Genomic DNA, 72,089 nt, shown 5'->3' with positions numbered 1-72,089 from the left:
GCGAGTGGCTGCATGGTGCTTAGTTGCTGGCTGGGGCTAAACCACGATAAGATCCTACAGATAACTTGTTGGCATTGCGATTATCTTGTGCTAAAGTTTATGGCTCCCTCATGTCATTCAGTAACTACTTTTTCCAAATTGTAGTGGAACACCAACAAAAATAAATATGTCAGAAACAAAGTTTGGCATGTACTGTGAAAGGGTGTGAGAACAAAGTTATGTTTTCATGAGAACAAGTGTTCTGTTATGAAATGAAGATAAATAATGAGAACAAACATTGCATTAAAAAAAAATGAGGATTTAATGAGCTGGAATTGTGGTCAGTCCCAGGGAAAGCTTCCCCCCCCCCCCCCGGTTTTTTATATTCTATTCATTCCTAGTAAATGACTACTTGAAAGCATTACCCAAATTTATATATGACTTCTTGCAAGCATGTACCAAATTGACATTTGTTAGACCACATACTGCACTTTGCTTAAAATAGATTTCAGGTTTGTGTGGAAATTTACGGCTGATTTCCAGCCAGAACGGTTGTTCTTTTTTGTAAAGCATTATGATTATAATTACAGACATGTATTTATAAAGTCATGATCCACATTCTTTCTGATGAGGTTAACATTCCATTAATGGAAACTCAATTATATCAACTTTTCCCATTCCATTCTCAAGTGTATAGCTGTTTGCTCACAAGAGTTTTCAGGGAGGAGACCACCATTCCTGGTTGGACCCCGCTTTCTGGGACAGAGAGTATTGGACTTCCATGAAGAAGGGTCATTTTGTAATGCTTCAGTGTCTGTGCTAACCTAGGAGCATCCACCATTCAGGATGAATTACTGCAATGAACTGATGAACCTTATTGCAATTTGTTTTTTATTAACAGCAAACATTATTCTTATGCCCTGGTTTAAAACAAAACCAGAGAAAATTAGGGTCCAGCTCTGGTATCTCTGAAATGCGGAGGAGATTAGCTTCAGAGGAGTCAGCTCTGGACTCTTCACCTAGGGAGGTGTTTGGGATGCAGCCTAAACAGTGATCTTTTGTTCCTTTTGCTTGTTTGATCTCTTCAGAGTGATAGGAGGAGAGCCCTTTACAGCTGTTTTCAAACAGCAGCTGTTTATCTGGCTGTCTTTGAAAAACATCTTGCGTTTCATAGAATCATAGTTTTAATGGGCAGATGGACAATTAGATCATTGAGTCCAACCTCCAGCCTAACACTGGCTGTAGAAATTCATCTGGTTTCAGAGCATCAGTTCCCTAAACAATAAAATGCTTGCTTTACAACTTGGAGGAGGAAAAAAACCATACATTGCTTTAGTGAAAGCATCTGTGTGACTGGTTTATTTGTGAGACTGGTTAAGGAGCCTACTCATACTTACCGTCATCTCCCAGACACCAGCCGCCTTCTAGCTTGTGATACTATGGGGAGGCATAAATTTGGCATAAATTGTCCTGGTCCACTGAAAAACCACCACTTCGGGCAGGAAGCTTGCTTTTACCTCAGCTGGTGAGAATGTGTTTGGCTGTTACATGAAAACATCTCAGTAAGCAGTTTCAGCTCTGGGTGCCTCAGCTGGGACTGCAGCGAGCGGGCTTTCCTCAGTTCGGGCACTGGTGCACAGAAGCTGCGGGGCACGCTGGCAATCACGGTGCTTTTAGCACCCAGCTCTCCCTGCAGGAGGATATTAACAGTTGTTCGCAAGTTGAAGCAACAGAAAGCATGCCTGCAAAGCCTGGAAATTTAACACTAGAAGAAAAATTTGAAGCTGTTAAGGAAGAAAATCTGCCTCAGCCAAACTGAAATCCTTTATTGAACTAACAAACACTGTCTGCTACAACTTAGAGCCCTAGCACATGGAGGGAGCGTGGTATAATTGCATACCACTAGTCACTGAAAGACTATCTCAGCATTCAAGCAAGCTGATAATTTTCTTTTTCAGATAAATATAAATATTTCTGCCAAAGTAAGATTTTTACTCATCATTCATGAATTTACAGTGTCTTAGCAAAGGGACGGAATGTACTGCAGTGGCTGACAAGCAAATAGTTTCATAAATAACCCTCTTGACACATGTAAGATGTTAACATTTTTTGAGATTTAGGCAGGGTTTGGGGCAGCAAAGAATTTACTTGTTTGTTTCAGTTTTAAGGCAACTGGGTCTTTTATTTTACCTCTCACCAATGAATAGAATATTTCTGTTGGCTTCTCTAGTCTTTCCCCCTTCCAAGGAAGCATTCCACTATGACTGACATTTGGCTATAGGTGAGAGTTTCCAAAAACACGTATTATTTTATTTCAGTAAGACAGATATCATTTGATTGATAATGTAATGTGATTATGAAACAGAGAATATACCATGAGTTGTAATTAAGATTTACAGTTGTTCAGTATCTTTGTGCCGTAAATATATATATATATGTGATATACACACAGAAATCTACAATGGATGAAGTAGAGTAAGAGTGTTCTTTAACAGAAAACAATAAGTCAGTCCCTGCACTAAAAAACTTATGATCTAAGAGGCATGGAGACAAAACAAATATTTGTAGTAGAAGACCTGGAGTGAACTGTCAAGAAAATGCCTGTAGCAAAAAACTAGTAAAACAAGGTATATAGGGCTGAAGCAGCATCCTCAGTCAGACAAGAAACTGAAGGTTATTCCAAGGGCTCTATTTTTTAAAAAGATAGACAAGAGGAAAGAGCTGAAAGGATAGGATGACAAAGTGGCAAAGAATTTGCACAATACACACACATATGGTGCAAAAGGAAGATACTAGTCTTTGGTGAGCCCTTGGTATTACAAAACTATTTACATTTGGATGCCTTATCTGACCTGCAGGCAGCAAGGTAGGGTAGAAGCTAAAAGTGCTATCCGGATTATCTTGGAGAGATGCAGTCTGAGTATCTCCCTGTGGCAGCATGCTGCCCAAGCTGGGTCCCGTGTCGTGGGACTTACTGCTCCCAAGACGTCCAGGAGGAAAGCCTGCATCCGGGAGAAGGAGGGGTGAATACAATGCACCTTAAGCTTCAGTGTGATGCTGGTGATGAACCTGAGTGAAAATTACTGACTTGTGTTTGACAAAATCAGCTTTCAGCAGAAAATTATTTGCTTTTCAGGCAGTTTTTCAATGGCAATGAAAGCTATAGAGTAGATGTTTTTGGAGAAGAATTCTTTGGTTTATGAATATCCAAGAATATAATTTCCCTCAAGAACCAATTTTAAAATTGTCTCTGCTAAAGCTTCAACAGACTTTCAGAGGCTTACCTTTCTCCTTTTTTATTTAACAATTAGATGAGACTTAGAGCCCCTTCTAATCATTAGTTATTACACAGAAGTGCCTATCAATGATCTCTGTCTTTTTCTTCAGGCCAGTGACTATTTCTTTCATTGAAGAAATGTATAATGAATACAGTTCAATGAAGCAGCAGTGATATGTCCAGCAATGCCAGGGAAAATCCCACCTATTTGATAGTTTAAAAAGAAATACTTGAACATCCGTTGCACATCTGGTGCCCACAAGGTACAGAAATTACAGGGAGGGAGTTGGCTTTAAATGGTGCCTCCCTACCCACAATGGATACATATAGATATGTGGTCTCTCCAGCCAGATTTCACTTTCCCCACCAGCTACTCTGCAGACAGCTGAAGATATTAGTCTGCTCATGTTGTTTTGCACTTCTGACTTCACCATCCCTTGCGACTGTCTCCAGTGACACTTTACAACTATTTTTTTCCAGTCTTTGCTTGGGTTTTTTGATTGTTTGGGGGGTTTATTTTAATTTCTTTGGCGTGTGGTTTTTTTGCTTCTTGTCTAGGTTTATCTATTGTTTACTTTTCTTTTTTGGCTTTTAAGACAATGTTGTTTTCTCCTCAGCTATTTTTAGAATGTCTGTTGTAGTCTGATTCAAAAGAAATAATCTGTGTCTCTGTATTAGGAGCTTTCTCAGCTCCTTTTAATGACAGAATAGTGCATATCAACAATTTTTGAATGACCATGTGATCATCCCAGGAGAACTGGAATAGAACAAAATGTCTTAGTGAAATGAATTTTTTTTTTTTTAATTTAGTCACCAGCTGCATACTGTAGATCAGTGAGGGTGCATGTTCTTTTAAGCCACAAAAGTTAATTACACTAATAAGAGTGGCTCTGCTTCCAACTGCAGGAATCAGTTCAGCTGACAGTGGCTGTTTGGCCTGTTGTAGTGCTGTTTTTACCAGAGGGAATGTTCATCAAAAGGCAAAGCATAGTTCAGGGACCATGTACTAAACAACATTAATAAGAAATGGGAAATAAAATTACAAGGTCAAAAATATAAGACCACAATCCAGGAACCAAAGAGAAAAAGTAATTAAAAAAAAAAAAGAAAAGAAAAAAAAGTCTGTGCCTGGGTACATATTTTCTATAAGTAGCCAGTTTTTTACACTTATTAAACAATTGCAGCCTTGCAGAGTGAAAAGAGAGAGAATAGTCCAGTTAGGAAACACAAGAAGCTATTAACTATTTAAAACTAAAACCACACAGTGGCTACTAGAAGAAGCAGAAAAGCCTTTATCCTGATATGTGATGTGTATTGTATGGTATGGTACGGTACGTGTGGGCACAGTGACAAGAGGTATTTATTCCATCCAGTGTTGATGAGACAAGAAAGCTCAATTCAAATAAAGGGTAAATAAAGTGAATTCTGTTCCTCCTCCTATCCATGTACACTGATGCAGTAGTATATAGTAACAGTCTTCCTTGGGGCTACAGCCAGGCACAAGATGCAGTCAAATTGGGAGCAGATGGAGCTTTTACACTAAACTCTGCCATTCCCTCACACAGTGCTGTCCGTGCAGTAGTCTATAATGAGGGTGATTTGGCCTCCTGCTTGCCCTGTCTGCAGGCTGCCAGGGAAGTCTCTGCAAGAGGAGGCCTTGTTCAGCACCTGCTTGCTTTCTTCTTTTCCTTTGGTGAGTGTGTGCACAGAGCCCCTCTGCTGTGCGGGTCCCCGCAGGGGCAGCACAGCAGCTCCTCTTCCAAAAGGCTTGAGCAGAAGTGAAGTGACAGACTTGTCCTGTCCTGTCTCACATTCTCCTAAAACGCATATAATGGCTTCAATCATTGGAACCTGTCTCTGTGTCTCTGAAAACATCCTGAGATTTGGTCTGTGCAATCTATAAGTAAATGGGGCTTGGAGAACGGTAGCTGTATTTATGAAGCAATTTTTACTAGACCATAATGTTCATGATGTAATAGAAAGCCACCCTGTCACAATTTGTTTCTGATCAAAATTGTACTAAGAATGTGTGGAAATAAGGATGTATATAGCCGCACATGAGCTAAAGGCATGCTGAGAGTGCTCCTGGGACTGGGAAGAGTCGTCCTCTGCCCATCATGCTACTAATATTCCTTTCCTAAGCATCTGCTATGGGCTGTTGTTGGGAGATGCTGAATGTGGTGGACCTTTGGTCTCACTCATTATGGCAGTCCTTCTGGAGAAGTCCTCTCTGTCCCCGTTACAGATCTGTTTTGTGGTCCTGGACAAGCATCCTAATAACAGAGTGAATGACAAAGCCTAAAAAAGACAGGTGGAAGAGGAGAGGGATGGAGTTAGGACCTGCGGGTGGAGACTGAAGCATATGGGCAGAGCTGCTCTGAGGTAGGGCTGGATGGCACAGGGGTCTGGGTCAGAGCCTCAGCAGGGAAGCATGTGGGCACTTGCCCACTGCCTTCAACACTGGCCAGTGCTGTCAACCACTGAGAAGCAAATTCTAAGAAAAAAGGAACAAAACAAGAAATCTCCTCAAGTCACTCTAAACGAGCATGATTAACAGAATGTGCATGAAATCTTACTATTTCCTCAGATAAATTCTTAGGTTTCAGAGTTTATATTTAAAGCCGTGAGGTCACCAATTATATGCAGTTCCAAGAACACATAACATATTTTCCAAACCAAATACCTTTTTTGGTATTGCCCTTCTAAAACCTTGACAACTAGAATAACAACAATGTCATTTGAACTGAATGGCAGCTGGACATAGAGAAGAAGGGAGGGTGCATCAGCGTGGAGGACTCTTAGAAATGAGTGGAATATTTTACTGTCATTGGCATACAGCAGAGAGGTTATGTACTTCCGTGAATGAAAAAACTTTAGAGAAACTGTCTTGAGCCTGTCTGCTTGTATGTCCTACCTCCTGTAATGCAGGAAAAAGCTCTGTTTGCAACATAAATTGGCTTCTTTAAGTGGTGCAAATTGCTTTGAAACTGCTGAGTGCTGTTATGCCACACTGTGCAAAAGACCTTCACCAACCCTTCCTGACAGTTTGTCATTTTACGTATCAGCAAACACATCTTGTCTTGGAATTACCCAGTGCCTTGTAAATACTGTTAACATACAGAGGGTCACATTTTGCTTTTGGATAACTGTCAGAGTCACAATTTCATTAAGAAGCAGAGGATAGCAAGTAGTGTGCTTTTGTACATTTAGATGGGTGCATGTTTTCCTTTCTATAAATTCCAGGGAGCCAAACAAGAAATTGCCAGCAATAATGGTCAAGAACTGAAGCCCTACTGTTCATATATACATAACATAAATAATAATAGGTTTCTTCCACAAGTTCCTATATTAATCATACTAGCTTCTGTAAGTGCCTCGTAATGATAGAATAAAAGATACTCCTCTTGGCACACTAACTACCCACATCTGAGTTCAGAATGCCTAGGTAAACTTCCTTCTCTGTGCATTCCTGCATTCTGCAGTGAACATAACTCTTAACTCTATCACTATGGCTGCATCTGTACTAGCATGTTGAAATGTCCCAGAAGAGATGCTAGAGCCCTCATCTGAGACAGTTTGTCCTGCCTTTTCGACATCCTGCCCAGGCCTCCCTCTGGACTGTGCCGGCTGGCATGTCTTAGTGAAAGACACCTGAAGTGGGGGAATAGCTGGTGAACATGTAATAGGATGTAAGTGGATTAAATGTAGTCACTCCTCTGAATGCAAAGGAATCTTTTCTTCAACTTTCAGTTGCAGCTCGTAATTCAACTTGAGATCTGTGGAAGCACAGTGATTTCGATTCCAGTATGAAGCGCTATACTGAACCCAAATTACTGTCTCAGTTGCAATGGATGGGATTTATACTTCCTATTTAACATTCCTTTTTGTTTTTCTGTGTGCAAGAAATTGACATTACCACAAAATTAATATTTCTGGGTTTGGGTTTTCTTTTTTTTTTTAAGTGAGCAGAGTTAAACTAAGTCAGAGTGACCTCTCAATGTGACTGAAGTCAACCACATGCAATCCATAGCATTTGTCTTGGGAGCAGTCCCACCAAAGAGCCACACTCGGACACCAGCCACGGGGGTGGAGTCACCCCATCCTGACCTGCAGGAGTGTCTCCGCATTGCTTGTAGAGAGTGCCCAGACAATGAACTAATTGTATAACTTGAGATAACCAACATTAAATGGATAAATCTGACTTCCAAAGTATAAAGCTGTAGGCTCGCTTTTAACCATGCCTGTTTTCTGTTGTTGGTCAGTCATTTTGCAGGAGCCACCCCTAAATTTCAACACAACAATAGATTTTATAGGAAGGCCTGTATTACAGCCATAATTAGTTGTATCTTAGGGGAGAAATAGTAAACAAACCAATAATTACTTAAGACAGTCTAATTAAGGTGGTAGTTGCTGAAATCTGCTATTGTTATGTGCAACTTGATGAACATCTCCTGGGTATGACCAGGATGTGCTGTGTGTAGCAAGGTGATGTACGTCTTGGGTGCTATGTGGAAATTCCTAGGGACAAATAATATAGCCAGTGTCTTCAGTGTGCTCCTATGTGTCACATCAGGCTGTTTTGATGTGGTAATTTGCAAGCTGTGTTTAACCTCCTTGGTCTTCTGTGATTTCAGAAACATGTAATTAGCATTCAAGCAGGCCAGAGTATTATTTTTTCATGTCATTCAGATGTGTTTCAGTGGAATCTTACTTGCCATTATGGTTTATGGTTCAGAGTCCCTGGTTAGAAAGGCTCTGTGTACTGACAGTGCTCAATGTACTTCCATCTCTAGCTATGCTGAAGGACAAAGTTCAATGTATGTATGTACATCTGTACAAAGGAACTGATATGATCAAATGCAACAAAACAGAGTCAGTTTTGGAAACTGCTAGACTCCCAGTCAGTGCAGTGTCCACCAAGTGGAGGGAAACTTCTAGATGCAAATATGCATGTAGGGTTGAATTTTTTTCTCAAATAGATATCCAAATTATGTACCCAGCACCAAAAGCCAGTCTCGAAATTTTGTTGTGAATTATTATGCATTTTTCAGGATAATTTCAGAAAGGATAATGTTGGTAGATGTAACATAATGTGGAGTATAAATTGAGAGGAGAGATTTCTCTCTAAGGCTTCACTTGTATGGTATCAGCTACTAGGCAAAAGAGGAGAGAACAATTAAAAAGCTATGTCTTGCTAGATAACTGCAGAAGTATTTGTCCTACCGTGCAAAGGAGCTAAAGTAGAAAACCACCTTTTTCAGCTTGAAAAGACCAGCCTAAGTGGAATCAGTTCAACTATTTCAGCTCAGTCTACAATAAAAAAGCAGTTCATATCTTAGAATTCCAGCTACATAGTAATGTGAATTGCAGTTTCTCTCCTTATTAATGCAATATAACAAAGTATGAAAAACAACAATGCGTCAGTGTTTGAGACTAGTTTCTAGGAATTTGAAAAAACACTTAGCCACAACGGATCTTTAAGCATTATCTGGCTTGACTTTGTTATAATATAGTGGCTTGAACTGAAAGTTTATAAGATTGATCTTGTTATTTGAGAGCCTGCAATACTGATTTAGCATCTAGTGCTATAATACATGAAGACTTTTTCACATTGGGAAATACTTCTCATAACTAAGTGACTTACTGGATCCCAAAATAAAGGGACACTTTGTGCTAATTACTGAGTATTTACATTAGCAATGCCAAACTCATGTGCTGAAAAGTAAGTTCAGAGCCCAGAAAATTCACAAAATGAACTTCTAAGTCATGAAGAATAAAGAAAACAACGTAGAATCTTTTTTGCTTTGCCTTTTTTGGAGACTTACGGTATAAGGCTCCTTGTGTTTTCAAACCTTTCACCACAAACATGTAGCCTAGGAACTCTCTTTTCAACTGCTGCTGGCTTTCTCACATAATTACACAACTGGGGCCTTGAGGAGGTACTATGCAACGTGCGAGAAAATAGCTAGATTTGGCACCATAGTCAAAGCAGACACATACATCATTAATCCAAGGAAGCTGAGAACTGGTTCTGTCGATAACATCCAGAGCCCAACTATATTATTTTTAGTTGCCTTTTAAACATCATGGGGACAGAGCAGAAAGGAGACAAGACAGCTGCAAAATCAGCTTTCTAAGTGATAGCCTGCTGCCAAGCTGGGAGACAGCCCAGTCCACAGCATTAGACCAGGCGTAGACAGGGTCTGAGTAGGGGCTGCAGGGTGCCAGGACAAGGCAGAGGGGGAGGCTGGAGAGAGCGTGAACATGAACGTAAGGACGGTGAAAAATAACCCATGAAGTACTTGGACAGATGCTTTGAATGTCAGTTTGGCCTAGAGACATTGTGAAGCATAGTTGTATGTGTCATCAGTCAACACGCCCTTCTGATCAAACAGTAATGCATTCCCATCCAGTTAAAGCAGTCTTGCCTGACAACCACCCCAGAATTTAATTTTCATTCCTCAAACTTATGGCAAGGTTTGTGTGGAAGATAAGTGATAGTATAGATACAATAATTATTGATAAGTAAGTGGATTTTTTGAAAATGTGGATTAATTTCTTCCCTTCCCTTAACGTGTTTTCCTGTTTGTGCTTCTAAGGTACCGGCTTTCCTCAGGATGTAAAATAAGTTATGGGGAAAATAATTTCTTGTAGTACTGTGAGCCTGCCTGGAAGCAGGAATAGAAACCTACTAAAACATTACGACTGCAGAGTCAAGGGCCAGGAGATCAGAGACATCTGAACTACAAGGCACTTGAGAAAGACCTGGCAAATATCAAGTTTAATAATACATGGATTTGAGGCTGAACACAGATACAAAAATGGTAGAAGATTTTCTGTCTTTTCTTTCTCATTCTTTCAGGAAAAAACAAATACTCCCAAAACCTAAGAGGAAATGCACATTCTTCAGCAGATTACAGTATGTAAACAGACATGTCATTAAAATTTCATATTGAGCAAGTGTTAGATATGGGCGTATAAGGTCATCCAAGATAGCAGAAGTTTATCAGGAAATATAACTATTAAAATTTCCATAGCTGTATAATTTTCCAGTTATCTTCACTAGTACTGGGTCATGGATAAACAATTAATTTAAAATTGTCTGTAATATTTTTTTTGGTAATGTGTACATGTGCACAAATTTTCAACATAACTAAAAAGAAAGTACCTTTAAGCACAAATTGTACAGTCAGTAAAATGTAATTTGTAATCACTTCACCACCACCAGCACATTTTGTCAAAAAGCACCATGCTTTTGTTAAAGTATTTTATTAAACAGTCCTGTTGCGTTAGAGGTAAAAACTGAAAATACTCCCCAAATGAAAACAATTGAATTCTGTTCACAGTTGCTTTTCCTGCTGACCATAACTGCCTTAGAAGTTTATGTTGGCTAGATAGGTGTTAAGGTGATTTCTTTTTTTCTTTTCTATCCTTAACACATTTTGAGAAGTGTGCTGGTAGTTTGTTGCTGACCTGCTTGTACTCCTGATATGCAACAGCTTGGGAGCAAGGGGCCATCCCCTTGCAAGGCTGATAAGACTTTTGGAATCAGTGTCAATACACAGAACTCCATATTCAAAATGAGCTTTCAGTAGCACTTCTGCAGTTTTTTTAAACATTAGTTTGGAAAATGTTCCTTTCACTAAGTGAGTTTGTCTCAGCTATGATGGATGGAAGATGCATTTTGAAAGGATAGATCAGGTATTTTCAATCTACTTCATTTAAAAGTTAAGGTTACACAAAGAGGTTTGTGCACATCCACAGCAGGATGTACAGAATGGGGACGCTGATCAAATTAACTCACGCCAGAAAATGAAATTTTACAAACTGTAATTTTGAAAACCTGCAAACATAAGGGTAGGGAAATAACTAAATTATATTTAATAATGAAAATCATTGGATGGCCTAATTAGAATGGAAAATCCTACTTTAATTGCATGCTATTGCATACTTGGGTTTCACTCAACTTGCATACCACACAGGACTCTGCTAGGAAGTTTGACATTATGTGTTTTTAGCACATGGTTGGGAGAGTTGTCCATGAGCACCAGGTAATTTTCAACAGCAGAATTTTAAGTACATTGGTGTTTTCCGGAGAAGAATTAGTGACTTCTGGTCATTACAGCTTAGCACCTTATTTCAAGTACATAAACTATCAAACATTTGCAGGGAATCTAGAAAATGCAGTTCTATCACCAATATTAAATACATGTATTTGTACATCAAGGTACAATATTTTTAGGTCAGATATGTAAGATGCTTATAATGGCGAATTCAGTCTACAGTTAAAATAAAATTGTGTATATAAATGGTGGAACAACAGCAACAAAAAGCAGTAAAGCCTTACCTTGTCATGCAAATTTCTTTCAAGACAGCACCATAATGGGTAATAATTATTACATTTATTGTACGATAACCTCTGGAATCTGTGTCAGTTTTAGAAATCCTGGACAAATTGAGTTCTGTGACTTGTGAAGTGGAAGCTATGCATTGGAAATGTGATGGCTCAAATACTCTTAGATATTGTCATTTCTTTCCTGTTTTATAATAAATCTGCCTAACACCTGGAAAATTTCATTATTGCAGAAATACTTTGATGTGTGACACTGGCAGACTGAAACCTGTGCCTGCTGAATCAATAGCAGGATCAGGCTTCTGTTGTATGTTTTTTACAATGGACTCGTTAAATGAAGGCCAAGCTAAACCTGCTCTGTTTCTGTGGCAGCTTTCCCTAAGTTTAGGGAGTTTGGAAAGGGGAACTCATCAGTTGGATGCACTGATGCTCTCCTGAGTGATATTTAAAGGTGGCTCTTCAATGTGAGATAGCATGATGCATGTTTCCTGAAGTGGCTTTTACAGTACACTTTAATTATTGAATCTGTTGCCTATTAAATATCCAGTGCAAGCAAACAGGAATGCTACTTAGTCACAAAACATCTTAAAATGGAATGGTGTCTGCTCATTTCCCCTTTTTTTGACTGCTGGCTAAAAAAAATCCCAATAGCACAACTTTTCTTTCAATTTGATTAGTTTATATGCTGAGCCACTAAACCGTGTAAACTGAGTTAACAGTAATGTACAATAAGATAATATGGACAGTAGCTTGATTTTGGTTTGTTTTTTTTTTTTCAGTTTGAGTGGCACAACATCCCTTTGCAGCCATATGTGCTACAAGTTTTTTCCAGGAACTCCTTGGTTAGACAGTGTTTTGGAAAACAGCACTGCTTCTCATCTGCTGAAAGGAAAAAGGTTGCAACATTGAATAGCTCGTGACCCGTGATAACGCTCAACACAGAGAAATAATGTCAGAAAACCTACTTCTGCCATTTTCAATCTTTACTGCTTAGCGAGCAGCAAGAAACTGGCTGGAAGTAGTACCTTGAAGAAAGAAATGTTCTTAAAACGCTTTACTAGGAATTACGCAGTGCTTGTGTCTTGCTGGGTCCCCTGTGGCTCAGCCAGCTCCTGGCACTGCCTGCTCAGAGAAATGATTGCCGCGCTGGTTGCACTGCAGAGCACAAACTGGCCTGAACTTCAGTCCAGTGACTCAGAAAAGAAATGTGTCCTTCATAAGTGCCCCAGATGTTATTTCAAATACGGAGAAGCTTCCTCACTTGCTACTGCTCTTATCTTGTACCACTATCACTAATATTAAATGAAACACTATTGCTGCAGAGGTGTAGCACAGGGCATGACACAGAACTTAAATTACATATGGATGTTTCTGGGTCACACTCCAATCAGGCAGTAGTCAACTAAGCTTGTGCATTTTTAAGTGAGGACATTTATTAGCAAGCTTTCCTCATGGCCTGCCCACCACAGATTGTGTTCAATCTACATTTTAGCAGTCCTTCAGAAAATCTCCCTGATGAGGGTGACGATGACAATTTTTATACCTTGGCAGTGTTTCCTTTTACAACTGCAAATATTGGCAAGAGTCTTGACGCTTCAGTCTGGACCTGATGGTACTATGGAAGCTACAGACTCAGGCATGGAAAAGAACTTTCTTGCCTCGGAAAGGCATGTTAGGTTATTGAGGTCAGCAGCTATTATAAAGAAATGAAATCAAGGACTGAAAGGGATCAGAAAGAAAGGAAATCGAGGTTCATCGTCTAAAGATGTTTGATAATGAATCACATTTTCTTAGGTTTACAAAGGTTGTCAAGTAAATCCATAGCTATTATTCACTACATGTGGTTCCTATAATGCAAGTGAAATACAATTTCCTGATAATGTATGAACTCTGCTTTCCTGCTCATTGGGTTTTGATTCCATCCCCTCTTACAATTGCTGATTTTTGATTTGTTTAAACACATCTCTACCTTCCAAATCTACCTGTGCCTCTTTCTCTTGGGGAGCAATCCAGCACCTTCAAAGCCATTTCTCCGTAGCCAGCATTTCTTCTTCTGGGTTCTTGCGGCAGTCCTTTCTGCTCTGTCTGTATGAGCGAACAAGGGGTAGGATTTTGTCCAGGAGAGTGTTAGTTTGGATTCTTGGAAGAAACATGATTTTCTTAATCCTAAATTTTCTAATGAGAAGGGGTGGATCCAATTCCCTGTGCAGTTCTGCAGCAGCCTGTCTTGGCCCTTGCACTGGGTTTAGCTTCAGGCCCTTTAATTGGAAAGGCACGTAAAGAGCTCTCCTGTGAAGTGATGTAAAAGCTGCATATGCACAACTACGGTAAAGGAGAGAAAGAGTGAAGTTTATATCTACTTTTGCTTAGGGATCATTCATGGGGAAAAGAAATGAGAAAAGTAACAGACATTGCATTCACAGCTGATGTGAATCTTTAATGGATTTTCTCCCAGGAGTTTTTCAATTACATTTCAACCTATGCAAGCTTCTGGCATCTGCAGCATCCCATGGTGAGGAATTCAAGCATATCATATGAAGAAGTATAGTTATTTTGAATCTGCTATCTTCTAGTTTTGCTGGATGGTCCCTCATTCCTGTTTTGGAAGATCCAGTGTGTAATCATTCCTGCTTTGCTCCCTCCATGCCACGCACGGTGACCAGCTCTTTGTAGCACATTCCTTGAGCTTTTCCAGGCTGAGGGCTCCTAGTCTGTGGAAATGTTCCTTCTACAGAAGAAGATCCATAACTTTCAGCAACAGCTGTCTTGCCAAAGGGGCAAGAGGGGGGACTGCTCAAGAAGATTCAGTCAGTCCATAGCAAAATCCCAGCCAAGGGATGGGGTTTTAGTTTCTATGCACAAATCTTTACACTTCATTCTTCAATACATGCACTCACCAAACCTTCAGTTTAAAGCCGCCCCAGTTCAGAGCAATTGTTCTTATTTTATTTTCCTGGTTGAGAAGTACCTGGCAAAAGTGACATAGTCCATCAAAAAATGCAAGTCTGTTAAAATGCACAGTCCTCAAAATAATTAAAAAAAAATCAGTTTTGGTGGAAAATTTGCAGGAAAAAAAAATCACCCCAAATGTAATGACTTCACAAAGTTAAACACCCTGAGGATTTCATATGCTGGTGCCAAGTGAGCCTTAGCTACAGCTATGCACTGGTACTGTTAACAAAAATTATTGAGCATAAAAAGATTGCTGCAACTTATTAATATTTCCATAAAGCCACAGCTTAATTTAACAATATGTCCAAATTCACAATCTAGTTTTGCAAAGTAAAGATGGAATTTTTTTTTTTCCCCCATTAAAATTAGTGTCATGAGGCTTCTCAGCTATTGAGGTGGCTTTGGAAATTTTAGATGTCTTTTTCTAATAATAAATTATTAATAAAGTTTAGCTGAACAATGTTTACAGCCTCAAAACTGACTACACTAATACAAATGAACTACATTTAAAAAGACACAAAAGATGAACTATAAAAATGAAATAACACCACTGCTAAACATTCCGTTTCTTGATTTCATGGCTAATTAATAACTCTTTTAATTCCCAATCTTTTTATGTTAATGAGCACTTTTTCCACTCTGATTCCAGTGTACTGGGTATTTAAATTTATAGCGTTAATGTATTTTTTAAATAGTTATCCCTTTGCTTTATTTTCATCCTGCCATGGTCCAATCCCAGCACATTGTCTAGTGCTAAAATACCGACTGATGAATGAGTTCTTTGCTTTTAAAACAAGGTCATTTGAAGTTAAATGCTAAGGCAAAAAAGGGTTAAATATTTCTGGATTTTTTTTTTTTTTCACTGATGTTTTCAGACAAATCTGTGCTGGAGCAGTAAGACCAGGAACTTGAGAGACTGCTCACTGCCGAACAGCTGGGACCATATGCTGCCCTCCATCTTGGGTAAGCTCTTCTCGTGCTGACACAGCAGCTCACTGACAACTTGTGAACATGCAGTACCAAACACTACTTTTTACTTCTTAATCGATTCCTTTCAACACCTCTTCAGTCAGTCTTGTATCTCTAGAGAACATAGACTGCCTGGCAAATCATGTTGTTCAATGCTTTACCAACATGCTTCAAGCATAATTCAGTGATTTATTAAAGAATCCTCTATTTAAAGTCAAGTGAGTCACCAAAATATAAAACAGGAAGCATCTCAGTGATGCAAGCAGTTGACATGGAAACTTGCTCAGGCCAACAACTATTATTTTCCACCAAATCTTTCAAAAATCATAAATATTTAGTGTCATGAACAGCAAATACTCGAGTGCTGCTCTTGAGAAAGCATCTGGCATTTTTCTTTCCTATGAAGAGGTTTTTGAGTATTTGGAGCTCAGTCCTCTGCTGCTGACAGTGAAGGGATTTTCTGCCATTAAAATCAACTTGATCTTTATGAAGCCCTAACATTGCTTTGTTCAATGCATCTTCTGCTATAGTCACAGAAATATATAAAAGTTGCAAATTGCAGTCTATAATATGTTTTCTAAGGAAAATTAAAGTACCATTTTTTGTGGCATTTATGGCAAGCTAAACACTGTATATGTGGACTTCAAATTAAAAAGCAACAAGAGAAAACAAGTATTGTGTAGACTCTGACTGTAGGCATTCATCAGTTTTTACTGTCAAGCTAAACATTACAGAGGGTCAGAAATATGGTCCATAATCAGATAGTTAGGAACTGCTTGCGCTAAACATGCCTCTGTGTGTAGGTAAAGACCTTGTTATTTACTGGTTATTTACAAGAGTGCTGATAAATAGAGTTTTCCCTATTCTGTACTCAAAGAACCCCAGTGATCTGTCCCACATAATGAAAGTGGTGACCTCCAGCACATATTTTACCACATTTCTAAGCTGTTTCAGCATGCAATTTCCTCATGTCAGCTGTAGCATAGAAGGTCCCATGATCTTGAATGGGACGCGTGATGCTCTGAGCTATACCTTCTGTTCATTGCCAGTGTGAAGGAGCAGTAGTAGTATGGATTCCTGCACCCTCTCTTTTCAAAGTTGTCTCCCTCCATTCTGCCTGCAGTCACAAACCTGTTTCTGTTAGGCCCCCTGTGGACACTAGACAAGAGTAAGTTTGTCTCGTGAAATACCAGCTCCACCTGAGCTCAGTTTTTTAATCTAATAGAAATATTCTTTATTTAAATATAGGATGCTGGCACTAAATAAATCCTAGTCTAATTCTTCCCATTTTCACTTCTTTTATTTCCCAACCACCCACATGAGGCAATATTGACCAAACCATCATTTGAATATGCTGCTTTGCTCAGCGCGATTGCCAGTGTGCGGGCTCTGCACTGGCCTAGCTTCATTGTTCCCCTGTGCACTAGCTACAAACAAGTAGGTTTCCTATCAGGAGCACAGAACAAACACAGAAAAATTGATCTATAGAAGTAGATCAAAGGTGGAAGAATAAATCAACTTTTAGTAAAGACTTGTGCTTCCTGGTGAAGAAAAACTCTGAGAACAGTCCGGATTGCTGCCCTAAAACAGTCAATGAGAGAGAAAGAACACACATTTTGAAGGCAAACAAGTTGCTGTGTGAGCACAAACTGAATCACACACGTCCTATCAAGTTAATCTGATTGTACCTTGAACTGTTTACAAAATTGCAGGGGAAGATACTCAAATATGACCACTTTCCATGAAAATGCCTTTGTAAATTAAGCATTATGAAATATTTATTGTGGATCTTACCAATTTTTAAAGATACTAAGTGGTAACAGCAGGTGTCATGGAAACCTTTGTCACCTCATCTTGGCCATTTCTAATAAAAAATATTTCAAAGAGATGCTCCACATTCCTAACTCCCCCACTCCTTCAGAACGGAGGTGCTCTTTTTGGGTAACTGTGCTTCATTGTTTTTCTCAAGTGTCACACAGAAAACACATCAGGCAAGGGTTAAGAGAAATTAGGAAATCCCATTCCTGAAGGGTACAGATCCCAGGCACATTTCTGACATATCTTACATACATAGCTGCATAGGTTGGTCATTCAAAAGTTGTTTTCAGGATAAATCTAAAAAACAGAGAATGGTAACTCTTCTTAATTTAAACTGAAACTCAATGAATCTTAATTAGGACAGCGTGTTGCGGGGGTACTGCTATTTTTTACAAGCTAGTAAAAAAAAATAAGCTACTATCTGGTAAACAACTGCATTCTGGGAATTTCAGGATGTCTGATGATGTTTGTATCTTCATTACCCCTGGGATGGCATCAGTCAATTAGTTACAAAGCTGAGCTCATAAAAGGGAACATAAAGAGTTTTCTATATCATCCTTTATTGTGTGCTCACATCTGGGTCAGCACAGAACTAAAAACAAGATCATCATGCCATCGTTTTTGACAAAGGAAGCATATTTCGCAAATATTATTCTGGTTATCTAATGGGAGATGTTTGGCGTTGATGGGTTGTTTTATTCCCCACAGTCCATACAGCTGTCTCAGAATTTTAGCACTATCAGATACAACATCCAAAGCTGTGACTTATTAATATATTTTATATGAAGAATGATATCATCATACTAAAACAAATTAATACGAGTTTGAAAAAGCAGTTAACCCTCATGCTTCATGGTATAAATTATGTCTTGGGAAGAATATAATTGTCCATTTTCAGATTTCTTACACCTTTCTCTATAGTAACATTAGAGTTTTATCAGCTCAGATATTACTAAAAAATTATTTTTAGAACTAAGCATTATTCCTCACCACTTCTTGGATTGCTCCATCAGAGAGTATTATCTTGAAAGTAAAAACTAACTGAAGGCTTACAGTCCATGATTCACTCTCTACAAGCGTGACAGACAGTTGAGCTATAACTTTGCCAGTGATTCCAGAATGACTTGTGTAACCTTTGGCTCAAATAAAATGTTGTTTTTCCCCTCCTCAATTGTGTAATAAATAAAGGATCAAGAAGTGAAGAAATGCAAATAATATTATCACTAGAGTAATGAGACCCTGAAACAACTTCTGAGAGATCTGGTAGTTTCTTCATCTTAAAAGGCTATTAATTACAAATTGATGTCTGTCTGTAGTCTTAAATTCAGGTCCAGTCTATTGAGCTTTGTTCAGGAATTACTGCATAAAATACAATCAACTTGACTGGGCTGGAGTATGAGTGTATGATCTGAATAATATTTCGTATTTTTAAAATTTCTGAGGCTGATGTACCCGAAGGAGGCTTACCTATTAACAAAATTACCACTGGAGGTGTTTCACAACCAGTGAGAGGTAACCCTCAAAGGCCAGAATAAAAGGTAATTGGCACTGAAAGGAGTCACCATAAACTGTGTTTCACTCTAAAGCAGAAAAGATCTCACCGTCCTTCACCCTCCCACCATCTCTCTCAAGGTTAACTACTTTCTGTTAACCTCTAAAGTCAAGTACAAAAATAAATGCCACAGCTTTATCATTTTTATCAGTTGCACATGAACTTTTTCTTTCTTTTATAGTAAATATTAGAGCATAGGGTCACCAGAAAACTTGTCTTTGAAAAAGTTCAGTTATCAGAAGAGATATTAGAAGACAAATATTGCCTTGTAGGAAACCCCCCAAGAAAATAACTGGGACAGAAACCAAAATCTCTACATTCTTCTTGGCATACTTGTTCACAGTGTTAGTTTAATTAAATCTAATGGGATTCATGAATGATCCCAGTGCTTTTGTCTCCACTATCTCAATCAGATAAGCCTCCATGTACCTATAGCCCCATTTGAAAGTGATTTTTGTGATTAATTTTCTAAAATAAGTGTACTTAATTTACACACCCTTTAGTCCACTTCCCTATTGTCTAATGAAGTATAAAATATAACTTAAGTTGAAATGATCTTGCCAGTCATTGTAACTATTTCTTTACCTGCTCTTCTGATAAAAAAAATTTATTTGGCTTGTCTTCATAAATCTTCCCATTTGTTCTTTGGTTTAACCTTGCTGGTTTTCAGCACAGGGCGATCATAAAATAACAACTAGTCTGTTGTACCTGGAACTGGAAGCACCTGTTGTTTTAGAGATACTGCACAGAGCTCTCCCTTTGTTTAACATTAGCCTTCAAGGACTGAGTAGACCATATAATATGAAATTATTTATATGCACAAGCCAACTGAGCTTTATTTGGATTTTCTGTTGTTAAGCAGTTTGCTAATTTGCATATTAATATTACATTACTTAAGGTTGCTGCCCACCAAACCCCTCATTAAATGATAAGTTTGCACATCTGATAGATGTCCATTTTTCCAAGGTCGCCTAACACAGATATATCTGGAACATGCAGCACTCTTCAGAAAGGCAAAAGACTGAATAAAGCTAGAGACTTTCATCACCAAGGTGAGCCACAGCTGGCAATTCAGCTTCCTACAGATGCCTGCCAAGACATGCCAGCACCTGAGCTTCTCCCAGTTTGTGTTTATAACTACAGTATTGCTCAGCTGTTCCGGAAGCATTGTATTTTCTCTTTTACTGAGATGTGCACACGCATACAACTCTGCATAACTGACATTTAAATTAGAACTATTTGTCCATAGAGGAAGGAGAATCTCCATCCTTGGTGACATTCACACCTGAAACAGGCATGGCCCTGAGAAATGTGTTCTGACCTTGAAGCCAGATCTAACATTAAGGCTGGTCCTGCTTTGGGCAGGGGGGTTGGACCAGAGACATCCGGAGCTTCTTTCCAATTGAAATTATGCAGTGATTCTCTAACAGTGGCACTTACATATTTGTTCTGGGCAGAGGGACTTTGCTTCTATGATATAAACCACTGTTTCTTTAAACAACGTCTTTTCTTCTGGGTAGTCTCATCGCTCTTTGAAATACCTTATTTGTGTTCTGGAAGAATAGCCTTTTACACGTTTTGAGGAGCCTGGATTCACAGCAAGCAATGCTATGTACTACATTTTATCACTGGCACAAAATTCACAGTTGAATGTATTTGCCAAATATCTGATGAACTCTGTATCTGAATACTGAAGAGTTTTTTCCACTCTTTCCAACTTTACAATTTCTGTGTTTTTAGTTATTAGTAGACTTGTTTGTAGATGCTGTCTTCTAGGAAACGTACAACAAACAGCCCCCTGCTCTCCCTGCCCTTGTCCTCAGATGCCTTAGTTCATGTTAGAACTATTTCCTTTCCCTGAAACACATACATTTTTCATCCACCATTACAGCCGGTGAAAGAATTTCCCCCTCCCACTCTCCGAGTGATTTTGAGTATTTGCAAATGACAGTTATAAAATGTTTTGGAATAAAAGCAAAGCATGTCCTGCTATTCTTTAGATGCTTCAAATGTTTCTACAGAAATTAGGTATTAATCTGCATACGGAGAAAGGCTGAAAATAATTTTTATGTTGGAATTAGTTGTGTGTGTGTGTGTGTGTGTGTGTGCATGTGCCTTTAACATAAAATAAACTACTATGACAGAAGCACCCTACTTTAAAGTTGATGGAGGCATTATAGAAGATGACTGAGAAGCCATTTTTAATTGCCAAAATTATTTCCAGAACTTCTTCTTAGAGATATTACATTTTTCTTAATTTATGTTGTTAAAACTGAAATACTCTGCAATAACTAAGTTTCTTCATTTAACGTAATACTTAAACAATGAGAAGCATTATTAATTATGACTTTTAAATATAAACATAATTACATTGTCAAAATATGCAAACATATTTTCTAGCTATTTTCAGAGACATTTACTAGTTAAGGAGTTAGAGATTGTTTTAAGGGACTAAGAAATAAAATAATTCCATGAATATTATAGGGATCTAACTCTTCTGAAGTTACTGTCTCTGAGGCAACAGAAGTTGCTATGAAAAATGCTTTGGCCACAGTCCCATCACAATGGGATAAATGTTATAAATATATACAATGTTTCTGAAAGTATCACTTTTTTTTTTTCATTTTATTTTTTCTGCTGAAATCTAACTAATATTCTGAATTGAGTTTTACATCTCAAAACTTTCCTGTTCTGTAATTGCATGATGGGCAGTGCTGCTCCAGACTTCATTAGGTAAAAAACTTCACCACTCAAAGATTTGCTATCAGAAAACTTACTTTCATCTTCCAGGCAGTGAGATGAAATAAAATGTAAATAGAGCATGTCCTTTGTTATACAGCAGTGTGGAATATCCCGTCTTCTTGGTTGTGGTGTTTAGCTCCACATTTGCACAGTCCTTTGGAGCATGACTTGTGCAGCTTCTGGAGGGAAAACTGACTGCTGTGCACTCGCGGAGGAAAGCCCCTCCACTCCTCACGAACGTGCTACCTCTACTTTGTGGAGATCGTGGTCAACATAGAGAAATTAGATTCATGGCTTTTGGCTTTTCTTCTGTCATCTATCACAAGTTCCTGGGTGGTCCAGCTCAGTAAGTGCATCCATCTGTAAAATAACCATCCTGGTAGAAACAAACTGCAACATCTGAGAAAAGTGTCCTTTTCCTTGGAGATTGTTTCAAAAGCAACAGCATTAGTATTTTCTACTGCCTTCCTATATTGCTTTTTTCTGGTGGAAGAGTGTGTTGCAAAGACAAAGACTGTAACAGAGGGCTTGTACCATACTCATCCCTTGTACTTTAGGTGAGGTTTATGAAGATCCCAGGTATTCAGCTGTGTTTACAAAGCAGGGCTTTACTGGGGAGAAGCTGAGGAAACATCCATTATTTTATTAGCACTTTCTAGAGCAGTATGAGCTCACTCCTCACTATGAGCTCTTTCCTCAGTGCAGGAAACTGGCCAGATGACTGCAGGGATACTTTATATGCAGTTTAGTGCTGCCTATATCCCGTATTTACACACAAGAAAAGCACTGGCTAATGCCTGCTTTCTGAAACTATGTGAGGCAAAGTTGAAGCTGAGATGTGGGACTTCCCTTTTCTCCAGCCTGATTTGTCTGTCACCCTTATTCTAAATTTAAGATATGGGTTTACAGAATGCAAAAGGAAGAATCAGAAATGCTGGCAGTTAAATAAAGCAGTGGAACATCTTGTGTTTATTTTTAGTTTAAAAAAGCGGATTTTCTTTTCCATATGCTGAAGTTCTGCTGTCAGACCCCGGCTGGTAATGTGTATGTTTTCAAAAACTTTGTGAACAAGTAAATGTTAGCCGTGCTTAGATGGACCTTTGGCTTAGCTTCTGACCCTTTCATGGTTATTTTTGGCAAGAAAGTTCCATAGAATAACAAGCAGTGGGACTGAAATGTAGAGAAGAGCCATGCTCTGTGGTGATGAAAGCTCTCTCAGAAGGCTTTTCCCGAAGGAGGCCTTTCTCTTCCTAGGCTACACTTCACTGTCTGTCACCTACTATAAGCTGAACCCAAGAGGCAGATCTACTGCACCTGTGAACCTCTACCTGTCAAAGCCGGCGGGCTCCCAGCATTTCTTTTAGCTTCCTTCGTGAGTGACACCTGCCAGATTCAGAAGGCAATGACGTGTTGCTTTTCAGCATCCCAGAACTCTGGTGCCTCTGAGCCAAAGCATATATTTGCTCAGAATCACAGATGCCTCCTAGTTTTATTGAACAGCTATTTCAGCCCAAAATGAAGACTGTAGTCCCAGAAGACCTTTAAAGAAGTTTTGTGAAATGTTAGATAGGAATAGCACAGTACAGTAAAATGTGTAATGGACATAGCTGATCTTTGGCCTGCTTACTTTTCTCTCTCTGGGAGAATAATATCTGTACATAAACACTGTGTGTTGGACTCTTTGCCAGCTGCAAATGTTCCCCTCAAGAAGAATTAATCACAAGCCTCCTGTACTAGGGGTATGTTGGACATTAAGGTTTATGGTGGAATTCATCTCCTCTAACTTGAGGATGTACACATCAGCTCTGAGCTCTTTGTCCAGGTTATCCTCACTGGCAAAGCAGCACCGTTATGGGATGATTCCTCTCCTACAGTAGAAGTCTAAAATGTTGAATGAATTGCCCTTTAGGAATGCCAGTTTCTCCCCTCTGATACTGAAGGGAGTCTAGATAACTCACTCAGATGTTGACATCTGTTTGTTAGCTTCTAGATATGGACCAGATGAATGAGTTTTCACTGTGGAGATATACCACCTGTTACTGGAAGAACTAATCATAGAATCATAGAATTGTTTAGGTTGGAAAAGACCTTTAAGATCATCCAGTCCAACCATTAACTTAACATTACCAAGTCCACCATGAAACCAATTAAGGGTATAGTAGCAATTTCATGTTTCCTGGCTTGGTGGCTGGATTATTTATAATGACAGCCAAGAATTTAACCTTCCTTTAAATTTAGAGGTCTGTTGTAGCTCTGTAGGTTATATATTTAAAAAAATCATGTCAGAAAAACCATGTGGACTGGAAATGTTCATTACCTGAGTCTGAAAAAAAAAAAAAAAAAATTCCAGTATATTTTTTTGTGATATATTCCCAGCGTGATCAAATGTATTTGGTGTCTGTTACATGTCATTTTTAGAGGTTAAGTGATAAGCTAGACATACTATATTTCAGTGAGAAATAGATGCCAATCTAGTGATTAGTGATTGGTTATACTGTATGCTTCTTTCTACCTGAAAACCCCTGAACTACAGGATTTTAAAATTTTTTTTTAAAAAGCAACTCTTCTATTACTGCTCCTATTTAATATTCTATGTTCAAAATTTAGCTGCCAACCCACAGTCCTGTAAAGGCCTTTGAAAATTGCATTAGTGAAGGTACATTTTAATACAATGAGAGTGTATTTTGGTTCTCCTGTTTCCTTAATTGTAATTTTTATTCAGTCCAACTTTTGATGTTAGCTTGGACACTTCTGACAATATAAAGCCTGATCTACAGCTTTTTCAGTTCTTTACTATGTTATTAGTATGGAAAGCTGCCCATTTTCATTTTTTCAATACAAGAGACATTTGTAGATTGGCTAACAAAGCCTCTCAACTGTAGAGAAATAGCTGTGTACTTGCTGAGAATGTGATTAGAGGAAATTAATTCTGGATAAAATGCAGGTTTAAATGAGACCTTAAATTCTCCCCATCTTATCTAGCACAGCACTGTGCAAATATCACTCATTAATGACATAGCTTTCAATTTCTGCAGTGTTTCCATCATTTTATACTTGGGACTTAATCACATTTATATTCTAATTTTATTAGAAAAGGCTGATGTCCAGATCTTGTTAAAGGAATGAAGGTTATAAATATTCCTCCTTGTTTATTGTATCTGCTTCTGATGCATTTTTAGGAGAGGTGAAAGGAAAGTAGAATAAAGCCACCCAGATAAATTTTTAATATATAGTTTTATGATTCTGCAATAGCAACCATGTAATGAGGCTTGTGAAATAGTCTCTGTTACGTTCCCAGCCTGTAACTCCCCAGTGCTACAGGTTTGAGCCCAAGAAAAACATTTTTGCCACCTTGAAAGTTATCTAACTTCGGGTCATGATATTTATTAAGCAGTATTCAAATCCACAAACAGTTTTGTGGATTTCAGCACAGTAACTTCTGTTGTGGGGTGCTATTGAAATAGATAAGGAAGGTTTCATACAGCCAACTACTTACAGTAATTTCATTAGAAAAAGGAAAGGAAAAAAGCAGTGAACTTTTCTGCATAATTTCCACTTGTTGGCCATACTATAGTACAAATATTTCCATTAATAGCAGTTTTACAGATTTTGAAATTAAAATGTTGAATCTGAACTTCAGTCCCTACTAAAAGGAAATCCCCAGCCCCACTGCAGGTTTTTCTGCCTGCGCCTGTGTGAAGGACAGATATGGGGCTGATGCAGTGGAGCAGCGCAGACTCATGTGCTCTTCCCTTTGACACTGAATAGGAGAGCTTTCCATGGAAAGCATTTGTTTTGCCCTTCCTGTCCCACACACCCTACACCCGTGATCACCAGCACCTAACCCATAGCACACCACAGATGATAGTGTTTTCTCTTTCTGGCAACCTCAGTTTCAAAACATTATTTCCCATGGCATGAGCAAGCCTGGAGGGTCTCCCCGCATGCTCTCTGCAAACTATATGCTAGTAATTACTGCCTTAAGTGGTCTGAAGGCAACCCAGCCTGCTGAGGAGTGGGCTGCATGCAGCAGATCTCCAACCAGAAATGTTCATCTGTCTCAAGGGTAATGCTTGTGATATGGGACATGGTTTTATCGTATGGCTTGCAGCTGTTGATTTATTCTGTCTAACTAGGGATTTAGAGTGAATAATCCTCTCTATTTGCCTAATACCAAATCATACTGGTGTGAGAGCTGGGGAAGAGGGAAGGGAACAAGAAAAATGCTGGACCCTTGTTTAATTATATTCCTGCTCTTATCTGCTTCTCAACCATTGGTCTCTAAGCAATTCACAAAATAGGCCAGTAATAGTACCTCAACTTCCCTGTGTCCCAGTGGCAAAACAGTGGTATGAGTGGATGCAAAACACAGAATCTCTGAGTCCCAGGCAACTACCCTGTCTGTGACAGTATTTTGAGAAGGTCTTATTAGTCAACATTTTTTCTATTTTCTCAATGTTTGGTAGTACATACAGACTCTATTTTGCTTGTTTGTTTTCAATACAGATGTCACTTTAAATTAGAGTAAGTAAATAAGCACAAGGCAGTAGAATTCCCATATAAAAGAAAAAATAAACAAAAGGGCATTGTTTTATCTTTAAAACTGTTTGCTTCTCCCCTTCTTCCTCTCTCCTGAACTTAAAATATCCAGCTATAATTAAATATCCTCCTTTCAAAGTAGGGAACTATATTCACAGGATTGGAGAGGCCAAGAGGCAAACCAAGGATGGGAGAACATAGCTTTCTCCAAGCCCTGTGGTGGGAACCACGATATTGCCTTTGCTCCAATCTCTTCAGACAGTTTCCCAGCAGCATACTGAGCTATTTGTATACACCCTGATGCACAGCTAGAGTCTATATGCTAAATTAATTTTAATGTGTTCTATAAACTTAATTTAAAAGCACATATATGCAATTAAAGAAGTCTTCACCGTCTTGGACTCTTGGACCTTCTTTTATGACCCATATCCACTGTCCACCTCCTTCTTGGTTTTCCCTAAATCCCCTGCTCTTTTCTCTTGCTGCTGTTTTATAAAGAGGAAGGTTTAAATGAGTATCTCCTGTGACTCCTGTACATCAAGGATTCTGACAGGGCTGGTGCTTTTTTCCCTGTGCAAGGAAGGTATAGTTTCTGCAGAGATCTCTGCTTCCTCGTGCACTCCCATGCAGTGGGCACCCCAGAATTCCTTTTTTGGCTGCCACCCTGCAAAGGGGGGATTTCCCTGCTGGTGGTCACTGCTGCTCTCTGACAGGGGAGCCACAATGCAGCCCTCATGCAGCAGAGCTTCACCATTTGATTTGTTGAAGGATGAAGGTTCTTGCAATGGGACCTTGAGCCAGGCTGATACTTCAGGTCTGTTATGTGAATGTCAGTCTCTCTCAAGAACTTGACCAAGCATCCTGGTGAGAAGCAGATTAACTGTTAGAAATGTATAGTTTAGATACCACTCTGTTTTCTCTCCTTGGACTGTACAGGTCTTACTGTTCTCATGACTTTAGATCCTATAGTTGCACCTAAATTAGGGGTGAGTCATAAGAGGTCTAACTATAGCTCACAACCTCTTCCCCCTCCTAGCTAGAAGCTGTCAGATTCTGAAAGAGATGAGGAAAGGCCTGGCTAAATGCATGATTATAGAATCCTGGCAAAACCTCTTCCTGCTTGACACCAGACACCCAAGCAGACCAAAGGCAGAGTGGGCGCCTCTGTATGTTGCAGCCTGTTTGGAGCAGGAATGCCGGCCTGCCACCCAGGGCAAGAATTCCTCCAGAGGGAATGGTGGTGAGAGCAGGCAGGTCAACCTGCTGGGCTCATCCAGCTGGGTCCCAGCCTTATCTTCTGGCTTTCTCAAGAACAGGGAGCTAAGCAGGACTAACAGCATATGATGGTAGGATTCAGAAAACCCTGTTATGTGTTGAAAGAAGCAGCAGCTGTCTTCAACTCTCCTGGCTCCCCTCCCACATACATGTAAAGAAGGGTCTGCATAGTGGCACTGCAACAGTGGAACTTCTGGACTTCCAGGTCTGTACTTTGTAGCTGTCTCACAATGTAATAACACTCAGGCTTCAGTGCCTTTTGGCTGTGGCTATGTTTCTGTAAGTCATGAAAAAACAGCCTGTGAAATATTTGCAAATTGGCAACTACAACTACATACACACATTCCTATGCATGCAACCAACAAATAAACAAGATGGGTGAAAATAAACCTGATAAACTGTAACAAAAAAATTATTTTTACTTGCTTATAAATGAGTACATGATGCTGATGCTGCACAAGACAAATGATAGGGTGGGTTGTTTTTTTTTTTTTCAGAGAGGTTTTTTTGTAGGAAGAGTTTGAGAAACATTCCTTTTTGGTAGGCTTTAGGGAATTCTAGCTCAAGGTTCTGAGGCAGGCCTAGGAGTCCTGTTAATACTTGGTTGTACAGCCTTTGTTTGAGAAAGTATCCTAATTTCAGAGCACACAAAGAAAATGTAATGATTAATAAAATAAATAAGTGTATATATTCTTGGGGCACTCAACCAGTATATTATAGTTGTCCTAAAAGGATACAAACACCACTCTGAAAATGAAAACCTGTTGTTATTTTTTAGCAATTCTGGATTTTCTGTATTTTTCCTTTTTATTTGTATCTACAAAAAGCTGGTAATTTGAGGGCAGTACCATCAATTAGCAGGTTAGCTGGAGTTGCAAAGATTGTCTAGTTGGAAAGGCTATAGTCCAGTGATACGCATATTAGTAAGTTCCATTTCAAATGAATTCCAACCAATAGGAAGTTGTGTGGAAGATTTATTTTTCAGCATGACAAAATCTCTAAATACAAAATGCATACATATCTCTCTGATGGAAGAGGAAAATGAAGAGCCAGATAGTTATGCTGGTGCAGAAATCAGAGTAATTGCAATGAAATCAAGAGTTACTGCTAATTTACAAAGTGTAGCTCAGAACAGACTTTGCCCTGAAGTGCTTTCCTCCTTGGCCATTTATCATCTCCTTTGAAGCCATCTGATGGAATTTGGAGTGGGCTGAAGTGGCAGTTCAAAAAACATATGGTATGGCAACAACATAAAATTGAAGCAGCATGTTGTGTAGACTTGCATGAATCAGTCATGCTTGTAAGAACTATATATGGAGAGAAATCTCCTTCCAAGGAGATTTCTGTGGGGAACATACAAATCACTCAACAGACCATCTGAAAATAAATCCAGACACTATAAACTGCAAAAAGAAAGAGGCTTTGGTTGAAATTCCTTGAGCCAAAATAATTCTGCATATTCCAACACAGAGTGAGCTGGATGGTTTTCTTCTGGTCGACATACTTCATGTGTCCAGGGGCTGGTTAATATTCCAGATTCATATGTTTATTATTTAATTGTGATGATGCTTATGTTCTAAGCATCCAGATTTTGTAATATAAAATACTGTGGAATGCTGAAAAAAGCATCATTGTTATTACGTGTTTCAGTTTATAAGACACAATACTGCCAAGCCACAAGACCAAACTGAAGACATAATTCACGTATCTTAACATTGTAAGCTGAAGGACATTGAATACAGCAGACTGATAAGAGAAACAAGATCCAGCTGAGGCTCCCCCTCTGGAAAACAGTCCTCCATTCATACTGGAAAACTGAACTGCAGTTGCACAAGCAAGGTGGTCTCAGCTGGTATCCTGCAGTGACTATATCCTCAGCAGTGCTATATATACTAGAGATTTTGTTAACACCTTAAACCCTACCTGGAAAAAGCACTAAGTAGAAGTTCAGGTTTGTGTTTCCCAGCTGTGTTGTGATGGGGCTGACTACACAAAAATGGATGGTGAGATCAGTTCTTCGGTCAACTGGGAAATTTTAGGAGATAGCTGAATGAATACAAAAGCGTCTCAAACACCAGCAAATGTCTTAATTCCTTCACATGAAAATGCTTTTAAAGACATGATATTTTATCATGAAAGGATGTTATTTTGGTTACCTTTGGGCATGTGTATTGCATTTGTATATGAAATCATAGTCCAATAACAGTAATACTTAAGTTGATCTCCAGGAAGAATATGTGCTTTTAGAGCATTAATGAAGAGCGATGAAAACCCTCAATATGCCCCACTAAGAGATAAAAGAGGCAGAAGCAAAGACTGTAAAAAATGTGTCCATTGTCACCCTCTATGATGTAGACAGGGACAGGCTGGCTCATCCAGCTGTGTTTAAACCAGGAGATCTTTATCTGAACATTAGGGCTGGGAGGCAGCAGAGCACCCCCTGAGGCACAGACCTGGTGAAAGTGCCTGAAGTTGTCCTAAGTATTGCTTTGGTCTGCATGGGTTGGAAGAGTGAACCACCAACCACCTGGGGAAAATATGAACAGAAACAGAGGAGGCATTGCAACTCTGTGCCTTCCACTCTGTGGGGATTATTTTGGTCTCCTCAAGCTTGCATCAGTTGTCTGCTCTTGGCTGAACACCCATTCATCATTTTATTACTCTGTGAAATCAATGAATCTCAATATAAAGCCTTATGAGCTTTAAATGGTCCAAAATTAGTATGTGTAGCGGACAGAGGCCAATCAATCAATCGACAAAAATTAATCTGTCTGGTAAAGAGTGGCCTGCAGATCAATTTCTTGTGTGAGCTGAGCCACAGTATTGACTGAGCTGTGGGAACAGATGATGGACCTAAAAGTTCTGCAAATTAAATGATTTGAATTAGTACTGCAAGTATTAAATCAATGCGAGGCAGAACAAGAGGTGATGTGTTCTACTGTTTATCCTGAAATTAAATCTGGACAGCTGTTGAACAGTGCTATTTTTCAGAGATTTGTAGCTTTCTGGGCCAGCATTCTGTCCTGTTCCAGTCCTTGTATTGTTTGTTATTCCGTAATTTGGAACTGAATTATAATCAATGTGATTAGGGATAGATGGCTTCAAGGATTTTTCTATAGGTGACAGAGAAAGAGAAAGAAGAGGTGATTTGAGTTGTGTGATTCAGTCCATGAAAAATGACCAAAATTAGTACCTCTTTTGGGAATATCAGCAGAGCAGCACTCAAGGATCTAGAAGAAGTCTTCACTTGCATGAGTTCACAGACCAGGATAAAGCATTTTATTCACTCAGGGCGCATATGTGCCCTTGAGTACTGTTGCTACATACGTAGCTTTTGGGGGGACACACAAGGACTTGATTTCCACTGTGATTCATCTAAATCCTTAAATCTATTCTAAAAACGAGGGGGGAAAAAAAATGGCAGTATGGTCATAGAGATGTCTTCCATCTTTGGTTATTTTCCAGGTGCAAAACAGCAGTTTTCAGTACCTGGAACAACAATTGAAAAAATTATATGTTACAAGACTCTCCTTCACAGCTGTAAGGCTGTCACCAAATACATCTGCTTCCCCACCTAATGTCATATTTGCATTCATGTTTCCTATGAAATGATTCAGCTGATCAAAAATATTGATTTCTGAGATGAGAAACAGGGTTGTACTCCAACAGAGGTTTGATTGGGGCTTGTGGTTGGTGATGCTGAATGTTCTCATTGCTCTTAACAGAATTACTGTTTCATAACAGTATTTGTGACTTTCCTACTCTTTCCTTTTTCAGCAATAACTGTTGCTCTTGTATCTGAAGTTACAGAACAAAAAGTGTCAGAACAGCTGCAAAACAATGGCTGGAGAGTCATGGTCAGGCAGTGAGCAGGGGAGCTGGTTCAGGGAGGCACTGTGTAGGGGAGTGTGTTCCGACAGCCTCTGAGTCCACAGTGAGGACTTGAGGACCTTCCGTTCATGATGGACACTATGATTTCTGTTGCAGACGGTATTGATAGCCCTCAATAAAACAGGAAGCAAGAAAAACAAACTGGTTGAATATGGAAGTACTGCAAGTAATATTGGCCAGTGGAGACTCTCAGTCTCCTCTTTCATCCTTTTCTATGAGGCACTGTCTTCTGGGCTGGGTGGGCTCCTGATTTCACCCTGTGCCCTGGTTCCTAACAGTTCACTAGGATCTCATGAATACACATGAAAAGATGAGTGAAAAAGGCCCTGGGTAATCCAGTAAACATATTTTCACCCATTCTTTTCTCTCTTAAATAAATGTTCCTTTTCTCCAGCAGCTGGAAGTTCACTGTCTCCTTGAAAGAGCCACACTTAATTTAGCAGATAACACTGCATTTTTTCAGCTGTGAAGATATTTTCTAAATGAATCCTGGAGATATGATGCTGTTTCATCTCTTCTATCTGCTTTCTTAAGAGGGTACAAAGTAGCTCAGTTGAAGAGCAGCAATTTAAAAAACAAAAGCTGTTATGTGTGTGCATTTATATGTATGTATATTTATATGTGCACTATGGTTCACCTTGATCTACATAACCATATACACTGTGGTCATTTTCTGGCACTAGCTGTAGATGCTGAAGTGATTTTGGGCGAAATTCTTTGCTGAATCTTGCTATTGGTGTCATAACATTAACTTTAAACCACATGGAAGCTTTTAAGATGAAGAAAAAATTCCAGACTCTGTCTCTTTAGGGCAATGTATTGTGTTTACAGCTGCACCATTGCAGCCATTGCTGTAATTCAGGTACTACATTTTCAAGTCTTACGGAAAAGCATATTTAATTTTATGACATTTAATCTCAGAGCATTAATGGAAAGGTTCATATAATATAAACATATCTGCAAGCAAGGACAATTAGCCTAGCAGTAGCAGCTAGGTGAGGAAAGCTGTGGATTGAGAGTGGAAAGAGCTGTTACGTTTATTACAATGCCAAACCGTGTTGGGTTTGCATGGCAAGGTTTTGGTAGCAGGGAGCCGCAGGGGTGGCTTCTCTGAGAAGCTGCTAGGGGCTTTCCCCATGTCTGATAGAGCCAATGCCAGCTGGCTCCAAGACGGACCCACTGCTGGCCAAGGCCAAGCCCATCAGCGACGGTGGTAGCACCTCTGGGATAACATAGTTAAGAAGCGGGGGTGGGGGGGTAACAACCCAAAACACGGAACACAAACTGCAGCTGGAGTGAGGAGTGAGAATATGTGAGAGGAACAGCCCTGCAGACACCCAGGTCAGTGCAGAAGGAGGGGCAGGAGGTGCTGCAGGCACCGGAGCAGAGATTCCCCTGCAGCCCCTGGTGCAGCCCATGGTGAGGCAGCTGTGCCCCTGCAGCCCATGGAGGTGAGCGGTGGAGCAGATACCCACCTGCAGCCCGGGGAGGACCCCATGCTGGAGCAGGGGGATGTGCCCAAAGGAGGCTGTGACCCTGTGGGAAGCCTGCGCTGGAGCAGGCTCCGGGCAGGAACTGTGGACCCGCAGAGAAAGAGGAGCCCACGCTGGAGCAGGTTTGCTGGCAGGACTTGTGACCCCATTGGGGACCCACGCTGGAGCAGTCTGCTCCTGAAGGACTGCACCCCGTGGAAGGGACCCACACTGGAGCAGTTCATAGAATCAGAGAATCGTTTAGGTTGGAAAAGACCTTTAAGATCATCCAGTCCAACCATTAACCTACACTACTCTACACATTAACCTACTACTCCACACTAAACCAATCAAGGTAGACTAGACTAAACCATGTCCCGAAGTGCCACATCTACCTGTTTTTTGAACACTTCCAGGGATGGTGACTCCACCACCTCTCTGGGCAGCCTGTTCCAATGCTTGACTACCCTTTCCATGAAGAAATTTTTCCTAATTTCCAACCTAAACCTACCCTGGTGCAGCTTGAGCCCATTTCCTCTCGTCCTATCGCTAACTACATGGGAGAAGAGCCCAACACCCACCTCACTACAACCTCCTTTCAGGTCGTTGTAGAGAGCAATAAGGTCACCCCTCAGCCTCCTCTTCTCTAGGCTAAACAATCCCAGTTCCCTCAGCCGCTCCTCATGAGACCTGTGCTCCAGACCCTTCACCAGCTTCATTGCCCTTTTCTGAACACGCTCCAGCACCTCAATGTCTTTCTTGTATTGAGGGGCCCAAAACTGGACACAGTATTCCAGGTGCGGCCTCACCATGAAGAACTGTAGCCTCTGGGAAGGACCCACGTTGGAGAAGTTCATGGAGGACTGTCTCCCATGGGTGGGATTCCATGCTGGAGTAGGGGAAGAGTGTGAGGAGTCCTCCCCTGAGGAAGAAGGAGCAGCAGAGACAAGATGTGATGAACTGACCACAACCCCCATTCCTCGTCCCCCTGTGCTGCTTGGGGGGAGGAGGTAGAGAAAATCAGGAGTGAAGTTGAGCCCAGGAAGAAGGGAGGGGTGAGGGGAAGGTGTTCTAAGATTTGGTTTTATTTCTCGTTACCCTACACATGTTCTCACTCCTCTCTCCTACTCAGTTTTGATTGGTAATAAATTAAACTGATTTTCCTCAAGCTTTGCCTGTGATGGTAGTTGCTGAGTTGTCTCCCTGTCCTTGCTTTTCCATTATATTTTCTCTCCCCTGTCCAGTTGAGAAGGGGAGTGATAGAGCAGCTTTGGTGGGCACTTGGCATCCAGCCAGGGTCAACCCACCACACAAATAAATAATTTACAGCAAGAACCAAATACCTGATTATTTCCAGTGTCTGCTCTTCAATTAACAGAGTGAATATGTACCTTTAAAGAAAAAAAAAGTAATTTCTCCTGATGCATTAGATTTTTGTTTCAGCCTAGAGATGAGATAATATGTGTGAATTTTATTCTTAGTCATTATACTAGAGTCCATTGCTGAGAGCCCAGCTAGCTTTGGGGTCTTTCACCCTGCTTTACTGGGGGGTGGGATTACCTGTACTCGGCAACCAGTGACATTTTGTAACACATGTAGCATTAAAATTTTAAAGATTTCAACCATGAGATGGAAGGGACCATGGGAGCAGACTGGGATAATACTCCCTCTGTGGAGCTCCACTGCAAGTGTAGCAAGAAAATTGCTTGTAGCGTGACAATAAACTGTGTGTTTGTAAAGGATGCTTGGCCACTCAATCCAATACCCTGGGTCAATACAACCAAAATAATCTGAATGAACTCCTGTTATTGGTTGATCTGATCTCTTCTTTTCATTGCCAGTGACTTTCTTATATGTATGAATGCTCACAAAAAGCAAACCTGACACTAATGTTATTCAAGTTATGAATTATGAGAGCATAGGCACCCAGGTGAGCTCTTTTCATTTCACATGCAGTATGTTTATGTATAAATTATGCAGGGAAAGTAAAAAAGATTCACGATCATAAAAGCTGGGGCAGTCAGGCAGGCAACACAGACAGTACTGGGGGACTTAGCTGCCCAGTGTGAGGTCCTGTTTCAGAGCACTGAGGACCTGATGAGGGGTGTGCTGGGAATGCCGATCTCAGGGGCTCACCTCCTGATGCTGATGCAGAAACTGCTCAGCAATGAGAGGCATGCTCTAAGGGAAGCCGCTGAAGCAGGTATCTTGGATTGCGACAGCAGTGAATGTTGAGGAAGCTTGTACAAAATACAAAATGTGAATTTCAGAAGGTGCTTTATAGCATCAGTACTGAATCCAGGATTTAATCAACTTGACTGTGCAACAGTTCTTCCGACACTTGATGCCAATCAATGTTAGCTGTGCTCTAATAGTCAAGATTACAACTGATCAAATTTTTAATTTTGATTCTTTTATAGATGAAAAGAAAAGGTATTATCTACTTTGAGTTTTTACTAAGTAGAGGGAAGGTTTAAATTTCCTAGCTTTGGAATAATCCTGGGTTTATGAGAACTAATAATGACTAGTCTCACTTACTACAAAAAAGGACAAATGTTTATTAGAATTTTTGCCCCATTTTTGCTATTTTTACATGTGTAAATATTCCAAGATTTAACACTTGGGAAGACCCTGTATATGAAACCTAAGTACAGACTGTAAGTGTAGTTAATTTCATATTGAGGAAAACCTGCAAATATATTAATCCTCAGAAAAATGGGATTAACAGAAGAATTTATGTTAGCAACTGCATTCCAGAGCATTGCCTGGAGCCACTGCAGCAAAACATCATTGTTATTCAATAGCACGGTGTGGGTGGAGAGCAACGAGCTGAAAGGACAATGTTGATTATTGATTATGCATTTCACTCAAACGTAGAAATTTGTTTTCTTCCAGAGTGGTGTAATTACACATTATACGTTATGATGAGCCTTTGCCTTTAGAGTTGCCTTTCCATGGGCCTCTATTCAGTGCTCCAGTGATGTTGCCGTGTTGCCAGGACAGCAGGGAGGAGATCTTTGTCTCAGAGGTTGTTTCCTGCTTCAGTGAGATGAAACTGAACTGCACTGAAAGCTGTAAACAATATCCATCAGAAAGTCCCCTTTCGAGCCCCAGCTTTCCATCAGTCCCTGCCCTCTGTCTGATAGCTCTCTTTTGCTACTTCAACAGAAAGCGATAAAACTTGAGGTTTTAGTAGCAGCTTAGCAAAGAGTAAAGCTAGGCCGAATGTGGAAAGTTTGGGTGCACATGTTACAGGGAGCCTTCTCTGTTCAAGGGGGGTTAGGATTACATGGTTTTGACCCAACAGAAATGTAGGGGATAGCTGTGTAGTACAGGTTGAAAACAATCTTCTGAAGTTACTGTAGGTCTTCTGATAAAGATTTGCTCTCTTATTCCTCAGGCCACTAGTCCACTGAGGATCTGACAGGAAAAGCTCAGAGCAGTAGCAATTTGGGCCAGGCTGTGTTTGCCCTGTGAAAGAAAAGCCCTGAAGGTCATTCATATTTTGAAATGGCTGTAGTAAGATTTTAGCATTCTGACTAAGTGCAATTGTGATCATAGCACAGGGATGACAGGACAGTAAAAGGCATGAAAAGGAAGAATCCATGTGGCTTTGTCAGTACAGTCTAGATGGATAACAAAATACAACAGTGTGTTTGAATTTTTCTACAAAATTTTGGCTTTCTGTCGAATCGTCTTCATTCACCTTTCTGCTAAAGAATTTACTTTTCCAGTTTTTATTAGTAAAAAGAAAAGATTTTAAATGGAACGGTAAGAAATAAATTTCACTGGAATTTTCACAAACCAGTCTTCTGCCATTTTCTATCTTTAATTTCCTGCTAAATATTTCTCCCTCAGTTTCCTCCCCCCCTGTATTTTAGGTTGGATCAGTAGGGAGTTCTTGCACATTGAGATTTTCAATAGAGTGTTCAGATGTTAGGATCATAAACAGAAATCAAATGGTCTTTTAAAATCCCAGGGTTGTTTGTTTTCAGCATGCAGTAAGAAAATCTAATATATTTACTGCTGATGTGGACAGGGAGAAGCTAGCAGCAAGTGGGAGGGATGATTATCAGACTGAGAATTTATCAACAAGAAAAGACTAAACACATGCAGTGAAAGCCAGGGGATCTACAGAAATAGCTTCACAGGCTAATATGAAACAACCAAGTGCAAGATTAACTAATAAGTGTCAAGGGCCATTCTACCTTTGAAAGAGTTTCGATATGGCAATTTCTCACTCAAATAATTTGCTAGTATTTGCATCTGGATCTGCTATCTCAGCTACTAATCAAGTTTTTTGTTTGTTTGTTTTGTACTCCTGCTATGTTTGCAGGGCTAGTGTGCCTACGAGGGGATAAACTCAATTTTTTTGTCTTTCTTGGGTTTCTCAAACAGAATTGCTTATGAGAATCTATCAAGCACACCCATGCGTGCACGACCTAAGTGAAGAATTGAATAAGAGAAATAGCTAAAGGGAATGGGATAAATTAAAAGATAGAGGGGACGAAACAGCAGCATGTTCCAGTGGCTTGAATTCAAAGAGTGAGAAGGCTGAAATCCTGGGCAGTTGATATCCTGATCCCATGGGAGCTGGCAGCCAAAATCCCAGTGATGCCTTTCAGTCTAGAATTTTCTCTCTGTATTCTCTTCCAAGCTATGCTGTTACCTTGCTTTGCAATTGCAGGTAGCCCTCACTGAGGTAACTCAGAGGCCAAGTTACCATGCGCATGTGCAGATCTGTCTGGTCACATGCTCTGAGCATGACAGGCAGTTTTCTGACTGCCACCTCATATTTGTCATCTGTCCCCTCCAGGACCCTATAGTTGGCACCTGATCCACTGAATCCTGTACCCCGGGCAGTGTGGTGGTGTAAGCACTGTGGTCCTTACCCATCTTACGTACTGACGTGCTGAGGCATGCACGCCACTCAATCCCAAATGCTGGTGCCTCTCCATCATATCACCCTGCTCTATCCTATACATCAGGATGCCAATGCTGTAAATGCTCTGTAGGTGTATCCATAGCATGAAGATGATAATGAACCTCAGCAAAGCATAAAGGTCCTGGCAACCTGAAAAGCCATCTGTCTTGGGACTCTGTAAGCCCTTTACTAAGAGATTCAGCTTTCATATGTGTCTTGGAGCTATTGACTAGGAGCACTGTGATCCGTAACAACACTCAAGTGATTATGGAAGGATCATTGTAATTTTACAATGGAACCTTGAGCTTGACCTCAATTCATTGGTAGTATCAACAGAAGTAGTAAAAGAAGGGAAAAAGATTGCTTGGTATGTTTCTATTTCTAGTATTTGCTATTCTGATTAATGATTAATAACACAGACATTTCGGCTGAGTATCTGTGAAAAGCTTCCCGACACTAGGAGACTTCAGAAATTATCCACCAGACTAAGTGCTAGAACTTTGTAATTTATGATGTCTTTATCTCATTTTGGATAAAATAGTAGTAAATATAATGTAGAAAAAGTCTTGCAAGGACAAGAGTCTAGATTAATTGATGTAAAGAAGAGAAGCTCATTGGCTTGAAAGTTCCTCCCAATTCTAATTTCTATGCAATGAGGCGGGTGACAGATAACACTTCATGAAAATGGCATTTTTATTGTCTTCAGTGATTAAATGTTTCTGTTGTTCAAAGTAATTCTTATATTCAGTGAATATGCTTAGCTGTATAGTATGAAACCATCTATAAGCAACAGAAAATGTATAACTACCCTGACTCCTGTGCTGAATGAAAAACAGAGGGTAAATTCTTCAAGTCATGGGTGTTTATCTTGTAAAACAAAATAAACATCACAAGGATAAGCCAACATGTGTAACACATTAATTATTCTGCCTTTGGCAGAACTTAGTGCATTTATCTAATATATTCTGTTCAATAACTTTAAACAATCCCTTTCACTGTTGATCAGAAAAGGAATGCAATAATTTAGAAAACTAACTTGCTTTGATTTTTTTTTTTTTTTTTTGACAAACAATCATGGAATTCTCCTAATATTTAGGATGTGTATACACTGATAGATGGGTAGCCATATATTGCTAAGGCTTGACATGTGAACTCAGTCATGTGCTTCACCTATCCAAATGGCTTTTCTGTGAGAGGTTCCAGACCCTGAGTACCTGCATCCACCTTATACCTCTTAAAAAGTGTGTGATGCTCATCTTTCAGAGCTTATGCCATTGAAAGTAGACCTTTATGAATTGCTTTCTGATGCATTTTGGGACAGCCTGCCTGTCTTCATATAATTTTTTCAGTCCAAAATACTGACAGATGTTATGAGCAGCATCATGAGAAGGTTGTGAAGTGGCCAAGCAGAGATGGAGACCGAAAGGTCTGCTAGAGGTAGTTAAGCTGAGGGTCAGCACTGATTCAGATTTGGAGACACTCTTGACTCATGACAGAGCAGAAGAGATGTGTCACATGCTGCTGGCAACTCTAGAGTAAGAAAAAGGGTCCAATGTGATCCAATTGTAGCCTCCTCCAACCACAGCATGAGCAATACTGACTCCAGAGTGTCTTCACAGGTCAGCTGGCCTGCATGGACCTGTGCCAGAAGCTTGTTCCCATCTTTTGCTACCAGGGACTACAATTCATGCATAGAAGTAGCTCTCTTTTTCATGACCATGTTCCAGGTGTGGTAGAGATCAGGAAAGCTGTTAATAAGTGATCACAATTTGAATAGGAATTATAAACTCAGCTCACCCAGACTGATGCTGAACTGCTCTGCAGAGAAGGAATGAGAAAAATACTGGACTTTGCTAGAGAGAACTTTGCAGCTTTACCGCTGTTGAAATTGCAATCTGCCACTGACAATTCTGCCAAAAGAGCCTCTAGTAATGCAGGTCCTGTAGCAGAGGTCAGCACAGACAGCACAGGATTTTGATGACCTTCCACTTCAGCAAATCTTGCTCAACCAAAAAGTCCAAGTAACTCATAACTAACAAATCATCGCATTCAGAAGAACTTATTTATTAGGCTTTAATCCATTAACACAATATTTATGTGGAAAATACAAGACTATTAGGAAGCAAAACATTTTAAATCTTAATCTCCTGGGAACTGTGTTACTGTATAATGTTAGTAAGAATTGCTAAGGCAATAAGCAAAACAGATGCTTACTATTTGGCTAAGGATAATTTTTCTCCCTGCCTTTCATTAACACACGAGTGAGCGCGTTCCTGAGGTTAGAGTGCTAGGAGTGAGGGGGAACAACTGGATGTATGAGCTTCTGATATGGTGTCTGCCTATAAGCAAAGCTGCTCATTCTGTTCTAGAAGGTCTCTGTCTGCTTTTTCATTGAACCAGATCTGAAATTGGCTTTTAAATCCATACTTAGACATGCAAGTATAGATTTGCCTACCTAACTTTACAAAAGTTTTTTATTTTACTTACAAAATATATAGGTCAAAATTTTCAATGGTAGAAGCCTACATATAAATTGTTTTAAAAAAATAAATAAATTGGGCTTTTAGCCAGATCAGTGTTTTCAAAAGATTTTGCCAGATTCATCCAGATGGTTCTGGAACTACCCCTCCCACTACGAAACTCTAAGGCAAAACATCTGTCATTTGTGAAAAAAATCAGCAATGCTATGCCAGAGTTGGTTAGGAACCTGGAAAATTAGATTTGCGTGTGCTAATTTGTTCAATTTTTGTAGTGAAAACAGTGACTAGGATTGGGTGGGACAGTAGGGACATGAATGGTACTGTAATTTTGGTAATGCACTAGCATTAATATCACTTCCTCACTGCAAAAAGGTCTCAGGTCTGCTTCCACTGTAGTTCACAGCAAAAATGATACTGAGGTTTGTCCTTTGGCTGGAACAGACATTTTTAACTCCAGATTCTGAGTCATCAAGGGTCTGCCTTGAATTAGACAAACTCAGATTGGTGCAGTTCTGCATAAGTTCACACACAGTGTTGTGTTCCTGGTAGTTTTTCCACCCTCTAATTAGCTGTAATCCCTGGGTTCAATTCCACTTCTGGTTATCTGTGTATCACAACTGAATGCAAAAGTCAGTTTGTGCAGTGGGGCCAAGAGAGGGAACTGGAGTACTGTAGTCAGCTGTCCCCCTGCATGCTATTCTGCAGTGCTCAACTTTTGCAGAGATTAAAGCCATGTTTATATGCCAGCAACAGTTCCATGGCAATGCCATTGCTTGTTTTCCATGTTGAAATGCAGTCAATATTTTGGATCAGATAAAGCAGGACTGCAAAAGCTGTACATAATTTGACAATGGTCCCTTGGCAGGTTGCTCATTTTGGGTAAGTAATTTTGCAGTTTCAGTGGTATAATGTAGCCCATGCATGTTTTTTTTCTGGAGAGCATACTAATAACATTCTCTAGAAGGGCAGAGGGAAAAGCAAAAAGAGTGATGAGGTTTTCAGTCAGTTTTGGTAGTTTTTAAAGGAGGCAGGATCAGAGAGTATAAAGCAACATAACCAAGTCACCTTAGGGAAGTAGTCTTCAATTTTTTACTTCAGTCATTAAGATTATTTTATTTGTATCTGCTAAAGGTAGCCTGAAAGAATGAAGTGAAATAAAAGATAAGATGCACCACACCTGGCATTGACATGTGCCACAACTAGAACTAAGCATGGAAACGTTCTGCTGGGTTTTTTTTCCTATTGTAACTGCCCTTACCCCATAGGCTGTACATAGAAACAGGTGTATGCAGAACCACATGCTGGAGCAGTTTCTGTGCATTACAGTTCTTGTGATGCTTTTGAAATATGCTAGAAATAACTGTAGAAATTAATGTGTAATATAGTGTCATATCTACATGTCATAAGGTAGAACATTTCTTAAACAGGCTTTCCTAGTGCATTTGTAGTTCATGTTTTGTTTTGGGATTTTTCATTTTAGTTTTCTGGCTCTAGGAAAGACGAAAAGAATATTGGGGAATCGGTACTGTTCAAATGTAGTCAAAACTCAAAATATCAATGAAGATGATCAGAATTGCCAAACAAAATTTATAAAAATATTGTTCTCCCTCCCTAGACCTCATCAAGTCTTACCTAGGGACTACGTTGTAGTGGCAAAGTACTTTACAGGTGTTAATAAGTTTGTCCTCACAACATCCTCTCAACAGACATCCTTACATCATCCATCTTTAGAAGAGATGATCACAGACAGCTTAAGCAAGCTGTATGTTTTATATATTGCATACCATTACATACCTAGGATTAGCATTCAGGAACTTCTCATTCCCAGTCCTGGACAATTAGGACACATAAAATGAAAAACAAATAATTGCAAAATATTAACCAAGTTTTAATTGAACCTCAACAGTTTTTGTTCCTATGTTCCAATGCTTCACGCTTTGGGTAATATTTAACAGCATTCCTGAGAAGTTCCATGTTGCTGCCTCCTATCAAAACGCTTGGATATGTTTTTGTAATGATGAGGAGAGATGACTACATATCAGAGTATGATGCAAAATGCTTAGCCATGTGGAGCTGGAGCTCAGTCCGGGTTTTTCTGAGTCAGTCACTGACTATGGTTTGTTTGTTTGGCAGTTATGACTGAGGAGAATCCTAGTGTGATATAGATGAACTCTGACCAGCTGACAGTAGGTTTTGCATTGAGCCCTATGTTTCCAAATGTTTGTGTTTCTGTTGGCTGTCATTATAGCATTCAGGTTCACTGAGAAGCTGGATGAGTAATTTGGCAGAACTTGCAGGAATTTATTCTCCTCTGTGACCTATCAACTCGATACAAGTTTGTGTTGAGTATCCCACCAACTCCAATGGGCTTGCATTGAGAGATGTATGGAGTTTGAGTGTCACTGCTGATACACATCCCTCATGTTACTGGTGTAACACCAACTTTTTCCTTTCCAATAAACAAAACATGTACTGAGCCATCATTTGTTGTATCTTGTAAAATTTCATCAGATGATATGTTCTGGTCAAGGACCAAATCAGATCTTGAAAAAGCAGGATGTCAAGTATATCCTTTCCAACCACATGTTAAGGTCATAGGTTGTATTAAAAAACAAGGAAAATATGTTTTTCATGAATAGCACAAAGGAACTTCAACTTTAGGTTTTTTTTGGAAATTCCACAAACAATTACACACTAAATACTGTATAAAACCATGATCAGCTTTTTGAACCCCAAAAGATGGAGAGGCTGCCAGCTTACTGAAGAGAAATAACATCTGTATAGGACTTTCATAAAGCAACCACAGGTTGACCCAGTCATCCCCAGTGGCACAGGCCTTAACCATGGCCTTTCTATGTCCAAAGCTCTTCCTGAAAGAGGAATTTTTCCTGCATTAGCAGCCCTCTTAATACCCACAGCGAGCAGTGAGCAGTTAAGTAGCAAAAGCAAAGCATGTAATATGTAGCCCTTTCAAGAAGAGCCTTATGTTGTACAGAAAAATGCTTTGGAATTCTCCAGAATGGTTAAAACAAAAACGTAACAAGCTATACAATAGATTTAGTTCTGTATTAAATTAGAGAATTGTCTGAAATATTTTCTAAGGAACACTCTCAGAGCTCCACAGAACCATATAAAAAAGGGGTAGTAAATCAGAGAAAACCACCTGGACATGTCACCTGCTCCCCTAGGAGTTATTTTTCCTCTATCACAATGCACTGTAGTAACATGGGTTCTACAAAGTCAAATTTGAAGCCATCTGGGTCAAAGTTGTCCCAGTACCCAGAAGAATGACAGATACAGAATATTGACTTTAATAGATTGTGTGGATTGAAATGAGTTACTTAGAAGAATATTGCTCCCTGTGTCTGTCTCTCTAAGACATTGTGGGAGGGATAAATACAAGTGAGCACTTTTGTCACCCACTGTTAACGTCAAGAGCAAGATACAGGACTATCCAGCAATTAATGTAATTGCTTCTGCTTCCAATATCTAGCTGGGTTTTGGGGTAAGTGCAACAATGACAGTGGGTACAAAAGGCTTTGATCACTGTTTTAGCACAGACAAGACATGACTGATACTTTTATGTTGCAAATGCTGTGAATGAGCAGTAGTAATAATAAATATTATTACTTTATAATATAATATTTATAACATTATATTTATTATTAATAATAATAAACATTAAGTAGAGGATTTAGTAAGGATGTTTTAAGGATGATGAGAAAACATAGGGATGTTACAAATGGATAATCTGCTTTGAAGCCAGAGAGGATGACAGTGAAGAGCCAGCCCTGAATGCTGCATAGTAGAGAGGACACAATATTTGGGTCAAAGAGCTGATATCAAAGGGCTGCCAGGGGAACTCTAATCTCAGCTATGGTTGTATAAATCATAGAATGGTTTGGGTCAGAAGGGACTTTTACAGGTCATCTAGTGCAACCCCCCTGCATTGAGCAGGGAATCAGAAACAGTTCTATCCAGACCTATTCCAGATCTAACTTGCACTGTAACCAAGATCAGGTCATGCTTAAAATTGATAGCAATGAATACCAAGTATGGGATGAGAATGGAGTCAGGTTTCCTGGTGGTGTGAGCAATATACAATCAGCTGAGGTTAATGCCAGCTGAGAAACTCTCCAATGGGGTACAAGCCAGCTCCCCTCAAAGTCAATACAAAGCCTTTGTATTGCTAGCTGTGAAAGATCCACTGGCCCAAAAGAGAGGATCCTCTACAATAATCCCATTGCACTTGATGATAAAACTGTGATTGACATCAAGGCAGATGTGGTCATACTCTCAATGTAATGGGCATGTGACAAGGAACATATTCTTGCTGTGTTATTCTCAGCTCTTTCCTGTTATACAAACTGTAATTTCTTTAAACACACAGGAAAAAAAGAAGCTAGTTGTAGGAAGTTATTACAAATAAGAGAACTGATGTTAAATTTAAAAGAACTGGCATTAAATTCAAAAGTCTTTTGCCTTGAAACATCTTTTCTTAAAAGTACGGTTCTTTTAGGACAGATGACCTCCCTCAGTAATCCCTGTACCGAACAAGTCAACAAATTCACAGTGCTTGCTTTCCTGACTCTGTTCATCTTGCACTGACGTGAAAAGTGCAGACAAAGGGCATCTAAGCTCTTGCTAAGTCAAACTGTACTTTCATTTGTATAAATGTAAGCAGTATAAGCCAACAGACAGTCTGTGATGAATTCCAAAGCTTTTTAACATTTCTTCTTTCTGCCATGTGGTAGATCACCTTAAGGGCTACACATTGGCAGAGACACTTGACTCAAGGCATAATAAATTGTTTCTGCAGCAGGCAAGTTCATAAACATATGTTCTAAGGCGAACTGAGAAACAGCCCTAACAGGAACCTCTACACAGGAACAGGAAAAATCAGCGAAGTCAGAAAGTTCAAGAAAATCCATGCAAAAAATTAAAAGGCCTGAAAAAATATCCCTTATCATTCAGTAAATAAATTTTTAAAAAGCCTTCCTTATTAATCAGTGTGTCAAAGTGTGACTTGATCATGCTCTAGAAACAGCAATTTCAAGAAAAAACTATCACCCACAGACAAAACCGACTTTGATACTTCCTTTCTGTAGGAAGACAGAGGTATTCCATGATCTGTTACCTAGAAGTTGAAGCTTGATAAATTCCAGCTGCAAGTAACAAATGTTTCTGTAAAGTAAGGAAAACATTTATTGATGGCTATAGCAGATTTTATATTCTTAGCAATTATCAAATTGATATGGATCTATTTTTCTAAAGAAATATTCAGAGAAACAAAAATTCACTCACATCTGCAATACGAATTTTTACTGAGGCTCTACAATGCTGCTTTTGGCTTTGTAATGTATGAATATGTAAGTGAATTGTGACGGCACATTTCTCAGGTTACTACATGAAGAATGTGAATGCAAATCCTTGTTTGACATAGTTTCCTGTGCAGGGGCTAGGCTTAACTTGGATCAAAATATGCAGGCATTAATACTATTTTTTAGTACTTTGAAGAGAAGAATCATTTTGCATGCACATTTTCTGAGTAGCTGCACTGCATGAGAAGGAAAAACAAGGAAAAATCTAGGATCTGGTTTATTGTTTATCCATCCACTACTTGCTTGTTGTTTCAAGGCAGTGAGTTTTCTTCATGTGCCATTTTTCACAGGAAGCAGGAAAATGTAATTTTCTCAGCTATATGTAGCCTACTCCACTTGGATTTTTTAGCCCACCTGTAATGCCCACCTTCTCACAAAGCTCCACAGTCTGCCGACTGTAATTTAAGAAGATCCAAACACCAAAGGTACTTCACTTGATGAAAACTGATAAAAGTGATTAGGCAAATAGGAATACCTAGATAAAGTTTAGTGCAGTGAAGGCAGCAACTGGGATTTTCTAAGCATTAGCCTAAAAAACTGTGAAAAAAATTATACTGTAATATCTGACATTTCCCTTCAATTGCAAAAAGAGCAGTCTGGCAACGGTGTCCTTACTGTGCTGTTTGTGAACCACACACTGCCTACAGTAAGTGCCAGAGACATTAACAATAAGCCATAAAGGTATAACAGGGGCGGAGCACTGAGGGCTCGCAGGACTGAAAAAGCACTTAACTGTACAGCATTAGGTTGCAAGGAGAAAAAGAGAGCAGGCATTGTAGCCAGAAATGTCTTTAAATATGCCTAATTAGGATCTTCAACTCAATTAAGCTGTTATGCGTTATAATTTTTTATAAAATTGGTTTGATTTGTTCTGAGGACAGATGGGGCTGACAGACTAAGATGCATTAGCTCTTTGCTGTACAGCAGACCTTCAGTGGTGTTGATATCTATAGTCAGAAGCTGTGAATTTTCTCAGCTTAGCAAGTATACTCTGCAAGGAAAACTGTTGGATCAGCAAAGCAGATTTTCTTTTTCATTTGCTTTTTTAAAAAAATAATTTGAAAACATATTTCTTGAAGGTTTTCTTGGTTTACAGTCCTCTAATAAATGAAATGCCTAGGACAAATTTCATTTCTGCTGTTGATGTAAGTTCTATTTGGCATTTAGAAGAGCAACTGGGCAGCAGAACTGATTGTGAACTGCTTTAACATCATGTGCATCCCTAAGCCAGTAATATTCAGGTTTATTCTTCCAGGGCAGAAGAAAGCAAGCTCAGGTCTACTCTGCATACTGTTCTTTCCTGACAGTTCCTGAAGCACTTTCTAGCAACCAAAATATTGAATAAACTCACGCTCAATATTGTAACAGTTCCCTGGGTAGACTGTGCCTAGTAAACCCATGAAAAGTTTGTGTGAGCCAAAAATCATATCTTATGAGCAGTTCCTGGGGAAACTGGGTTATAGCATCTTAGCACTCGTGAGGCTGGTGCAGTCTTTCCACAAGTCCGTGAATGGAGAATATTATCTACTTCATTTCCCAACACTGAGTCCTTATAGTTGCTGCTATGGTACAAGGAACTGTACCTTCACTTCTTGCATAGAAAAGGTTGAAAGATGCTAGAAGGAGAAAAGTTGTTGAGGACCTAAGGGAGCTTGGTCAACATAATATTCTGCTTTCTCCTTTTGGTCTTTATGGTGGGTTGACCCTGGCTGAATGCCAGGTGCCCACCAAAGCCACTCTATCACTCCCCCTCCTCAGCTGGACAGGGAAGAGAAAAAATAACAAAAGGCTCATGGGTCAAGATAAGGACAGGGAGAGATCACTCACCAATTACCGTCATGGGCAAAACAGACTTGACTTGGGGATATTAGCTTCATTTGTTACCAATCAAAATCAGAACAGAATAATGAGAAAATAAAACCTAAATAGTAAAACATCTTCTGCCCACCCCTCCCTTCTTCCTGGGCTCAACTTCACTCCTGATTTTCTCTACCTCCTCCCCCGCAGTGGCACAGGGGGATGGGGAGTGGAGGTTGTGGTCAGTTCATCACACCTCGTCTCTGCCGCTCCTTCCGCCTCAGGGGAGGACTCCTCACACTCCTCCCCTGCTGCTGTGTGGGGTCCCTCCCATGGGAGACAGTCCTCCATGAACTTCTCCAATGTGAGTCCTTCCCACAGGCTCCAGTTCTTCATGAACTGCTCCAGCGTGGGTCCCCACCATGGGGTCACAAGCCCAGCCAGCAAACCTGCTCCAGCGTGGGCTCCTCTCTCCATGGGTCCTGCCAGGAGCCTGCTCCAGTGTGGGCTTCCCACAGGGTCACAGCCTCCTTTGGGCACATCCCCCTGCTCCAGCGTGGGGTCCTCCCCGGGCTGCAGGTGGGTATCTGCTCCACCGTTCACCCCCATGGGTGCAGGGGCACAGCTGCCTCACCATGGGCTGCACCAGGGGCTGCAGGGGAATCTCTGCTCCGGTGCCTGCAGCACCTCCTCCCCTCCTTCTGCACTGACCTGGGTGTCTGCAGAGTCGCTCCTCTCACATTCTCACTCCTCTCTCCAGCTGCAGTTTGTGTTGGGTTGGTTCCCCCCCCTCCCCAGCTATGTTATTGTCCTGGTTTCGGCTGGGACAGAGTTAATTTTCTTCCTAGTAACAGGCATAGTGCTGTGTTTGGATTTAGGATGAGAATAATGCTGATAACACACTGATGTTTTAGTTGTTGCTAAGTACTGCTTATGCTAGTCAAGGACTTTTCAGCTTCCCATGCTCTGCCAGGTGCACAAGAAACTGGGAGGAGGCACAGCCAGAATAGTTGATCCAAACTGCCCAAAGGGCTATTCCATGCCATATGACGTCATGCTCAGTATATAAACTGGGGGGGGGGGGGGGGGGGGGCGTTGGCCGGGGAGCAGCGATCGCTGCTTGGGAACTGTCTGGGTATCCGTCGGTGGGTGGTGAGCAATGGCATTGTGCATCACTTGCTTTCTATATTATTATACTGTCATTATAATTATCATTACCCTTTTACTTTATTTCAATTATTAAACTGTTGTTATCTCAACCCAGGAGTGTTTCTCACTCTTACTCCTCCAATTCTCTCCCCCATCCCATCGGGGTAGGGGGAGTGAGCGAGCGGCTGCGCGGCGCTGAGCTGCTGCCTGGGGCTAAACCACGACAGTCCTTTTTGGTGCCCAACGCGGAGCGGGGCAATAAATAAAACGCTTAGCAGAGGATGGTTTCGATCCATCGACCTCTGGGTTATGGGCCCAGCACGCTTCCGCTGCGCCACTCTGCTGGTGCTGCGGTGGCTGTCATCAGGCCCACAGGAGGATAACGCCCTAGTGGACACGGGCGCACACTGCACCCGAATGCCGTCAAGCTATAGAGGGGCACAGCCCGTCTGTATTTCTGGAGTGACAGGGGGTTCCCAACAGCTAAGCGTGTTGGAGGCTGAAGTGAGCCTAACTGGGAATGAGTGGCAAAAGCACCCCATTGTGACTGGCTCAGACACTCCGTGCATCCTTGGCACAGATTACCTCAGGAGAGGGTATTCCAAAGACCCAAAAGGGTATAGGAGGGCTTTTGGTATAGCTGCCTTGGAGACGGAGGAAATTAAACAGCTGTCCACCTTGCCCAGTCTCTCAGAGGACCCTTCTGTTGTGTGGTTGCTGAGGGTCAAAGAACAACAGGTGCCAATTGCTACCACAACAGTGCACCAGCGGCAATATTGCACCACAGAGACTCCCTGATTCCCATCCATAATCTGATTTGTTGACTGGAGAGCCAGGGAGTAATCAGCAAGACTCGCTCACCCTTTAACAGTCCCATATGGCCAGTGCGAAAGGAGACTAACAGTGAATTATCGTGGCCTGAACAAAGTTACACCGCCACTGAGTGCTGCCGTGCCAGACATGGTAGAACTTCGATACGAACTGGAGTCAAAGGCAGCCAAGTGGTATGCCACAATTGACATCGCTAATGTGTTTTTCTCAATCCCTTTGGCAGCAGAGTGCAGGCCACAGTTTGCTTTCACTTGGAGAGGTGTTCAGTACGCTTGGAACCGACTGCCCCAGGGGTGGAAGCACAGCCCCACCATTTGCCATGGACTGATCCAGATGGCACTGGAACACGGTGAAGGTCCAGAACATCTGCACTACATTGATGACATCATCATGTGGGGCAATACAGCAGAAGAAGTTTTTGAGAAGGGAAAGAAGATAGCCCAAATCCTTCGGAAGGCTGGTTTTGCCATAAAACAAAGTAAGGTCAAGGGACCTGCACAGGAGATCCAATTTTTAGGAATAAAATGGCAAGATGGACGTCATCAGATCCCAATGGATGTGATCAACAAAATAACAGCTATGTCCCCACCAACTAGCAAAAAGGAAACACAAGCTTTCTTAGGCATTGTGGGTTTTTGGAGAATGCATATTCCAAATTACAGTCTGATCATAAGCCCTCTCTATCAAGTGACCCAGAAGAAGGACGATTTCAAATGGGGCCCTGAGCAATGACAAGCCTTTGAACAAATTAAATAGGAGATAGTTCATGCAGTAGCCCTTGGGCCAGTCCGGGCAGGGCAGGATATTAAAAATGTGATCTACACCACAGCCGGGGAGAATGGCCCTACCTGGAGCCTCTGGCAGAAAGCACCAGGGGAGACTCAAGGTCGACCCCTAAGGTTTTGGAGTCGGGGATACAGAGGATTGGAGACCCGCTATACTCAAACTGAGAAAGAGATATTGGCAGCATATGAAGGGGTTCGAGCTGCTTTGGAAGTGGTTGGTACTGAAGCACAGCTCCTGCTGGCACCCTGACTGCTGGTGCTGGGCTGGATGTTCAAAGGGAGGGTCCCCTCCACACATCATGCAACTGATGCTATGTGGAGTAAGTGGGTCGCACTGATCACACAATGGGCTCAAATAGCAAACCCCAGTCACCCAGGAATCTTGGAAGTGATCATGGACTGGCCAGAAGGCAAAGATTTTGGAATATCACCAGAGGAGGAGGTGACGCGTGCTGAGGAGGTCCCACTGCACAATAAACTGCCAGAAAATGAGAAGCAACATGCCCTGTTCACTGATGGGTGCTGTCGTCTTGTGGGAAAGCATCGGAGGTGGAAAGCTGCTGTATGGAGTCCTATAGGACAAGTCGCAGAAACTGCTGAAGGAGAAGGGGTGTTGAGTCAGTTTGCAGAGGTGAAAGCCATCCAGCTGGCTTTAGATATTGCTGAACGAGACAAGTGGCCAGCCCTTTAGCTCTATACTGACTCATGGATGGTGGCAAATGCCCTGTGGGCGTGGTTGCAGCAATGGAAGCAGAGCAACTGGCAGAGGCAAACCCATCTGGGCCGCCTCATTGCAGCAAGATACTGCTGCCCGGGTAGAGAACCTGGTTGTAAAAGTACATCACATAGATGCTCACATACCCAAGAGTTGGGCCACTGAAGAATATCAAAACAACCAGCAGGTGGATCAGGCCTCTAAGATTGAAGTGGCTCAGGTGGATCTGGACTGGCAACATAAGGGTGAATTACTTATAGCTTGGTGGGCCCATGACATCTCAGGCCATCAAGGAAGAGATGCAACATATAGATGGGCTCGTGATCAAGGGGTGGACTTGATCAGTCCAGGCACCAATATGGACAGTATTGCACAGGTTATTCATGAATGTGAAACATGCGCTGCAATCAAGCAAGCCAAGCGGTTCAAGCCCCTCTGGTATGATGGACGATGACTAAAATATAAATATGGGGAGGCCTGGCAGATTGATTATATCACACTCCCACAAACCCGCCAAGGCAAGCGCTATATGCTCACTATGGTGGAAGCAACAACCGGATGGCTGGAAACATATCCCGTGCCCCATGCCACCGCCCGGAACACCATCCTGGGCCTTGAAAAGCAAGTTCTGTGGTGTCATGGCACCCCAGAAAGAATTGAGTCAGACAAACGGGACTCATTTCTGAAACAACCTTATAGACACCTGGGCCAAAGAGCACGGCATTGAGTGGGTATATCACATCCCTTACCATGCACCAGCCTCCAGGAAAATCGAACGACACAATGGACTGTTAAAGACTACACAGAGAGCAATGCGTGGTGGGACGTTCAAACATTGGGATACACATTTAACGAAAGCCACCTGGTTAGTCAACACTAGGGGATCTGCCAATCGAGCTGGCCCTGCCCAATCAAAACTTTTACGTACTGTAGAAGGGGATAAAGTCCCTGTAGTGCACATAAAAAATACGCTGGGGAAGACAGTCTGGGTTACTCCTGTCTTGGGCAAAGGCAAACCCATTCATGGGATTGCTTTTGCTCAAGGACCTGGGTGCACTTGGTGGGTAATACGAAAGGATGGGGAAGTCCAATGTGTACCTCAAGGGCATTTGATTTTGGGTGAAAATAGCCAGTGAACTGAATTGTATGATGTTAATTGCTATATAATATTGTACATTATCTCTTTTATGGTTGCTGTATGTCACATCAATGGTATTACAGTAAGAGTCACCCAGCTTAATGAAAATGAACTTTTGATGAAACCATGTTGGAATGAGAACTGGCTTCAGCATGCAACAATCCAACACTGCACACCACCTGTCCTGCTCTGAAAGACTGTGATGACAGATGGAACCCAAAGTCATGGACTAAATGAACTCAATGGACATTTTAGAGGGATGGCCCATAGACAAAGGGAATGATATCTGTGTGTATGTATCAGGATAGGGAAAGTGGTGATGATTAATTAGAACGCATTGGAAAGGGGTAGGACCTGTGCATGATGTAGATGGTATAGAATAAGGGGTGGATACTGTCCTGGTTTCAGCTGGGATAGAGTTAATTTTCTTCCTAGTAGCAGGCATAGTGCTGTGTTTTGGATTTAGGATGAGAATAATGCTGATAACACACTGATGTTTTAGTTGTTGCTAAGTACTGCTTATGCTAGTCAAGGACTTTTCAGCTTCCCATGCTCTGCCAGGTGCACAAGAAAACTGGGAGGGGGCACAGCCAGAATAGTTGATCCAAACTGCCCAAAGGGCTATTCCATACCATATGACGTCATGCTCAGTATATAAACTGGGGGGGGTTGGCCAGGGAGCAGCGATCGCTGCTTGGGAACTGTCTGGATATCTGTCGGTGGGTGGTAAGCAATTGCATTGTGCATCACTTGCTTTGTATATTATTATTATTATACTGTTATTATTATCATTACTATTTTACTTTATTTCCATTATTAAACTGTTCTTATCTCAACCCAGGAGTTTTTCTCGCTCTTACTCCTCTGATTCGCTCCCCCATCCCATGAGGGTAGGGGGAGTGAGCAAGCAGCTGCGTGGTGCTGAGCTGCTGGCTGGAGCTAAACCACAGCAGCTATCCCAGAGGTGCTACCACTGTCGCTGATGGGCTCGGCCTTGGCCAGTGGCGGGTCCATCTTGGAGCCGGCTGGCATTGGCTCTATCAGACATGGGGGAAGCTTCTAGCAGCTTCTCACAGAAGCCACCCCTGTAGCCCCCGTTACCAAAACCTTGCCCCGCAAACCCAATATAGTCCTCTCTACCTAAACAAAGGACTGATTAAAGAACTATCTGTGATCACTAGCTGGGCAGCAGCACAACTTAGACTGAGAGGGCAATCAAGACCATTCTTCCTTTTTTTTTTTTTAATTTTAAACCTTATTAAGGAGAGTACAGAAGTAACATTGTGGTCCCTTGTCTACTTGTCCTAGTGCAGGCTGGAGGGCCTGTTGGTAATGTGATTGTTCTTTCACTCATTTCTGTAAAAGCTTTTCTCATTGATTTCTCAGAGAAACAAACACGTAAATGCAGGCCAGCTGGTTTTCTGGCATGCTCAGACAACCCTGAAGTTGGCCTTGTCAGCACAGTTGCTGGTTGGTGCCTGTTGGTATCTTGCAGCCGCCTCCTCCATCCTCGCCTCCTAGCTCCACTGTGGGTCTTGTATGTGCAACTTGTAATAATTAGGACTGTTGTTAAGAAGTATAGAAAAGTTCTTACAACAGTGCCACGACCTGGACTGTCCAGAGAGGATCGTGGAGGTTCTGTGATTCCCTTGGGCTAAATTAAGGTGACAGGACACCAAACGATCAATTAACACGTTATTGACAGTAAACACCAACCTGAACTTGGAAAGCACCACGATATGAGGGGAGAAGGGGGCCCTCCCACTGAGTCACGAGGTTCAGAACACCCCCCCTGCTTTCTAAACTCCTGCCCAGAGGGGAGTCTAGGTGCGGCTGGGTCTAACCTTAGGCTCAGGCCTGGTCAACGGTTTATGTGAATAAGGAGGCAACCCGAACCAGGAAAGCACCACGATAAGCGACGTGGGGAGAAGGAAAGGCAAGGCAAAGGAAGAAAGAGGAGACAGACAGATCACCACCCTTGGACGCCGCCATGCCGACGATAAAGGCGGCAGCCTCCGGCGCCGGGCGCGCTGCTCCCGGAGCGCGGGGCCCCGGCTGCGCCGGCAGCGGGCGGCGGGGAAAGGCCGGCCTGGAGCGGGGGCGGCGGCAGCGCGGGGTCCCCCGATGGCGGGGGTGCGCCCGGGGCTCCTCGAAGCCGGGTCTGGGCCAGGCCAGGCCCCGCCTCCAGGCTCGCCCCGCTTGAGGCTTGTTCCAGAATGTTCTCCATCTTCTGCGCAGGCGCTGCCGTGGCGGGGGCGGGGGCGAGCCCCTTCCTCAGGTGAGCGCTGCGCGCCCTCCGGCCGCCAGGGGGCGGAACATATTCTTTGAAGCGATGCTGCGCTTGGTTTGCTACACGTTTGGGGGTTCGGATTTTTAAAATGAAAACTTTTGGAATTAGTAATAGTATTCAGCTGGAAGATGCTAACTCTGACATAACAATGATCGCACTCTGACCTAGCCAGGCATATCCAACAACTGTAGCACCTGTAACATCATGTTACTAAGTAACAACTTTCAAGATGAGTCTCAGGCTAAATAGAATTTATTTCCCTATAGCTCTGCTTACTCCTGCTTTCCCCCTTCCTCAATTTAGTCCACGAGACACTTGAAAATCAAACTAAAATGAGTTATAAAGGTGGAGGCACAGTTGTGACTGCCTTTGAAAAATCAGTCAAACCATTCCTGCAAACTCTTAGGATTTTTCTGACTGGAGAAAATCCTTCCACAGCTTTTGGATCAACTCTGGTAATAATGTGAGATTTCATTACTAGTATGGTCATAGCAGGAACTAGAGGTGAATTCATGTGACAACTTCTGTCTTCCAGCTGCTGTGGGGTGAGAAATAAAATCTCAAGCAACTTCAGCAGTTAATAAATGGTACAAAGTTCAGGTTGGGAATCCAAATTCCTGTTCTGATCGTCCAGCATTACCTTTTACTGCTGTGGAAAGGAATATGATAATGGTCTTCTGAGTCTGCTTTTGCATTTATTGGGTATTAAGAAACTGGAATCGACCAAAGCTTCATAACTGCCTTCAAAACCCTGTTACAATGGAATGGTTTTCCAGGAATGTTACTTTGGAGAAAAACAACCCAAGTTCTGACAATGAAGAGCATAGTCGCTGCTCTGGGGCATATTGCTATTACACTAGAAACATGAGTGAAGAAAAGCAAAGAACTATTACTTTGGCAGTGTGGCAGGGTGATTGCCAGCTTACTGACCAATAAAACCAAAGGGTTAGGTGAATATCCTCCTGAGTGGTGCTCTATTTCAATAGCACTTTCTATTTAAGCTTTTGCAGCACTTTACAAACATTAATGAATTTATAGTCTCACCAGGCTCTACATTTTGCATATATAACAAGGTCTCATAGAGCAGGCATACTGCACACACTCTTACTTAAAGCTTCCAGACCCACAGTGAGCCTTTCCTGGAGGAAGCCTTTATAGTGCAACACCTACATCCTCATATGACAAAGAGGGAAAATGTAGCAGGAAGGGTCAAGTCCTAGTATTGTTTTAATCATGGATAGAGATACCCTTTTCAGAGAAAGAAAGTCAGTTGCTTAGATTGGAAATCTAACTCTCTAGTGGTTAAGACAGGCAAGATGGTTCCCACCCCTAGAAAATTACTTGCAATGGTACTTGCTGATTTTACCCTACGTTTTATGAAATAAAGGGAAAAGGTAGCTCAGCACAGCCATTTTTGAATTTTTTTTCCTATGAAGCTATCCCCAGAGATTCTGGCTTTTCTGACAGAGGTCTGTTCCCTGGCATTTAATCACAGGCCATCCTTCTTCCCATCTTTGTCTGAGCTTCACAGCAGTTGGAAGGAGAGGATAGAACAAATTTCTTTAGGAGAAGGAATTAAAAATCATAGAAGTGTATATTTTTACAGCAAGCAGTAACATAAAAATGGCCAGACAGTCACAGGACAGTCAATGGAATTAAACATTAACTAAATTTAAAATGGAAACATAAAAATAAATGCTTGTTGCGCAACATGTTATTAACTCTGGGAACTCACTGCCACAAATATTTATGGGAGCACACTGCAAAGTACAGTTCTATAAATAAAAAAAAACCTCATGCTGCATTAATAAGATAAATATGCTATATATGATAAGATAAACTGTAGAATTCATGCCAGCAGAACATAAAAAAATTAAAAGTGAGGAAATGTCTGCCCATCCAAGCTGTTGTTGGTTTTAAAAGACAGAGGCATTTTTACGCCTCTTCAAGCCACCTGCTGGGACTTATCTAAGATCCTCTCCCATGAAGCAAGCTGTTGAAGGTTGGTGAGCTTATAGTTATTGGAGGAGCCAGAACAAAGATGGTCCTAGTCCACTTGCAGCCAGTACTGCAAGTCCACACATGCAGGCAGGTCTTGTGGGTTTCTTCTCACTGAAGCAGAAGTTCTCCTTGCTAAGGCACCAGGCTGGAGTAATGTATTAAATTAATGTGCCTCAACAGCCTGTGCTGTTTGGGGCTTTTCCTTGTTACTGAAAGGATGCCTTAGCACAAATGTATGAAATGCCAGTGGGAACAATTCTTCAGGGAACAGAGGAGAATGCAGGGAATGCACACACTAGCAAATGTATGCCATCTTCCCCTTTTCAGTATGCTAGGTAGATATGTTCCTGGATAGGGGATTGTTGTCTTTGCTACTTGAAGGAAAATAAAAAAGCAAAACCCAAGTAAGGTAAAAATGCACTGACAACAAAAAGCACACAAATTCTCAGTGGTGAAACACTGAGTCAGAGTGAGAGAGTGAAAATCATAGCTTTTAACATTTCCCAGGAGACAAATAGCTTGGAGATTGTACTTTCAAAACATGACATACTCTGGTGACCTGAATAATATGACTAGCTAAAACAAATTCCTTGCTCCTACAACTGGAGGTTTTCTGTGGCATTTTACAAGCAGTGATAGTTGTGTGTGGCCTTTCACAAAGGAGGATACAAAACCAGAGCCAAGTCACACATTAGCACTGCACTCAGACAGCTTATTCATCAAATATTTGGCTGGGCTGTAAAACCTTCTTCATTACATAGACAGATTAATACTGAGAAGTGGTGTGAAGGCTGAGTTTAGGTCTCTCACCTCTAGCCACCACTTATCTGGCCATCTTTCAGCATGAAAAACTAACACCAACATGCTATTCTTTGCTAGAGGCCGCAGAAGCTTTATTTTTAATGAAAAAGTAAGATAGACCCATGTTGAGTCAACTGCTTGAAGAGGTATTGAAGTGTTGTCTTCCCAGGGGTTAGACACTTTTTATTCTACTGTGGTTGTTTAGAGAGTGCTTTGAGAACTCTAGATGAAGATGACATGGAAAGCAAACTGCTGATTTTAAAATCATTAGGTATCTTGGAAGTTGAAAGGCCTAAACCATGAGTGTAAGGAGTGCAGTAATGTTTGATATCAAAGGATTCCCCAGGCCAGCACAATCTTCATGAAATCATCCCAGAAATCTTCAGCATCTTCATAGAATCATAGAATCATAGAATGGTTTGGGTTGGAAGGGACCTTAAAGATCATCTAGCTCCAACCCCCGCCTGCCATGGGCAGGAACACCTTCCAATAGACCGGGTTTCTCAAAGCCCCATCCAGCCTGGCCTTGAGCACTTCCAGGGAGAGGGCATCCACAACTTCTCTGGGCAACCTGTTCCACTGTCTCACCACCCTCACAGTAAAGAATTTCTTCCTAGTATCTAATCTAAATCTACCCTTTTTCCATTTAAAACCATGTGGTAGGTTGACCCTGGCTGGATGCCAGGTTCCCACCAAAGCCGCTCTGTCACTCCCCCTCCTCAGCTGGACAGGGAAGAGAAAATATAACAAAAAGCTCATGGGTATGGACAGGGAGTCCTTCAGGAGCAGACTGCTCCAGCATGGATCCCCACCATGGGGTCACAAGTCCTGCTAGAAAACCTCATCCAGAGTGGGCTCCTCTCTCTCCACAGGTCCTGCCAGGAGCCTGCTCCAGTGTGGGCTTCCCACAGGGTCACAGCCTCCTTCAGGCACATCCCCCTGCTCCAGCGTGGGGTCCTCCCCAGGCTGCAGGTGGGTATCTGCTCCACCATTCACCTCCATGGGCTGCAGGGGCACAGCTGCCTCACCATGGGCTGCACCAGGGGCTGCAGGGGAATCTCTGCTCCGGTGCCTGCAGCACCTCCTCCCCTCCTTCTTCACTGACCTGGGTGTCTGCAGAGTCCTTCCTCTCACATATTCTTACTCCTCTCTCCGGCTCCACTTGCACAGGGTTTCTTTTCCCCCTTCTTAACTATGTTAACCCAGAGGCACTACCACCATCACTGATGGCCTTGGCCAGCAGCAGGTCTGTCTTGGAGCTGGCTGGCATTGGCTCTACCGGACATGGGGAAAGCTTCTAGCAGCCACCCCTGTAACCCCCCCTGTTACCAAAACCTTGCCACGCAAACCCAGTACAAGCCATTACCCCTTGTCCTGTCACTACATGCCCTTGTAAAAAGTCCCTCTCCAGCTTTCTTGTAGGCCCCCTTCAGGTACTGGAATGCTGTTATAAGGTCTCCCTGGAGCCTTCTCTTCTCCAGGTTGATAACCTCAACTCTCTCAGCCTGTCTTCATAGGAGAGGTGCTCCAGGCCTCTGACCATCTTTGTGGCCCTCCTCTGGACTTGTTTCAAGAGGTCCATGCCCTTCTTATGTTGGGGGCCCCAGAGCTGAATGCAGTACTCCAGATGGGGTCTCACGAGAGTGGAGCAGAGGGGCAGAATCACCTCCATCAACCTCCTGGTCACACTTCTTTTGTTGCAGCCCAGGATACTGTTGGCTTTCTGGCCTGCAAGCGCACAGTGCCAGGTTATGTTGAGTTTCTCATCAGCCAACACATCCAAGTCCTTGTCGTCAGGGCTGTTCTCAATCCATTCTCTGCCCAGCCTGTATTTGTGCTTGGGATTGTCCTGACACATGTGCAGGACCTCACACTTGGCCCTGTTGAACTTCATGAGGTTTGCTTACCCTTTGCCTTAGTTTGGTTTCAATCTGCTGCTTTCCAGCTACTAAAGCTAAGGTGAATTCAAACCTTATCTACCCTGATCTTTCACTTACCCTGTGTTTTGTATCAGCTCCACTACGAAGGGATGTGGAAAGGAAAGAGAATATGTATTTTGAGAATCTATAATTATAATGTAAATACTATTTAACATTTACAAGAGTATTTATGCATGTGAACAAGTATTTGCCCTTTAAATGTGTGATGTTGAATTAATGGCATCAAGCTGTATGAGCTGGCCTAACATGCCTGTATTCTTTCTGGATATCATTGCTGCTTTCATACTGCAAGTATCACACACGCACAGAGGCAGATGTCTGTGCCTTGTCTTGACTGCAGAGAATATCAGTATGAAAGAGACGCTGCCAATATGTGCGATAAAACCACAGTATGCAATTTCTCACACATCAACACTATTGTTAATTAAGACAACTTGCAAACCTGGATGGGAACTGGGTTGGTTTTTTTGGGGGGCTGTACTCTTTATAAAGGGAAAAAAAAAGGGGGGCCACATGGGGATTTCTGTTTTCCTAAAAGAACAGAGTTTGTCTGACTGCTGATACACAACTTTCAAACTGGGAATAGTAGTGATGGAGCAGGAGAGTCTGTCAGTTTGAGTGATCGACTACTGGGAGTTTTTTTCTCTTACTCTTCTTGAAGTAGTAATATTTCTCATATTCTCCAATTCTAAGGCATGCTGCTATCTTCCCAGACCCAAATTGATTGGTGTGTGCTGTTAAATCCAAGTACATGCTACTTGAATACTGGCCAAGTTCACTTCCAAGAGACTGACTTTTCAATCTTGATCAAATTATGACTCGGTGAACTTTCAAGCTGTAGCAAATCTGTTTCCTAGCTAAGGACAACAGAAGGACAGCTTGTATACAACTGATCTTATATGCACCCCACGCAACACTAGCAACCTTCAGGGTGATATTTGCTCTGGATGTAGACTGTGGAGTGCAATAAGATGGTCTTTCTCATTTTGTTCTTTAGTGCGGAGAGAGCAGCATCCTGGGGTACTTGCGATCTGCTTGCTCCTCTTTGCTCACTGACTGATGAATGTATGATTGCCCAATTAGTACCACATGTAGGAAAGAGAAAAGGAGAAAATGAGGCAGGTAATGTAATTTATTTCATTCAGGAAGCAGAATAAAATGGAACTGCATCCACAGCACTGGTGTGAAGAAATACTGGAAGGAGTACTAGGAAGGGTTAGTTGAACATTACACCTTGCAGAGCACTTTATTGGAGGGAGAAAAATTTATTATTAGTGAAACCTTTCAAAGAAATAATTTAAAACAGAATACAGTAAGTTTGGAAAAGGCAAAATTTTCAAGGTTTAAAAACAAAGCATCAATTTCTAAACCTAATTGAAGATATAACAGGACACGTGGTTGAATGCTGTAGAATAAAATTGCACTGCATAATCAGAGAAGAACGCCAGAAGCACTATTCCTCAGGAACAACTGCAGAGAAAGCTGGCACTCCAGGTTAACTGGAGTAGTTCAGGGAAGATCAAAGCCTGGACTGAGAGAGAGAGGGACGACATTTGCACAAAAGGCTACTCTGAGATACTCTGTGCACAGTGACACTGATCAATACTCGCAAAACCCCTTACATTTTATACTGGTCTAATAGCTTCAAATTTATGTTAATCGATTGTTTCATTGCAGTTCCTTTCTTTGTCCTGCTTACCCCTCCTTCCTCTTTCATTCTGCTTTTCCTGTGAAAGCCTGATAGTTTATGAGGAAGAAGCAGCTCTTTACTTATGGAAGACAATTACTACAAAAACTTCAATATTCTTTGCAGTTAAAGAATGTTTTAAATGCCAACTTGTGAGTCTCCAGTTTTCTGACATGGTACGACCCCTGGATAGATAAAGGGAAATAAGAAATTTAACTGACTCATGCAAAGACACCCTGCTCATCCCCTGAACTCCCCCAAGGATTTCTGGCTTGTGCCTGAAGTGTCTTAGAATTGTAGGACAGCAACTTGTGTGCAAAATCCCAAATGAGTATAAAATGAGGCTTACAGGTATCCTTTTCTTCCAACTTCCCTTCCATGTTTTTGCCTCTGCATAAATGAAGCTGAGATAGTACTGTGTACAAGATACACAGTATGAGATAATAGTAAATGCTGGTTGTGAAACAATTGCTAAATACAGGTAATACCAATACCAATACTTTCACAGATGAAAGCCAAAAGTGTGAAGGAAAAGGTGGTTTGAACACAGGCAGCTGGATGGAAATTTCCAGTCCCCATATCCACAGTCAAAATTCACATCATTACTGAATTTTCTCTGCTTTCTTTTTGTTTTATGCAAAATAAATGGTGACTTGTTTTTATTTGGCACAGTAATGACCATAAAACCAGGAGAGACCTAAATTCAAGAAATATAGGAGTTTGCAAAAGATCTGAAATAGGCGAAAATGATGAACTGTCAAAGGCAAAAGAGCAAGACAGCTTCCTCCATGGAGCCAATGGCTAGTTCAAACCCTGCTGAAGTCTTACAGTGTGAAAATACTCATGATTTCTTTAATATTTATTTTTAATTTATTGCTCTTTTGTGGGTATCCACGGGGATGAGAAACAGAAAAATAAAAAAAATTCTGAGGGACACTGACTTGGCTTAAGAAAACCTACTTTCAAAAAATGTTTATCTCAGGATTGTCAGTTATAGAAGGCTCATGGCAATGTCTGACTGTCTGAATACTTCTGTAAACTGAGACCTTGAGCGCATGCTTTATGAAGACCATGTCCTCAAAGGGAAACTTTAGAAATTAAAATCAATTTAGCATTTCTTGACTTTTTTCCTAGTAACACTACAAGGGAATATAAATTCCAAATTGTGGAACAATTTAAATTATTTCTATATTGTCTGCTGGGCTGCTTAGAAGAAATGCTTTCCCCTTAAAATTGTTTCTTATTTTCTCTCTTTCTATGCTTCCTGCAGTAGGTACTGCTGCAAACCCGTCAATCTGATAACTGGCTAACTGATGGATATTTCAAGATAATATATTCTAATTTCAGTCTAACATATTCTATACTTTAATTTTGATGAGGGGGAAAAAAACAATCAATCAAACTAAAACAAGGAAGTTTCTTCTGGCTAGAATAGGTAGATATTTATTTCTATACTGTCTAGAATTCCTTGTCTCTGAGTTGTTTCATTAACCTGTATTTAATTTTCATCTGTTGAGACATTTTTACTGAGTTAGAACTAAAGAAAATAAGTACATTTTAAGAACACCTTGAAATAATTTTTAGTCTGTTTTCATAGTGATCCAAAACAGCTATAAAAGTTTTATATGCTTTTTTTATGTTTATACTGAACACTTCTGGTTCTTAGAATTAATGCGTTCTGCAGTATTCTGTCTCACACAGGGCACTAAAGGTGCTGGTTTTCTACTGTCATGTTATATTTCAGCTAGGAGGATTAGAGCTCAGCACTGCCTAGGACAGACCCTTAGGTGTTTTATCAGATGCTAAGGTGGCCTAAGGAAGACTTAGGAAAAGTATTATTTCATGTCAGTACCTTCACATTCGGTTTCGCCTGGTATCAGGCTGTGGTGAAATCAAGGCCATACACGTACAATTTCTTACAACGTCAGGAGTGACTTTCTCCCGCGAGGGTGCTCTGTTCGCAGGTGAGACAGAGCTGCAGGTGCACCACAGCCTGTCCTCACCTGCCCCGTGGGACACGAGCCTTCCTCTGTCACTCAAGCTGCAAATCCTTATTGGTGAATTTTAACAGATAACTAGAAAATTCTAGCCCTTTATAATGAGCAAAACCTGGATTCAAATATTCCAATTTCAGTTTGCAGTCTTCCTTCAACCCGCCTACGTTCACGTCCAGATTTTGGGCACAAACCTCTATTTCTTTGATGAACAGATGCTGAACCACTGAGCTGAGTAAACCTACAATTTCCAGGCCATGCGGTGGTTCCTATCAGGATTTCACAGCTCAGAGCCCTGTCTGGTTTCCACGCAGCAAAGCACAGAGAGCAAAATTTGTGATGTTGACATTTAATTTGCTTTTTCTAAAATACTCCTTTCTGCTTAAAACTTTGGGAAAAAAACCTACTACAAACATTTGCTTTGCTAAACAAAATTGGGAAATAAATATGATTTTTCAGTCTGTTTTCTTTTAGAAAGTATTCTCAACCGGAATGGAACAGCTTGTGCTAAAATACCTAATTATAGCAGAATCTCTCCATGAGGCCACTTGATATTGTTTCTTCCTTTTCTGCAAACAATATGATAGAAACTAAAAGCTTGACAAAATTTACATAAATGTATTTTATTCTTTTCTTGTACAGCAGGTAAATATGTAAGACACCATTGTCAAGAAGATTTATTATACCTATTCAAGTGTAGAGGTAACATGGATTGTAGCACAAATTGCTTTAAAGAGTAAGGAGGTTACTGAACTGTCGTAACACTTATGTGTGTGCATTTACCCTACCAGACTGCTCACTTAACAATAATGAATAAAGGCTTACTGGGGAAACTCTTCTCCTGACCCCAGTATACTCATTTTTGATTGTTAAATCTTCATGCACGACATCTTACTGATCCTGCACTTTTGTTCATGTTAGTAAAGAAACATCTTTACTAACCACAGGATACCTGAGCTATTAGTGAATGACAGTGTAGCGGCGCTGCACTATTGTGATGGGGCTTTGTCTTGGGCTAACTGGTGTTGTCTCTGTTGACCTCACTGGCCTTGGGTTTAGGATTCATTGTCAGGGCAGACCGCTAGATTTTAAGAGGCTTCATGTGAAGAGGCAACAAAGAGTTAAAAAGTAAGGTGGAGGTAGCAGTTATGGAGATATGTATAAAAATGCGAAAAATCTGAGGATGCTCTGGGGTACCTCCCTTGTGGCCAGAGACCATCCTGGATTGGAGAGCACCACAGGTGGTGCAGCACGTTGTAGGCTGGGAAGTGGATAAGTGTGGGTATGGCATTAAAAAGCACAAGCAACAGGGAAGAAGGGAGAGGTGAAGAATGAATTAGACATCCTGTTTTCCATCCTGGCCAAAGCGGGTTTCAAAAAGGCATGTTTGTACCTAATCAGCCTTTCCATATCCTCCATTACTTTGTTCAAAAACAGATGACGATTATAAAAATAGGCAGTAGCGTTAACGACTGCTTGTGATCGTCTTGCTCTCTGATTCCTAGGCTGGCCACAGAGGGGACTCGTGCAGATGTCTGCTTTAAAATGAGATTTTGGGCAGGGCTGTGGTTTGAGGTAAGGAACAAGCTTTACTGCCTTTGGCTTCTGCTGAGCATTACCGTCATCTTGGCAACTTGACTGCAACTTGACTACAGAAAGCTGTGACTTTCAGCCTGCTTTTATAGGATGGAAAAATAGCTATAGTGTCTGAGGTTTCATTTTCTCTGTATTACCGCTTACATTTTTAAAGCACTCTTTCTCAACTAATTTATAGGACAGATAATTTAATCTGAGAGTGAGTAAATGTGCTGAAATACAGCCTACACTGCACTCATATGAAAACTTACATTCTTTTGTTTTCTCTTACTCTGTTCCCTTGAAAGAAAATAGTAATTTTCACTGAAAGTACATGAGGAGATTTTTATACAGAAAGAGATAATATTTAATGTGTTCTTTTTTTAGAAAGTGGAGATGAAAAATTCTTTTACCACTTTTAGGCAATTGCTCTGTTTTCATCTGTTATGTGGTCTCAAACCGTGGAAAGGTCTTACAGTCAAATATCTTTTTTTCTTTTCAGTGTGGTCTGCTAGAAAAAAAGACAATATTAGAAAAGCAGAATATAGTAAACTAAATCTACATAATTCACAGAAAATTGCCTAATTCTCTCTGCAGAGAGAATTTATAACTTTATGGCTTTATAGTTTATAGGAGTTACAATATTTATAAGTATTTATAAGATGGGAATATAAAGTGGATGGTATTCACTTGAATATACTTACCATATAGCTCAAATATTTAATGTTTGGATACTTACAGCACCCCTCTGAGGTAGGGAAGTGCTATTGTGTCTCCTTACAAATGGGAACAAAGAAATTAAAAAATTGCTGAAGGTCAGTGAAGGAGTCTTTTACAGCAAGAAATTATGTCTCTGCTTAGAGATTAAGGCTCACATTGTAATCACTAGCCTTCTCTTACTGGATTGTTTCAGCGTGGTAATAATTGTCTGTTTAAAGGGATCTTGAACCACACCTGAGTGGAACAAATTATCTGGAAATTATATTCATTGTTTAGTAATTAAAAACTGTAACAATCCAGTCAGCTGGCCCCATTCCTAAAGGGCAGACGTCGCAGTGAGTAATCTCTTGAAAGTTTTCCATGGTATTTTCATACCCATGGATATGAACTGAAAACAATCTCACCTTTTTCATTAGCAGGGCATGTAGTAGGGTAGGCAGAGATAAGAGGGACTGTAAAGATTTCATAATGTTACCTGATTTAATAATCTTCTACAACTAAACAAAGGCAGAGGAGAAATGGAGGAAAAGAGTATATCTGACTAATTTCTCAGTCATTACTTAGCCACTTCTGAATCAGGGTGGTATTTATCAAGTGCCACTGGTGCTCCCTTTCCTCAGTTATCTTCTCTGGTGCTATTGTGTACAAAAAGTATTTCATGGTTTTTGTCCTTTCTCTCACTCATATCCTGGCTTCTGGTGCCACAAAAGACTCCTAGACCTGACACTCAATTCTTTATCTCCCAACATCTGTCACTCATGGTTTTTTCTTCTTCTTTTTTTTTTTTTTTCTCCTTTTTGTCTTTTCACTAATGTTTTCATGTGTCAGTAAAGTCCAGTGCAGCTAATAGAAGAAGCAGACTCCTTCCTTTGGTCAAACATAATGTGGATACAAGCCCTCATGGCTGGGTTATCTCACAGTTTACAATAACAAGCCACCCCATTTGATGAAGAACTGATGTCTGTGTTCTGTCTGGAACATGTATAATTGCAGCAACTGACTTTGGTTGGTCGGTGCCATAGGGGGACAGAATAAACATCTTCGAGCAATATGGGGGAAAATACTTGCTTTCCTGAGGAAAGCAGCATTAGAAAATGGGTTCCATTGAGTAAATATTTACAATGTGAATGAAGTAGCCATTTCACTGAGAACTTGGTTCCTTCTCAAACTCTGTCAGAAGTTCTTGTCTTTTAATTGCTTTCTGCATCTCCAGCCCGAAGTCCCACACACTTTAGCTGGAAACCTAGCAGAGTTATATCCAGGGCCAATGGACTAAGCAGAGACAGCTTTGGTTTAGCTGCTCTGTGGACAGCTCGTGTCAAAGATGGGATGTGATGTCACCACCCTGTGGTCATAAGAACCAGCTGCCGCAGGCTTCAGGCCAAAAAAAGATGAGAGGGTAGCAAAAGCAGGTAAAAAAAGTTGAAATGAAAGTCAGATGAGGATAATTAGCTGCATTAACACAGATCTACTGTCTTAGAAGAGATCAGCTCATAGGCAGCTTCACTATCATGCCTTAAGCTGTCACTAATCCTTGGAGAATCCTAAATGTTTGGAGCTAAATAGTTAGTATTTATGAGGCTTTAAAGATCTGTCATCTAACAAGAGCTTGTTGGAAGCGTGGGGCTGAATACAATTTTCTGCTGATATGTTTGTGGTTTGTATGATTTTCCTGCAGATGGTTTCATTCATAAAAATAGCTTAAAATGAATTAAGGTGATTTAATAACTTCTTAACTGACCTACGTAATTTTTCTACTCCTGTGCTGTGACCTAAGGCATCCTAGCCCTACAGTGATGTTAACTTTGAGCAGCTCACCCAGGGAACAAAACTTAGCCCCTTCTGAACAAAATATATCTCATGTAGCTACCTTATGATAGCCATGGAGGTGGCATGGAGGAATGCATGCTATTTATAAGAATATGGCCACACACATATTTTTTTAAATTGATGTTACTTGTGATAAACACAGTATAAAAGAGAGTTCCACTGGGTAAAATAAAAACTGACTATTTGTGAGAATTAGCAGCACAGTATCAGTAGAGAAAGCAGGTAAATGGAAGAATAGGGACGAAGACAGAGCCAAGGGCACTGCTCAGCTTCCCACACTGCCTTAGCACGACTGCACTTTAATTTTGCTTTGCAGTGACCTCTAGGGACAAAGGAGCAGATCAGTCTCTGATGAGGGCATTAACAGGGAGAGTGATATAGCACGTTTTCAATGGAAACTCTGTTCACGGAGCTGAGGTCGCAATTTCTCACCAGGCTCCCCTAGCCTCCTGGGTGGAAAAGGCAGGCGTTTATTTGTGAAAGTAGATCAAGATTTATAGTCTGGGTGGGCACTTAAGACAAATGTTTCTTCTTCTATTAGCAGCCACTGTGAACTGATATAGCATGAAAAAGGCAGTAACTGATGAGTCTCAGGACAGAGATTGTTCATCTGACTGAGAGCAAACTTCATAGCTTTATAGAAAAGTTATTCCTTGGTCTGAAACTGCCCAGAGCTCTGAATGGATTGGATTCCCAGAGGTCATGAGGCTGTTATCCTCCTAGGACTTTTGGCTAGGGTTAGGAGCAAGGCAGAATTGGCAAGTTATAAATATACTCTTTGGCCCAGAGTTTGTGACAGCTGACATGTCATTCTTAGACTTTCATTTCTTATCCAAGCAGGATGAACCAAAGCCTCTGCTCACTCCGGAGAAGCATGAAAGACCCATGGCATCTTTCAAGATCTGCATAGCTAGAATTGTGGTCATTCTAAGTGGTTCACACTTAGTTTGTGATCAAACACTCTAGTATGTTCTCAGTGAGAGGTTGCATATGGAGACGCAAATCACAACTGCAATATTTCATCCTTTTTTTTTTTTTATAAGTCACAACGTGTAAAATTCCTGATACCAATATATGTTGTAGCAACAATTGTAAGAAATCAGAGAACTCAGTAGTTATAAGATAGTTCACCAAATTTATTCAGCAACATTCACTGTGCAAAAGGTTCGTCACATTCATAGCTGAGCTGTTCTCAGGATGCCTCTGTATATGACAGGTTGTGTTTATATGAATAAATTACTTTGGCAAAAAAAGACCCAACCCAATAAAATAAGTCAGCCATATAGAGAAAAAAAAAAAAAGTCCTTTATAAAATCAGTTCCATGTTTTGGGCTAGGTACCTATTACAGACATACATAGACAGATGCCAGGAAGACATTTTAGGTAGCAATTGCAGAACCCCATAAATAAGCAAAGGCTGGTTGAGTAGTTCAACATTCTGGGAGAACTTTTGGAGAAAGGAGCCAGCCCACAGGGAAGATTCAGTTTTCCATCAGTACCATTGAACTAAAGAAGCATGAATAAAGACCAGGATGTAGCAGACAGAAAGGTGCAAGTGACAAAACCCAGGAGGATGTGCTGGGATAAGTTTGAAGGGAACAGTTTCTCAAGGCCAAATAGCTTCAGTCTGTGCTTTTGTTATTATCCTGAGTAGTTCCAATCATCTGCATTTACTGAGTATCACTGTCATCTTCAAAAACCTGTTTTGACATCAGCAGTGGGGAAATTAAATGTTTCCTGTTGCATCAGCATTTAAAAATTCAAGTGTGTGAATAACTCCAAAGCAAATAACCACTGAGGTCTCTTATTCTGAGCTACTTGTGCAACTTTTAAGATAACAGTTTCCCTCTTTGACAGCCAAACTAGAGGGTTATGGACACAACTCACTATCAGTAATGGTTTTTCCCCAGTAGTGGGATCAGAGGATAAAGCAACTGATGGTCTGATATCCTTCTCTCTCACTTCCAGCTGTCTGGAGGAGGTCACAGGGCCAGCCTTGATCCACTGCCAATAAGGCCATAAATCTCTTTGAGGCTTGTCCTCCTTTGTGATTTCTGATACAGCCTGAATTAATCTTGGTAATAGTGTGATGAAAACAACCTTTTTTTATAGGAATCTGGTAGGTTCCTCTTCCAGATCCAGCTGAAACCAAGAAATTTCAGTTTTGCTTTGAGAAAAATACAATAAAGCCAGGTCTTGGTAGATTTGAGGTTTAGGCAAAAAGGATTTTATCTCTTCTGATATTATGCAAACCAGCTTGGCACAATGCATGTGCATGGGGATGTTTCACAGAGGATATCCATGGCCCTTTCCAGCGAAACAGCAATATCCACTGGAGTGGGGGCCTTTGAACTAAAAGGTCTTGCCTCCCAAGCATTAAGGAGATCATCTGCTGCAGTTGTTAGTGCCTACCATGGATCCTGGCATTTTTTTCCTCTAAGTCAGGAATTTGCCATCATTGAAACATTTTGCTACCACTGGAGGCTGAGTTTCCTAGGAGCTTTCCCAAATCTCCACTTCACTCCAAGCAGTCAAGCATCTGTGCTTCTGTTGCTCTTGTAATCTCATCAGTTGAAGGTTTGCAGTAACACAGCTGGGAAGCTGTCTACTAGTTACCTGTATTCCTGTCACTGCACTGCACGATGTTCTTTGGTTAAATTCAGACCCAAAATTTTGTTCTCCTTTATTTTCCTTAAGAGTATCCCAGAGATTCCTCTGTGACAGTGAAACAGTGGAGTCAATATTTAAAAACAGTTGCTTCCTTTGGTTAATATCAACTTTGAGAGATAGAAGCCAGAATGTGATTATCTACCTAGAGTTTTCAAACCTACCTCTGAGCCAGGTGAAACAGGAACAGGACATGAAAAGGTGCTTCCTTGCACTGCAGGGGCTCAGTGCTTGCTGGAGGAAGAGGCCATTCAGCAGAAGAGGATAAGAAATAGAAAGTGATTTTTCCATTGTGGGTTTTCTGCAGGATTTCCTCATGGAAGCTAGTGCTCTGTCTTGCATTGCTGCTCCCTGCTTTCCCCTCAAGGCTACAGGCCTGGAGTAATGTGCAGACACAGTGAGAAAAGAAAGGGTAATGATGTAGGTGTGCTTGCGTGGGAAACCCCTCCCCTTATGTTTCCTGAAGGCCAGGTACTCAGGATCCAAATTTCTCTGCAATCTCTGAGCAGCCAGGTGGGTTTCCTGCTTCATGTGTGTCATGGTTTAGCCCCAGCCAGCCACTAAGCACCACGCAGCCACTCGCTCACTCCCCCTACCCTGATGGGATGGGGGAGAGAATTGGAGGAGTAAGAGTGAGAAACACTCCTGGGTTGAGATAAGAATAGTTTAATAATTGAAATAAAGTAAAATAGTAATAATAACAATATAATAATGATAATAATAATAACAATATACAAAGCAAGTGATGCACAATGCAATTGCTCACCACCAGCCGACCCATACCCAGACAGTTCCCGAGCAGCGATCGCTTCTCCCCAGCCACCCCCCCCCCAGTTTATACACTGAGCATGACGTCATATGGTATGGAATAGCCCTTTGGGCAGTTTGGATCAACTATTCTGGCTGTGCCCCCTCCCAGTTTCTTGTGTACCTGGCATGGGAAGCTGAGAAGTCCTTGACTAGCATAAGCAGTACTTAGCGACAACTAAAACATCAGTGTGTTATCAGCATTCTTCTCCTACTAAATCCAACACACAGCACTATGCCTGCTACTAGGAAGAAAATTAACTCTATCCCAGCCAAAACCAGGACAATGTGGCAGCAAACACCTTCCCAAACCAAGAGAACACTATTTGTATCTGTTATGGTTTAGCCCATTGGCAACCAAGCACCACACAGCTGCTCGCTCACTCTCCCCCCCTCCAATGGGATGGGGGAGAGAATCGGAAGAGCAAAAGTCAGAAAACTCGTGGGTTGAGATAAAGACAGTTTAATAATTGACATAAAATTTTAGTAGCAGTAATAATAATAACAACAACAATAATAATAATAAATTGTAATGAAAAGGAGAACAATGAGAGAGAGAGAGAGAAACAAAACCCAGGAAAAAACAAGTGATGCAATTGCTCACCACCCACCGACTGACGCACAGCCAGTCCCTGAGCAGCGATCACTGCCCCCGGCCAACTCCCCCCAGCTTATACACTGAGCATGACACCATATGGTATGGAATAGCCCTTTGGGCAGTTTGGGTCAGCTGTCCTGGCTGTGCCCCCTCCCAGCTTCTTGTGCACCCGGCAGAGCATGGGAAGCTGAAAAAGTCCTTGACCAGTGTAAGCACTGCCTAGCAACAACTAAAACATCAGTGTGTTATCAGCATCATTCTCATGTTAAATCCAAAACACAGCACTAATGTGAGCTACTAGGAAGAAAATTAACTCTATCCCAGCTGAAACCAGGACAGTGTCTCTACTGCTTGCAAATGCCTGGGCTATGATATTTGATCTTAGAGGTCCTTTCCAACGTTAATGATTCCTTGTTTTACTTGCATTAAAAAATAATCCAGCCACCAAGCCAGGAAACATGACATTACTACTCTACCCTTAATTGATTTAGTGGTGGACTTGGTAGTGTTAGGTTAATGGTTGGACTTGATGATCTTAAAGGTCTTTTCCAACCTAAACAATTCTATGATTCTATGAGCAAAGACATATGTTTTTTCCCCTCCCTCTGCATGACTGATGTGTGGGTTTAGCCTACCAAAATACTGAAGATACTAAAGATAAAGTTCAAAAATATAAAACTATCACTGCCATTTAGATAAATACTCTGAGTTTGCTGATCCCTCATTAGGAAGGTACTGTCATATTTCATTAAATCTTTGTATACCAGATACAAACCCATACAAGAAACTCATCAGTATGTGGGAGTAATATTTCTGCAGTATATTTGATGCATCCTACCTAATTTTTATTACATGTCGCCTTTGCTGGTATGTAGGATGACTGCAATTTACTATAGGTGGTGGTAATAATGAAATATTAATTGCCAATCCAATATTCCCTTAATTTGCCTTGCTGCACAGACACACAAGAGTGTTTTGCAGCAGTTTGAGCTGCTGGTAATGATGAATCAATGTGTAGAACTAACTCTAAGTAACACATGAGAACCTGCACATAGGAAACCCAACCAAATTAAATCAACTCCCTGTCATAGCCTTGTGATATCGCTTTAACCTGCCCTGTGCCAGGGCTGTCATTCTCTTGTGTCAGCTGTGCCTGTTTA

General features: G+C 41.0%; 1 non-coding gene across 1 annotated transcript; it reads right to left on the bottom strand.

The window, feature by feature from the left end:
- Positions 1–48,822: 48,822 nt before the first annotated feature.
- On the bottom strand, positions 48,823–48,894 carry TRNAM-CAU (transfer RNA methionine (anticodon CAU)). Its single transcript has one exon. It is a non-coding gene; the product is annotated as a tRNA-Met (tRNA).
- Between the last annotated feature and the right edge of the window lie 23,195 nt (positions 48,895–72,089).

The sequence above is a fragment of the Pelecanus crispus genome, chromosome 8, assembly GCF_030463565.1.
Source record: "Pelecanus crispus isolate bPelCri1 chromosome 8, bPelCri1.pri, whole genome shotgun sequence".
Taxonomy (NCBI): domain Eukaryota; kingdom Metazoa; phylum Chordata; class Aves; order Pelecaniformes; family Pelecanidae; genus Pelecanus; species Pelecanus crispus.
This window is presented reverse-complemented; position numbering and strand designations above follow the sequence as displayed.